The sequence below is a fragment of the Anopheles funestus genome, chromosome 2RL (assembly GCF_943734845.2).
Source record: "Anopheles funestus chromosome 2RL, idAnoFuneDA-416_04, whole genome shotgun sequence".
Lineage (NCBI taxonomy): Eukaryota > Metazoa > Arthropoda > Insecta > Diptera > Culicidae > Anopheles > Anopheles funestus.
This window is the reverse complement of record NC_064598.1, coordinates 29,183,646-29,255,734: the sequence shown is the minus strand read 5'-3', so window position 1 is coordinate 29,255,734 and position 72,089 is coordinate 29,183,646. Positions and strand designations below refer to the sequence as shown.

The 72,089-nt window shown below is 41.8% G+C and overlaps 1 protein-coding gene across 1 annotated transcript; it reads left to right on the top strand.

Annotated features, from left to right (window-relative positions):
- Positions 1-35,720: 35,720 nt before the first annotated feature.
- On the top strand, positions 35,721-65,495 carry LOC125761479 (homeobox protein B-H1-like). Its single transcript, XM_049422637.1, has 4 exons — positions 35,721-37,601; positions 63,666-63,844; positions 63,959-64,134; positions 64,208-65,495. The coding sequence occupies exons 1-4, from the start codon at positions 36,413-36,415 to the stop codon at positions 64,248-64,250; spliced, it is 1,587 nt and encodes a 528-aa protein (XP_049278594.1). The 5' UTR covers positions 35,721-36,412; the 3' UTR covers positions 64,251-65,495.
- The last annotated feature ends 6,594 nt before the right edge of the window (positions 65,496-72,089 follow it).

The window sequence follows — 72,089 nt, the reverse complement described above, 5'->3', positions numbered from 1 at the left end:
TCCACATGATGTGTGCGTGTGTGTAGCAACCGATGGCATAACTCCTTATCCTTCCCTTGCACATCGAAGGCATTAACGATCGATTAGCGGCTGGGTGCGAGAATGGTTTAATTTAATTGTTGTCTTTGCATGCTTTGCACGCAGCGCAAGGTAAGAGACTGTTGGTTGTCTAATTTGCTTTGCGTTTTTGCAGCTCCTTCATTCGGTTTTGGTTGGTTTGTGTTGGATTGGTCTAGTTATTGTGATTTCGCAGAGCTTCTTGTTTTCCGCAGTTTGCGGTGGCTTTGGGTAACGTTTCGATAGTGGATCATAGCGTTTACGTGACTTTACATTTAATGTAGAGTGGGGGAAAAAAAGCGTTACAAAAAACGCTAGTGTTGCGCTTGAACGACGACGATCGGTTTGTATCATTCACACTTGATTAGTAAGCAGCTATCGATCAGTTTTCGAGCATCAGATCGTGCCAACGTAACTTGCTAATAGATCTTGTGAATGAGATGACCTTTGTGAAGCCTGTTGGTGATCAACATCACTGCTGTTGTGCTCTTTGTTTGGCTTTTTAAAGTATTAGATGTTATGCGCTTAAGTGAAGAGCTGAACGATCTTTTCATTTACATTATATGATACGAACTAGGAAAAAAGTATGATTCATACGGTTGTTGGGTTTTTGTTAAAAACTCTAATTTAATGAAAAGTAAGTTTGGTTTTTGTTATTTGATTTATTGTTTGTTTGCTTTTTTAAATTAATTATCAAATAATTTTTCAATTGAAATTTTGTACATCATTTATTTGAAAATTAGTAAAGCATTTATATTTCAACTTCCCAACCCGCCCATATGTAGTCGGCTTGGCTGATTTGACATTCACTAAATTGTACACGCGATTCAATAATAAATTTGGACAATTCAGTAATGTACTTGGTGCTTTTATTTTTATTTTTTTTTGCGCAACCTTGTAATAAAGCTTTGTCTGTAGTGCACATCTGCAGAACTTTAATAAAACCATTTTTTGATTTAGAAATTGTCTACTCTTGATCATCAATTTTTGAATTCTTTGGTCATTAAAACACAAAGTCTTGTAGGGATCATTCAACTATTACGTAACACTGGAAGACGAGAGAGTACTGCCTGCGTTACGAATTGTTACACAGAAGGAAAACGAGGGGTTAAAATGTGTCATACGTAACATATAATAAGATACATCCAAAATTCTGGATTTCTGGTATCGTATTCAAATCGTCAGTCTCTGAGGGGACGGTTCAGATGAGATTAGAACACCAATCCTTTTTAGTGACAAACTTACGCCCTACACTGAGCCAAAATCGTTGTCTTGCAACATTTAACAAATTTATTCCAAAAAAATATATAAACTAGCCTATCTATCGAAACATATGTGGAGATCCTGTATTACTTGTTAGTTCTTCTAAAAGGGTATGTTTTTAAATCATTCAAATTAAATTTTATTAGATCTACAAAATTGTTGTTGTTCACAGACAAAAAGTCAAAGTATAGTTGATATATTTTGGAGCAATTAATTAAAAATATATTTTAATTCCTTTTGCTAAAGCTCTATTCTCACACGAAGTTTAGCAAACTAATCAAATATTCCAAGCTGCCTAATCTCCTTCACGCATTGCATTGCAAGTTAATGCGATGTAAAGCCTATATTCACGTCACGTCATTACACGACGGCACATTTGTTTGCAGTTGCCTATGATGTATCGGGTGCGTATTTATTCAAAGTAGCTTCGGTTAGTACGAGCCTAATAAAGAAAAATACACTGATACGTCGTTAGCCTCCGCCCGGACGGACGGATCCCATTTATCTTCGCCAAACCTCCTATCCAGCCGAAGCGTCCATTTTTGTTGTTACTGTTACGGTTGCTGAACGTAGCAGAAAAGGGGTCCGTTGATTTTCTCCGGCTGTCCCGGCCGATCGCCAAAAACTGGCGCACCTAGCCCTGGCTAGATCGGACGGATCTGATAAGCGCCGTGAGCGGTGGCACACGGCGTATGAAGGATTGGTACGGTTCGTTGGAAACAAAGAACCATTCTCATTAATGATAGATTATGATGCCGTTTTTGTTTTTGTTTTTTTTTTCGTTAGCCGCCATCTTTGCACACAGCGTGGAAAATTAGGGATACCCCCAGGATTCCCAAACCTCGAATGGGGTTGTAATTGCGTACAAATGTTATGTTTGAGGAATTAGGGATGGAATAGACACGGCGCGGTTAAAGCTTCAGCCGATCGGCATAAGGGTACCGAGGGATGACTGTCCGGTAAGTGATAACCTACACTGACTGGTGGCGGTGAGGTCCGATCGAGGGTTGTTTAGCCAATGATTGTAATGGCCGCAGTGATGGTACGGTATCCATCGTTCGACATTTCATCAATTATTCAGAATTAATTTATTACCGTCCATATTTGCATATGTTTCTCTCCATGGTTTTGGTGCTGTCTGCGTCATCACAAAGGTAAAGATGCATGTTTAACTCTATGGCCGGTTTCGTATATTTTCCGTACCTGGTTTGGAGCTCAAAAGACATCATTGTTTTTGAATGTTTTTTTAAATTTATTTTGCGTCTATCCATGAGCGATGGTTTTGTATGTTTAGTGCTGTCAATGATTAATAGTGAGTGGATATGAATAAAATACAACTTCTTTGATTTCCTGTGTTAAACAAACACAATGGTCCAGTTGTCTGTTTGTACACACTTGAAAGTCTTTATTTAAAAAGACTTTATTGATAGCAAACGATCAAAGCACTTTAGAGTTCAGAGTAAATTGTCATAGCTATTTAATTTATTATTTGAATATTTTACTAAGATTTTATTACAGGTGTTAGTTTCCTGAAAACTTCAGTTATATCTGATATTAAGAAAATATTTTAAATTGTTACATTATTATTATTATTTCATATTTATTATTATATATTTTATTTTAGTGTTTTTAAATTGAGCTGAGATCCTAAAGTCCTCACAACGAAATAGGATGAGCCTCAAAACTCATCTTTAGCGAACTTTTGAAAACTATCGTACACAAAGTATTTTTTGAAGTGTTTGTTGTTTGAAGTGAAAATTGAATCCATGTTCTTCCTGTTGAGTAAACCCATTTACTTTTAAAGTCATGAAAGCAATGTCTGTTTCGCAATAGAGTTCTTAACTTACGTCTAAAGTCGTTGTAAGGTCTTAGACGAGACAGATCCAATGCTCAAATCTATTGTCTATGACAAGTAGTAGACAGTTATTGCCGTTTATTTTTAAATAAAACGTCTATCCATCAATTACTTGTAAAAGCATTTCATCAACTCAGTTCTCTGTGTGCATTGCGTTCTTGTCAAAATTGCTTGGACTTTTGTTTAGACTTAAAATGAAGTCCAAAAAAGTCTTTTTCTACAGCTCAAGCTTTGTAGTGCTTTCTTCTGGAAGTATGCATTAGTCGTAAGGTAGACTACCACTGAACCGTACTTCACCCTAATTACATCTTGCCCACCTTCAACTTATCATTAACAAAAATGATATATTTATGCAAATTCCTTCAGCCACCGTTGACGCTTCGCTTCACGCGACGCCCAGCTCGTGGTAAGATTTGATTTTAACAGCTAAATTTGAATCTAGACCCCGGCAGACAGGACGTCAGCCCGACCGGAAGGTTCATTTGAATAAAAGACGCTATTTTTTTGTTGTGGTGCAATCCATCTTCGTAGGAAGTGATACTACCGAACGACGTCAAGACCCTAACGTCGAGTGCTAAAAAAAAGCGAAAGATTTGTTCCAAAATAACAGTATTCAGCACAGTCCAGCAGCACGATAACCGGAGCCACCACCTTTTGGTTTTTTGGACAACGTTTTATGACTACAGCGATGTTGTTGCTTTTTTATTCGTTTTGTTTTTGTTTCAGTTCACCTATTGCCTCTTCCTGATGCTCTATCTCCACCATCATGCATCCTGCCGAATGGAAAGAAATGGAGCCTGGGAATTTAATTTTTCACACTTTTTGTCCCCGATCATTCAACCGCCCCATTTGTGTTCTTGTGCACCAGTGTCCCGGGAGCTGACCTTTTGGGGCTTCTATCGCACGGAACGATTTTGGCCAATGCGTTTGTCCACGCAAGGGCGTAGAGGTATTGGAGCAGGGGACATGCCTCGTTGCAACCATTTTCCCCTTAAACCTTGCCCACCTCGGGCGAGGCTATTCGCGCAGCGGAAATCGTGTAAAAGGTTAATCCACTTTTTTCGCTGAGTCAACGCGCGCTTCCCTTGGCATCAGGGCTCCGGCCGACCGCGCCGACATGTTTGACGTTTCATTAGGGCTAATTGATTTAATTTACGAGCCCATTCTCCTGGGGCGTCCTGATGGTGATGGTGATGGCTCGTGGATGGCTCGCATGCCCAGTTCTCGTGGCTCTACCGGGCCCTGATTGATACCTTTGGCTAAGCGACCGATTCGGAACCAATTTCCTGTCCTGATTTTTGATTGCCGTCCGCCGATTGATCGAACCCATTTGCCAAGCAAAGTGTGAACCGCAGGAATAGACGTGGGAAAATATTACACTCGCTTACCGACAGGCATAGAACGAACGGGCTGGTAGAGTTCGGGCCTAGGAGTAATCTGACTGCCCAAAAACCACACCGGTGGCGTCGTTGGGTGTTTTGAGCGGGAATAGGTTTCAGATAATTAATAAGTGTTGATTAACGATTGGAATAAAACTCCAAAATGCCGTCCAATACGTTGGGGCTACAATTTTGTACGAAACCATTAGACAAATGAAGTGTCATGGTACGCGCTTAGTTTAATGGAATCGTCTTTGATGCGAACGGTGAAGGTATGAGAAAAGGTCTCATTAGCTTAAGAAATCGAGATGGAGCGATTATTTATAGCAGTAGTTTGCCATCCTTTCATACAATGTTGCTTAAATTCAAAGTAATAAAATAGCTGAATAATTGGCAATCTGTTCTTATGAATAAGTGAATGGTTAATATCAAAACTTTTTTTTCTGATTGTGAGACAAAAAGTATTTATCTTCTCAGTTTACTGTATATAAATAAACATTTACAAAAATCTTTTTTAACTTTCGTTCAGTATTTTGGATGAAAAATAGTTTGTAGTTATATTTGGAGTTATTGGAGTGAATTTACCAAACAATGTCCTTATATGCTTAATGACCTAAGAATGGGTTCAATATCGAAAAATAATATAAACCCCCCCCCTAAAAGGTACGCGAATAAGTTATTCTACAGCACAACATATGTAAGTTCAACGGTAATTGATTAAGTGTATAACATGTAAATGTCTTTTGCATGGTTTCGATCTTTGTTCACGAATTTTAACTAGGAAACAGCGTAACTCTACTCGACTGCCAGCTTAACTTAGACACATTATAACGAATTGAGGCGACTCTTTGGCTAAAGGTACCGGTCTCTACACGACAGAATCGGGTATCAAATCTAATCCGAAGCACTAACTCTTCTGCTACGAGTAAATAAAGTCAAGGAAAGCCAGAAATGTTAGGGTCCTTTCTTAAATCTCTCTCTCTCTCTCTCTCTCTCTCTCTCTCTCTCTCTCTCTCTTGAGAACTCTCTTCAGGTTCAAGATTCAGACTACACAAGAAAAACACGATAACAACGAATTGTAGACTGCCGGATGAGATCATCAAAGTTCCTGATAAAGTTTCTATTTCTTGAATGATTTTTAATTAAGCGAACTCTACTCGGTACTCTTATAATTCCTTCAATTTCAAAGCATTGAATACTCAAACTCGGTACACTAATGATTCTAGAAGTTTAGAACTTTATTTTGTATCATTCATATCATATTCTACCAGGAAAAATGTGAATAATTGGAACCAGTAAAAAAAACAATCTTCATTACTCTCAAAAAAATTATTATTCCATAAGAGTTTGTGACTAGATCCGTTAAAAAAAACATTCGATATTTAACTTGATCATTTGTAATTCTCAACAATTTCACTCAATTTATTCGATTCTTCGACCGAAAGAAATAGTGAACCCTGAAATGCATCGCCACCTGAAACAGTGGATAGAAAAGTTGGAGCATGAATTTATTTGATTGCAAAACAATTGCCCATATCTTTTTCATCAAATATAAACAAATCCTTGAAGCGATGTATTAGTACATTGCGCAATGCGTGTATGAGCGGAGGTTTTATCTAATTACACATATCATCTAATGCTTCTCCATAATAAAGCGTGTCAATGAAATGTGTAATTGAAATTTGCTTCTGTACAACAAACACACACACACAGAGGCATGATAAAAGGCAAAGAAAAATAAAAACCTTACATTGCCATTGCAAATAAATACTTCATTAAGTCCCATTAGCAAATGGAAAGCAGCCTTCACACGACCTGCAAATGCACGCGAAGGCGTTCGGCCAAACGTCCCACACGTCTCAACTGTCAGTCGTTCCATCCTCCCCCTTGGTCCGTTCTCCCCTCTTTCCCTCCACCCATCATTAAGAGGTAGTTCCGGATGAGCAGCTCTAACGAATCTCCGAAACGAAACGGAAGATTAGCTGCACTAGAAAACTCGTGTATTAATTACGACAAATTCAACGACCTGTCAAACGTCAGCCTGTCGAAAGAGAGTGCCGTTTACTGCACAACTTAAAGGGAGTTGGGGTTTTTTTCTTATGCACATGTGTGCACCGTGTTCGAGGTATGGCGCACTACGCGAAGGAAGAATAGTTACCTTCCCGTCTCATTTCCACCGATCTGGCGCCTGAACAAATATTGCATTATGCATCATTCCGCTACCAGTCGATGCAACCAGATGCCGAAACATGAGGTTTTCGGAAAGGCAGCATCAGCTCCGTTTAAAAATGTGCATCTTTGTGTGAACAGTACTAGTGGCGTTGCTAGTTGTGGCCAAGAAACTAAGGAGTGATTTATAATACTGATGGGATAGATTGTGTGTCAGGGATGGTGGGATCGTGGGCAGGGAAGGAGGTTTTTGCTAATGTTTTTAATTACCGAACCGACTCCCATTTCCGTTGCCAGTGTTTACCGGTCGCTGTTGTTTTTGTTGCTTTTTGCTGCCAGAAGATTTGCCGCATTCTAATGCATGATGATGAATGGGACAGGGTAGTTGGAATGGCGTACCCTCTGTAGTTGTGGATGACGAAAAATATTGAATGGAAATGAACGATCAACAAGTCATAAAATAAATGTCATAAATAAAAATAAAATTTCAAATTGTCTGTCTAAGAGTTTGACAGATACTAAGCAACTAATTATTAAGTTTTTAAATAGTATAAACAATTTTAATACAACAAAATAACCTCAAATTGTGCCCAGGTACAATGAGAATGGCGGTACATAGTGTCAGCAATGGCACTCGTCATGTGATTTGAAAATTAATTCGACATTTACACTACACATTGCAAGCTGTCTCTGTGTCTCTCTTTCTCTCTATATTTAAGTTGACACTTGGCCATTTTTCCCCCACCGGGGGGACCGACCAACAACCACGAACCCTAAGATCGACTAAGACGGCAAAGTGTTTCAGAGACACATAACCGAACAAAATGAGGCGTTGTAAGTAAAGTGAGTAATTTTGAAGAAATAATTAAACATTGGTGCGTACTGCTGTGTAAGATTCACAGAAACTCTTCTGCAAAGGATGAAGCTTCAGCCGACTATACTTTGTGGACGTTGCCTCATGTACGTGTGTTTCCAAGGATTAGTTTTTTGGCGTTTTTCGGATTGATTAAAGACGACGATTTAAGGGTGCTTAATTAAAACCGGTTGCACATGGCTACACGGGAACAGCCGCCTATATAACCATAGGAGGGGTTAGAGTAAGAGACGAGATCATTACAGCAGCCTTTAGTGTGGATGCATTCACCGGCCTCCTGTACGATCACCATGACGCGATGTCTCGCGGATTCTCTAGCTCGCTAACGGAATCATTTAGCGCGTGTAATGTTTAATTTGCTAATTATTTTAATTATTTATGTGCAATTTGCGGTCACTTGCAGCTGGCGTCCGCTTTGGCAAAGCAGCAACGCGTAGGGATTCGGTTAACTGTTCGGGCGCGAACTGGCGGTGCTCGTGGATTTGGAACCGGGGAAAGCGTTAGCTAGTTTAGTGTTGGCAAGCGGACGACCGCGCGTTTATACGCTTGTAAGCTACCCGGTAATTGCATTCAACATTTTGGGGGCACAAAACGAAAGGGACGAAAGGCTGTGAATGAAGAAGGTTTTGGTTGAGGATCGCTTAATGCAAACGGTTGGGAAGAGGCAAAATTTATACATCCGAGGACAGGATGTGGTTAGCCTTGGAAATTATTATTATCACTACATTGAAGATGTGTCTTCGGCCGGATAGAAGATTCTGATCGATGTGCAACGAACGTAACGTGACATGAAGTAAACTGCAACATTGAAACAGGCAGAGGGTGTTTCGAAACATTTTGAGCTTTAAGTTTATTGAGGTATTCAGGAATTGTGGGAATGTGATATTAGTTGTAAATAAATCATATCACGTGATTGCGTTGAAACATTCTCTCTAGAAAAGTGTGCCATTTCGCATGAAATAAATTCGCAATCTAAATCGCTTCTGAACCATCCTGTCACACGAATGGGTGAATGGGTTTATCCGTCTCCATTAAATCACATCGGAAGCCGAGGGCAAATTAATCACTGAGACACTCATTGCATTAAGGGCGCCGATGGTATCATCCGAAAATTCCATCATGGCGAACGTTAAATTGAAAAAGGCCCCCGCCAAAGATCTTCATCGGTTTGCTTTGCTTTATTTCGCTTCATACACCTTGTTTCCACCTCTTTTTGGATTGTCGGAACGGTCGCACCTACCCGGTTCCTAACCGGTGGAACCACTCGGTCTCATCACGTTCCTTGTTTGAGCTAGAGAGGGTAGCTGATGGTGTTCAACATGAGCCCCTCTTCCAAAACACCTTCTCATGCCTCGCTGCAACATAAAAGCGCACTTATCCATTCCACTGGAGCTCCAACCAATCCTGGACGAGCAATTCATCAATTCGTTCGGTTGGCGCGTTTCCCCAGCCGTTCGTCGTTTGCCTGAAGCTGTGGGTGGCTTTGCGGATGCTTTGCGGATGAAAGTGGTCAGGTGAGTGGTCTTTTGCACCCCCACTCAAGTTTACTGCTGGTTTTGTTTTCTGCCGTCTCGCTCCGTCCGGCGGTATTTGGCGGGATGGTCTTCTTATCTGACCCGGGGGGTGTTCAACCAAAACGCCACCACACGGGCGAGAAGCTGCTGAAAGAAAGATGGTCATTGGCAAACGTGTTTTACTCACTCATGCACGTGCAAACGAGAGGTAAGGCGCATTTTGGCTTACCAACAAAGCCATCGCTTGTGACAGCTTTGGTACCCTTCCCATCACTTCGTCGGGCTTTTTCCATCTCGTGATCCACATACAGACACTGCTCGACACTAACTAATTTCACATTTATGAGCGGTAATTTATTTTTCACTCCTCCACCAACTGCCAGCACCCAAAAGTGGCCAAGTGACGCTACCTCCCATACCATTTACCTCCCAAGGGGGGGAAGTCTTTATCTTCATCTTTGCAATTCCTCTTCCCGGTCATGCCGGTGATCGGAGACCCTAACCGAAGACGGCCACCAGGAGCCCACATTATTGTTACTACGCTGCACGATCTTCTTCCATTCGGATTGGGAGATCGTTTCCGGGGGGGGGGGGGGGGAAGCTGTAGGAACAGTTTCATTTAGGCATCGTCCCATTCCGTTCTACCTTTCGCAAGGCATGAGCTTATTGTGGCCACAGAGCAAGCGTTTCGTTTAAAGTACTATCACCAACGAGCGGGAATGGCATCGTGAACGGAGTGAACCCCAAGAATGGTACGCTGCACCATCCGTTTTTTTTTTTGACCACCAACGTAAACCCGATGTGATCAGTGGGCGTCCCAGAAGATGCTGGAGGACAAACAACGTCTACCAGCGCTCTCCGGTGCGAGAGTTGTATTGCGTGGAGCTTTGGAAGGGAAATTAGCTGATGCTGGGTTGTATGTGTATGTGTGTGTTTCCTGGGGTGGGGGGCGGTGAGATGAAGTGGGTGAAGAAAAACGGGCGCGGGCCCATCTCAAAGAGAACCACCGACAGACGACGCCGCGACGAACGAAGAAAAACCACCCAAGTGTCGGCATCTTGCCTTTGATGTTATTGTTATAAGCAAAAATAAATACATCATCATATTAATATTGTAATTTTCTTTCTGTGTTTTTGTTGTTGTAGTTGTTGTTGTTGTTGCTGGTTCATTCTCCAGTACAAACCATCCGGCTACACCTTCATGTCCTTCGCGGGCCTCAACTTGTCGTTCTCGTTTGCTCGTTTGTCCTGCCATTCGGTGCGATTGCGTTTGCCAATCCTATTCTCTACCGGCCACCACCACCACCACCATCCTTCTCCGGTGCCCAATGCCGGGCTTTAACGGGTACCGATTTCTTGGCGCGCCAACGCTAACCACCAAAAAGGATGCCGCCTGTCGTTGAGCTGTGCGTTTTAATCGGTTTTTGCGCTCGATTTGCCGTTGCCGTTGCACGTCTTTCGGTATCATTTTGCGCGTGCAACGTTTTTACGAGCCAGAAACAGTGTACCACCTAGTTGGAACCATTGCACGGGTGTGGAAAAGTGTGAAAAAAAAAGAAATGGAATAACTTATGCTTACGGGAGGTATTTTAATCTTTTGTTTCTGAATCATGGATCGGGTTAAATTGCAACAGATTGTATCGCAGGAGAACGTATTTTGTATGATACCGTTCAATCAACCTAATGAGAGTGGGCCTAGTAACAGTAAACAATATTAGATATTAATATTTATATTTTTACCAACTGATTAGAAATTTAAATCAGCGAAAAAATAAATATTTTGTAAGTTAAATCTAGCGACCATAACTGCAATACGAATAAGAATTCATTTTTAAAATTTAAAATCGTTTAAAATTGCTTCAAAATTTTATATCGACTATAAGTATGTATTTATCGCTTCTCGGCCTAAAGGCTAAGATCAAAGTGTAGTATAAGTATGTAAACAGAAAATTTCATATAAATATCACTCCTGCGTAAAACTTAGAAACATAATCTATTTTTTGAATAATAAAGAACAAGAACAGAGAATACAGAATAATACATGATACTTAAGGTAAAATAGAGAATTTAAATATAGGAGAACATGGTGGACCGGAGGTGTATATGATAAACGGCCCTGGTTCCACAAGACAAGATCGGGAATCAAATCCCATCTGGACCGCCCCTCGTAGCACGGACTGACTATCCGGCTACGTGAAAAAATAAGTCTATTAAGCCAGAAATGGCCGGCATGACCTTAATGTTCATTATGAGAACATAATGATTCTCTATTTTAGTATTTTGTTTGATATTATTTTATCATGAATATTTCCTCATAAGGTTTCAAGTTTAAAATTGGACCAATTTCCTGATTCTGCTCAAGTTGTACTAGAATGTGTCGGGATTGATTAGAAATCCTTCCCATTTTTTAGAAAAGTTTCAAGAAATTGAAGAAACTTTAGAATATTGGAAAGCTCTCACGTTTCTTATTACGCATTCTAGTTCAACTTGAATTCTTATCACTTTAACATAAAAACGTGGTATTAGCAGTCGTTTTTATTTAAAACACACTTGTTAAACCGGTTAGGAACAACTTGTTAAAATATGTTCCTACATTACTATCAAAAACCCAAAAATTCCAGAGATGTTTTCTGAATCTTGGTTTACTACTAATTAGCCAAAGAATCTACTGCACTCATTCAATTCTTACGCATTACTTCATTACAAAAACCTGAATGTGATGGTATTAGGTACGCCATTTTTCTTGTGAAGGAAATTACTTTATTTACCCACAGGTCGCACCACGACACCCGGCCAACCCGTTCATTGTTTGATTTGAACCTTATCACACCTCCGATGATCACGACTCACATCATTGTTGTAGAGCCTACGAGGCCTACAGCATTTCTAGATTGCAACCTACATACATACACTATGGTATGAGCAAGCGTCACAGGCCTCCCAAGATGTTAGGCCTCACCTGCGGACCACCGCAGACGGCGTGAAATGGTAGCTAATTTTCTACCGATGATTAAGTTGTTTTCGCTGTCCGCTGGATTTCTTTCACCTTTCCACCAAATTGGTCACAGTTTTTGTTTTGGTTTTGCTATTTGCTTCTTCTAAAGCTTGTTCACTTGCTATGGTTTTAGTGTTAAATTGCATGCTGACAATTATCGTACTATTATTGACATAGTTCAAACTAATTATTTCTTCATCGTCCGTTGATACATTCTTTAAACAATTTCTATTTGGTTAAGTATAAGTGAAATGTGTAACAATTCGAATTCATGAATGAAGCTTCAAAAAAAGGATTTAGTTACATATTTAATGTGCGTTTTGCTTCAACAAGAACAGAAGATATTTCCATCCTCACTGATACAAACACCAAACTTTGGATTAATGCTTTCAACTTAATTGTCGTCATGAGTTTCTTCCACTCTTTGGTTTCCTAGTGGTTTTATAATAATAAACGTAAACACCATTGGAAAACCCCAGCAGCTAGCAAAGCAAACGAGGGAAGAGAAAGTCGTCAAAAAATCGAGCCAGGATGTACAACGATTCATCGAAACACACACCAAAAAAAAAGCGAAGTGAAATAAACGAAAAGCCATTCGACCGCCAAAGGTGTCAATTAATTAGTGTTTACTACGATGACTCTACACAACAAGAAAGACCGATGCCGCCTGCAGAGATGTGTTTTGCGTTGGAAGCTTTATCCAACGGGAGGATGGGTTTTTTTTTCTTCTTCACGGCGTTATTCTCCGGACCGTAGCGCAACGGAAGGTTCGAACCAATCAAACCTGGAAATACAAAAGCGTTGCGATCCTTCCATTATCGTACCAAAAACGCTCAAATTGGATCAACCGCTGTGGATCGGTTTGTGAGGGCTTCATTACGATCGTTTGATCCTTTCGGAGGTTTTTCTTTGGTGTCGGTAAGAATTTGATAAGTGCAAGGATCAGCTGCAGGTAGCTTGTCGGTTTGTTCAATGCCGATGCGGTAGGGTAACAATTAAAAAAGCCCAGCATCGTGTCTGTTTGATGCTGCGGTAACAAGGGAATGATATATGGAATTCACCTATTAATGTTTGAAGCGACCTTTAATGCTTTTTAAAAGAAAATAAATACGAAACGATGAATGTCTTTTCTATTCGCCATGTCTACTTTGTATGTTGTTGTTCAAATATAAAATAAAATATAAAATTTTACAAAAAACTACTGTCAGATTAATTGTTAAGTAGCAACTAATAATTAACACTAAAACTACCGGACCAGCCATTTTGACAGGAACGCTTCATTTTCATTATCATTATTTTTTGAGATTAAACAATCTTATGGTAGTTGAACCATGAATTTTACATAAATATTCTATAGTAAGATCTCCAATAAACAATAAAATGTACACACCTTCTCCAATAAACTCTTCGATATTGTTTAAACATTAACCACGAATAAAAAACGCTTAAAAGGCTAAGTACTTCTAGTGTTGGAGTAAGATAGTCGAAAAACTTGTATCCCTCTTGGGTGGATTGTTTACGCATAAAACACTTAGTACTTCTAGTGTTAAAGTAAGATCGTTGGAAAAACCTTATCCCTCTTGGGTGGATTGTTTTACTTTGAAACGTAACAATCGAAACATACAAAGCTTATTTTATACTCGAAATTGATAGGCTGCAGAATGAGGGATTTTTTTTCGTACCTTTTTGTTAGTTTGCGTTGACGAAACGACCACGGGAAACCTGTTCCTGATGCAATAAATCTTGTTCGGGTGTTAATTAGATTCCTCATAAACTGTTCGAACGTTAGCGTGCAGATAACGTCCGGCAGCTCTTAAGGGATGGTGCGTTTCGGATCGTGTTTTTCTTTTTTTTAAATAATTTTGTGCCTCAAGACCTCCTTACCCAGTTGCGTACCAACTATCTTGTATCGGAATCGAAATTAGTGCTGTATGATGATCCCTCCGGCAGTGTTGCCGCGTTCACTCTTTGATAGCTGTCAAGTCAAAAGAAGGAATGGCATCAACATCTCAATCAATCGTATCAGCGCAACGGTTAAAGCTTGTTGCTGCACAAAGCTATAAATAAAGCACAAAACCGCCAAAAGGAATTGCGAAAATCGTCGCCAAGCAATCACTTTTGCCTCGTTTTGCCCATTTGCCAGCCCAAAACCGGAGCAGTGGACTGGGAGAACTGAAGTGTGTCGATCGTCTTTTACCACCCAGGCACCGAAAAGGCACATGATTATGACTTCGTCCGTCAAAACTGTCGGATGATTATCTTTCGTTCCGTGCGAGGTGAGGTAGCTGTGGGGATGTGCCGTTTGGCCGCTTTACCTCCTTTTCGCTCTCTCCCTCCGTTCGACAGACTGCCGACGAACTTCGATTCGTAATAACCGTTCTGTGAGTGACAGCAAATGATCGGCATGGATGGGGATTCACCGTGCGCTTGGCGAACGCTGCCCTCAAACGAGCAGCAGTAGATGGGGAAAAGACTTTGCCGGTTACGGTGCGCGAAAAGGGTTAACGTTTTCAATAAAATGCCACACATCTCGCTTTTACCGTTCCCGAGCGTGCACACAGATGCTTCGGTGATGGGAGATAATTATCCGTTCCGTCATTTTGTTCCGGATACCAATCGCGATTACTACTATGCCGATCCGATCTGTAAAGACGCTCGGTGACATCTTTCGGTGGAGTATGCAATGGGAGAAAGATATGTTCGATTTTATCAGCCACGGTGTGGTAGGTGGGCCTCTTCTAAGTTAGTTCTGGTTGAAGTGTAAGTACAACAATAACCTGTTGATCACAGATGAGCATTAATGAAAATGAATGAAATCATATACGATTTGTGTGGGTTTTTCTCTTTAAATATGACGTTTTTAATAATTAATTTAATTATATATTAATACTTTACTATTACAATTATATATTCATACTTACATTAATACTTCTTTAACATAAGCCAAACTTTCAACCTTCTCATTTTTCTAATTTTTTAAACTTCTCAAGTTTAAATTCTGTTATCTCACATTAAACAATTTATTTGCGCACTCAGCTTGCACTTCAGCCAGTATATTAAGTGTTATAAAATGAACTTTTATAAACGAAAAATAATTACATAAAATTTTTAAATTAAAGCCATTTTTTAAAACAATTTATTATTCATGTATTGGTCAAGAACTCCTTTTTTCTTGACACAAAATAAAATTCTAGGTAAGTTTCGGTACGTTACATGAATAATAATCATTCTCATAATTCCTGTTCATCATGCATTACTTTTCCTCTTAAAAGAAAATTTCTTATAAACATTTGAGCACTAAAATTCATTTTAGAGAAAACAGTTTTCAACTCCTTTTTTAATTTTTTGTAAACAAGAAAGCATTGAACATTTGGTTTATGAAAAAAAAGTTTTAATGTGTTAGATTAACACTAGAAGTACTAAGCGTTTTAAGCGTTTTTTGTTCGCGGTTAGTTTTTAAACAATTTTGAAGAGTTGGAGTATATTTTATTGTTTATTGGAGATCGTACTATAGATTATATATGCATAATTTATGTTTCAACTACCTTCTGTTTAACCCGAAAAAATGCATTTTGATGAAAATGAAGCGTTCCAGTCAAAATGGCTGGTTCGGTAGTTTTAGTGTTAAAAAAATCGAAATCGTGGATAAATGGATCAAAGTTATAAAAAATCAAATAACATCACGCGTTTAGAATGGGAGTATAAAAGAAGAAATTCCAAAGTATCATTATACGAAATCATTATGCATTTTTTATAATTCCCATGAATGTTTTTTTTTCAAAATGTACAACTTTTTTTTCCTTTCTTGACGTATACACAAATGTATACATGTGTTTAAAACAATAAAAAACGACTCTGTTTCACTTTTTTCCTGTTCAAAGCTTTGTCATCCGAGGACATCAAGGCACAAGAAACAGCAGTTTATCATGTTTTATTATCCGCTACTAATTGCACATTGTTTGCATTAGTTTTAATTAATTGACTTAATTGCGCATGCAAATGAGGTACGCACATGGTTGCGTCGAAGCTGATGCAGGTCTCTTTTCGAAGATGTGGCTTCGGTCTGTATTGGATCAGTTGGATTTCTTGATTTTTCGACGTTTTGCCTGCTCCACTTCCCATGTTCACTATGCATGTTTTTAAATATTCGCATTCATTTTTGTATAAAATAATTGTTTAAATATGTCAATGCCATTTGATTCGAAACGAAGCAGATACATTCCTTATTTTAAAAGAACCTTGATTGAATTGCGTTCATCTTCGATTTAGTGTTTCACAGCTCATATGATTTATACAAACCGTATCAAATAAACAATCGGGAGTAACTTTTTTTGTTCTCAGGAAAAATTACAAGCATCAAACAATGCTTTACGATCGTCAGAAATGAAAATAAGCAACCAAAGTATAACAACAGTGTGTCCTGACAGTATCAACGTTGGCTTGATACCATCTTCCCTGTAGTCCGAAAAGAAAAGACAAAAACACACAAATTTACGACTTTACTCACTTTTGCTCGAAAAGCCACAAAAAAGACAAGAGGTTTCGTAGCTAGTGCTTCATTATTTGGAAATATGTTTTTTTTATGGTGCAGTGAAATTGAACGCAATGGCGGCAATGGCCAAAGAGATAGAAGAGTTCGGTTTACTTATTCCACGAAGATTCAGCTATAAAATGTACCAACAGAAAACCGAATTCCAAATCAGTAACATTAAACAAACATTCATTAATTGTACAATGGTCGCAGCATGGTGGGGTTGTGTGAGTGGCGAGAAGGACTAGTAAATATTGCTTACAAATCTACTCGAGTGCCTGGTAATAAAATCAACATGATCACAGCAGAACTTCGATGTAGGTAATCGTCGGCAGTCCATGACCCGATGCTAAAAATGATGTATTTAAAGAAAAATGTGCTAGCGATGGGTTTCGGTTAGAAAATTCTCAATGGCATCCGTAATCATTGTGGTGTGCTTTCGGACAGGAAAAAACGGGAGATTGTTTTTTCAGTTGTGTTATGATCGTAAAATCCATAGCACCATGAAACGTCATTTGTGATCACAGAAGTCTCCGAAATGGACGGCTTATTGTGGCATTTTTTTTTTGCTGTTGTAGGTTTGTTTTACTGTTCTGTTCATGGTAAATAAATAATTCATCACTGACCGCAATCACATTTATGATGTTCTAGCGTCTCAAGTCGCGAGAATGCGCGAGGAATAAATAAACAGTTATTGTAATGTTATCCGATTACACCAATGGAACGGAAATTTTTATTTCTCACAAACCGAAACCTGTGTTTTGAGTATCCTAAGTACACGCATAGTACACCAACTCTATTTTAGGGTAATAATAGTTGAAATGTGTTGTTTTTTTGAAACCATGCAAAACAATTTTTTGAATCCAAATTACGTCATGATAACCTCAATTATTCGAAGCAATTGGACAAATAGTATCACCGTACGTGTATCACTCTTCAAAAAATGTTTAAAATCATTACTTCCTACCGGCTTTGCTGCAAACATGTTCACCAACAACAGGGCGACGGTGATTGTGCCTCATCAGCATAAGCAATGTAAAAGCCTGTAATTTTGATTAGTCACACTTTTTGTTCGTAGCTGGAGGCGCCCTCACAAGACGCAGATTGAGCCCAGAAGTATTGTGTGCATTCGATCGGCGTAACTAAAGAGATAGCTCGAGAGAGAGAAGACGCAACGCCGATCAATTCAGCACTATAGCATTCCATGGACACTCGGCAGCAGAATCTGAGGCGAAGCTAAATGCAGAATGCGAAGTGAATGAAACGAAATCAACGTGAATCGGCGTCCCTCCGGCAAAAGCGACAGAATCGCCGGAAAATTTGACGATACTGAAGAGCGAAGAGGCGAGCAAAACATACAATGTTAATAAATAATAATAGATCGATTAAAGTAAATGAGATTAAATTGTACCCACTAACAAACGTGGCCAGGCTGGCCAAAAGGCTCACAAAAGCAAAGATAACGACAAAACGATCACCAAACGATCGATCGTTTCGGAACGAGCGAACTGGCGTTCGGTGCCGTGTATAAAGCTTCTTACTTCGATAACAGGATCTCCTAAGCCTGCAGGGTGGAATAAGTCTGGACAATACATGCACAACTGATAAGTGTTTATTAGAACACACATTCTGGCACTATTTTGATGGCTTTAACTTCGCAAAATAAGTCCATTAAAAACATCTTCAGGAAGTTATGAATGAAACGGATTTTTTATTCGGACCTCCAATTGAACTCCTTCCCGAGACTTATCAATCCATCGAGCAAGGAACAAGGTATTCATCCCCATGGAAGATTCCCTAAACTTTGTGTCGTCGCTTATAGGTAGCTTAGTTTCACATTTTTAAAGTTTGTTCCGCTTTTGACACGATGTTGGCAAAGGCACCCAAAAAAAATTGGGTAATTTTTCTTTCCGGAACGCTGGAATTGATTCCGAAAACGAAGAAGCGATGCTATTTAGTTTATTCTTCGCTGTAGGTAATGGTCAGCGAGCGTGTGGGCACGAACCAATTGCCACTTCGGCCTCGTCGGGTACGCTCTTTTCGGTGGTGCCTTCATTAGGACTAGTCTGGGAAAGATGGGAACCTACAACCGTGGAGGGATACCCTGATACGAAGGCACGTAAATTTGGACGCCTTACAACTGTTATTAAGCCCGCTTCCTTGTCCTCGCATAAGTGACGCCTACCGGCCGAACGACAACCGCCATGCTTGCCGATGGGGTACTTCAGGGTAACAATGATCATCATGATGATAATGATGATCAGCGCACTGTACCCGCGCGGGTCGATAGCGATGGCGACCACCCACAAATTAATTACTCCTTTTATGGAGGCGCGATTTTTATTGTGTTTCCAACGCGTCGCTGAACAATCCGCGCGACACGGGGGTTTTTCGAAGCAAGCCGAAGTTGCCAGTGTGGTGGTCTTGCGCTAGTTAATGATTCGGATGATTTGCTTCACCCTTCGTGGTCACTACACAAAAACCTCGCTGCCACGATTTTCCACCCGTTTCGTCTGTGCCGCTTCCCCATGCGCATTCATCGGGCCGTTGTGCCCGGGATCCCGCAGGTTCCATTTATTTTACCTTTCTTTCAGTTTTGATTTATTTGATTGGGAAATAATGACGGCTCTGGTGGTCTCCCTGGTGCGGCCTCTTGAAGCCTTAGTCGCTCCCCCAAAACAATCCGTTTGGATTGTAGCCGTGGGGCTCTCGCCCCGTCCAGCTGCCCCCCTTGGGTCAAAAAGTGGCGCGAGACGATACTCGAGAATCGTGTGAGAAGTGATAAATTACTAACAGCTTCATCAAGAACGGAGCGAACCAAAGTCCGGCAGCAGTGGTAAAGAAAGCCAATAACAAACCAAACCTCCCTCCGCGAATGCCACGGAACGAACCAAACGGAACGTCACGGAATTCGACCATCTGCGGTGCGGAACTCCGTGTGCTTACCGTCTTCAATTGGTTGAAAGCGCCACGGAACAACTGGACCGGTGTTCGCGTTCCTTATCCCTGGGCGGTACATTTGCATGTTTTTATTTCTATAGGTATTTTTTTATTATTATTGTGAAGCAAAGTAGTAGACGGGGCGCTTTAATTAGGCGGCTTGAAACGCGTCACGTTGCGCTAAATTGACGGGGAAATGTGAAAAATGTGAAAAAAAGCCCAGAACATATCAAAACGGAAACCGCGATAGATGCATTAAACAAATGGGATTTTCACAAACAGTGAAGCAAGATAAATGATACTGTACGGTAATACGAGCACAGTTACTGTGAAACGACGAGTTATTGTGAAATCACTCCTTAGCTTGCAGGTGAGATAGAATGTAACCTCAATAGAAATTGTTTAGAAGTGTTTAATCGTATGAAAGTCCATTACTTTAACGAGTTGTACTAGTTTTTTTCTAATCTACGTATGTATTACTTATATTTTTTCATAGTAAAACTATATTTCATGTAGTTAGCAAACAAACGTTCAGTTAAGCTCCACTCCATACTCTCTTTCTTCTTGGATTAGTGATCTCTAAGGTCATGTCTGCCATTTATGGCCATTTTTACTAGACCAAGATCCACAAGCTACATTCTCTATTATTTGCAGGTACAGACATTCGGATTAATAGAAATAAAGCAGATAAGGCAGGATCGACGTTGTATATTGCCCGTAGTTTTGTGTGAATCTGATTCAGATTCATGAACCTGAATGAATCTTTGAACTGAACGAATGTTTCTTAATCTGAATTTCGAAATTTCGAAAAATGATGAATCTTCGAGGATTCATAAATCTTTTTGGAGTTCACTCATGAATTGAATGAATCTTCACTGAACATTCATATGAATGAATCTTCACTGAAGATTCATATGAATGATTCTTTTCAGAAGATTCATGGAGCACCAATTGCCTGCAACAGGCAACAGCACCAGGCCGCTGACGCTGTGGGACACAAGGCAAATTTGTGAGACAGTGTATCTACCAGGGAGCACTCTATGTAAGCAGATGACGATTTCTCAAATAACTTGACTAACAAAAGGGTCTATGATACCTTCCACTAGTTTTTTTATATGGACTTTGACGTTTGGCGACTTATTTGCTGCATGTTTTCCATACAAACAGCTCAGCAAAATAAGTCTGAAACAGATTAGGCCATATTTGATTCGGGTGAATCTTGATTGAATTAGGATTAAAAACAACAATGAAATTACATAAGTTAAATTATGTTAAGCTTTTTATGAAAAATAATACAATTTTTTACTTGTGCCATGCCTATATTTCGAACTACATTTCGAAGCTGTAATTCGAAGCTGTTTCGTCAAAACGCGGTTCTACAAAACTGCAGCCTAATGTAATTCTTTATGTCAAAATGCTAGGTCCTTGAGGAATCCTTGCATGATGATATTACCTGTCAACAATTTCCCGCTCGATTGTGCTCGATGTTTTGACAGATGCGGGCTAAAAATTTTAGCTTTCTAACTTAAGGTATCATAGACCCCAAATACGGAAAGGATCTCTGTATCGAAGAAAGCCGTAAGGAGCTGATGTTGACCCCAAACTATTCGCAAGTGAAGATTTCTAATAGTGGATCTCGGGGAAGCGAAACTCCATTTCGTATCTTTTGATGTGTCATTAGCTTATGGATAACTACAGTAGGGATTCGAAATACGTAGAAAAGTATTTGAATAATATTCTTAGCTTGAAGGAAGAAACATTTCCTACAGTTTTTTGTGGTTCCAATGTTTTGCTAATTCCGATTACTTCAATCTTTGCTGACGACATAAAATTTGGTCATTTCTCTCGTCTAACAACTGACCATGTCATTCAAGGAATTTCCGATTGATTCAGAATTCGGTGTATGCATATTTGTTAGTTAATTTCGTTGAATAAATGCCTTTTAATATTCGAATTTATTCTACAGTCGAATAAATGTATTTTAATCAATATATACATCAAACGGAAATGTTCAACTGAATGGTGTAATTCTGAAAATTTTGGAGAATAAACAGACACTAACACAAAAACCTTCGAAACCGAAGCTCATCTTCCATTCCGACAACCGGATGGCTTGTTGCAATACTGCGAGATATTTAAATTCAAGGAACAGTCCCATCCAGCTGCACAAAATTTGCATGGCTAATCCCACCGCTTCATACCAAATGAGCCTTTGCTTCCGCTGTCGAGTTTTCGAGAGCTGTTCTTCATTTCGGCAAATTAAATTAAAATAAATTATCGTTTTATGCCTATCATATCCTTTTTGTTTTTTTTGCCCATTTCTTACCATCCGTGCTGGTACGGAGGGTTTTTTTACCAAGGTTATTTTTTTCACTTGTCTCCCCTTGCCAATCATCGTCGATATTCGGTTAAGATTGTCAACCGCAAAGCAGTTAAAATCTACAGCCGTCAAATGAGTGAATCCACATATGGAAAATTTAACGAAGCAAATTAGTGCCGCAATTCGTGAAGATGTTGGCGGTATTCGGTTTGTTATAATGTAGCACTGCAAAGCAGCATCCCGGGTACACCGATCAGCCGTTGATAAAAATGTCTCAATTGCCATACAAACTGAGGGCTCGGTTGAAAAACAGAATAAAAAAAACTCGTTCAGGACCGAACGGATCATCCGCTTTGGCAGTTCGTCATCTGTCGTTGTGTATTTTAAGTTTTTTTCTCCAGTTCAAATGTTGGAAAATGAATCCGAAACACAAAACCAACCTGCACATGATGCCGCTCCAGGATGCTGAAGATGCGCTAGCGATATGATGGTAGTTAGTTCCCATCCGCATGCAAATTAGTGCGTGCAAGGGAATGTGCAAAACTGGATCTCATTAATTACTAATTAGCTTCCAACATTCATGACGATGTCATTTCTCGTCTTGTCAACGGTCCGGTCACCTAAATGAGCTGTGGTCGGAAGAGCTTTAAAATCAGTATAAACGGAATAAATTGCAAGACCTCGGAGGAGTCCTGGAGACAAACGAAAAGAAAGGAAGGAGAAGGGAACGAAAACCTCTCCGTCAATGATAAGCAGACTGTAGGACGGGTTGAAGATGGCGGTAATTGCATTGCGAATGGCAACCACTCAATTGCGACCATGCGTTGCACAGCTGGGCTAATTAATTGTCACGCGCAAAAGGCACTGCCACTCTGGGACGGTCGGTCTGTGGCCTGGGCATTACAATGTAGACCGGACGTAACCAATCCAGTTGCAGATTGGATTGGTATTCTGCACAACATGATCGCGCACTTGATCGGGTTGTGCAAAAGTGCGTGAAGCAATCACTGGGTGCTTATTAAACCTCAACGATGGTAGTCAGGGTGTTTAATATCGTTTAAAGTGGTTCGCTTGAAGACGTACGCCATAATTACTGTGATCTGTTTCGATTGCGTGAGTAAATTTCGATTCAAGTGGCTGCGATGCATGTGAAAACGATGGCTGTGAGGTACTTTGGTATTTGGTGTGGTCGTTCTCATTAAAAATGATGGAAGAAAAAGTTTTGTTTTGTCGCTAAATTGTTTGCTTTAAAAATGTCTATTTCTAATGTGGCCCGATGGGGTTTCTGCATTGAGCTAGTAGATCAAAACACTTTAGTTAACAAATTGCTTGAGGAACGTGTGTGAAATACTTACTGAAATTATAATAAACATTGAAGAACTTGCAAAGGACTCACAAAATATATTTGAGTAGTTATGAGAATGTTTGTACAGTGTGTAGATAACTTAAAATTTGCAGCATAAAACTTCTGCTATTATCAACTAACGCAGGTATTCGGGGAGTAGAGAAAAGTGGAATCAAGACAAGAATAACGTTTCAAAATGCTGACAATTATGGGATTTCTCCATATGACACCTAAAAACGTTAAAAACTTGCTTAAGTACTAAATTTATAGTAAAATGTGTAGTATTATTGAGCAGAAATTGACTAGTCGATGATCCAATCCGTCAGCTTATAGATGCTGACTTCAAAATCTTGAATAACAAGACCCTTGAGGAGTATGGAATAATGTAGAATTTATGTCCCATAGTCTCTTATATGTTGTTAGTATGTAATATTTCTAAGAGATGCTATAATTATAGTATCCTTCAAAACAATAAAAACTAGTAAAAACAGATTATGGTAGACATTCGTGTCATGCTCCCGTGTTTGACATAATAAAGCGAAAGTTAAAATCTCATCTGAAATTATATGGAGCAAAGAGTCTCAAAGAGCATTACTGAAGCGAAATGATATCTCTCTCTCTCTCTCTCTCTCTCTCTCTCTCTTGTCTAAGGTCTAAGGTCACGCCGGCCATTTCTGGCTTATTATTATTATTTATTGAGTATTACGGTCTATGCCGTATTGTCGAGGTAATTCTCGACTATGGTTTTGCATTCCATCGATTTTTATATGTAGTAGGAATTTCCTCCTACTAAGTTGCCTTATCACGGACTTACTAGGTTGCTTGTGTTTTCCTGTTGTCTAACGTCCAGTTATACAAAGTCAAGTTGTCCAAAGTCCAGTTGTTCAAAGTCCAGTCGTCCAAAGTCCAGTTGTCCAAAGTCCAGTTGTCCAAAGTCGAGTTGTCCAAAGTCCAGTTGTCCAAAGTTCAGCTGTCCAAAGTCCAGTTGTCCAAAGTCCAGTTGTCCAAAGTCCAGTTGTCCAAAGTTTAGTTGTCCAATGTCCTGTTGTCCAATGTCCAATTCATGAATATCGTTGATGAGGTCTGTCGATTCTTCTACTACAAATACGAACAGACGAAACAACACTTACTACTTGATTACTAGGGATAGGGAAACGTACACATTAAATCATTTAAACCGTGTTCTGTGGCGAATCTTTAAATAATTTTCATGTATGGCACGTTTCCTGTGGCTATTATGTCTCTAAATGGGATATCAGGATCCATGTAGATTGCCGCTATTGCTGCCAACAGTGATCCCCAGGCATCATCAAAGTCTTTACAAGACCACAAACTGGCTTACTAAACTTATTTCTACCGCTTAGCCGGATGGTCAGTCCTTGCTACCGGGGCGACGGTCCGGATAGGATTTGATTCTCGGTGGACCGGCGCTGTTTATCCCATACACTACTGAGCCACCCCCGAAACGAAGTGATCATAATAATTGAAACATTTCAAATGTTAAAAAATTTTTGAACATGAAAGAGTTTATTTTAACTTTTGTAACAACTTTGTTTACACGTATCAAATTTGTGGAACTTTTTAAAAATGCGTGGCAAACGGTACTTTAGAACCGAATCAATCTTCCCAAACCTCGGCGAAATATCATCAAATTATCATGTTTAAAAGTATCATGATTGTGCTTCATTTAAACGTTCTGCAGCCATTTGCTTGATTAGCATATGGAGAAAAGCGGAAATCTTCCATCCGGTTCCACTGTTCGAGAAAAAAAAGAGAAAAAAACACCTGTTGTATCGCCCAACAAACTTCCAGAGCATGTTCATCTATCAATTTGGTGCCTAGAATGGTTGGAATATGGGAACGATTACTAGCTTACGTACTTTTTTTTACATGTTATCCCACTACCAGCTGCACCAGTCAATTGGGTGAGATTAGTAAGCCTCGCACGAAATACAGTTTCGAAATTAAATTATCGTACTGTTTGCATGCCGCAAAACATGAGAATGTGTAAAAAAAAGAAGGAAATAACAGTTTGCTTCATTCCGTTCAGTTTCCACACACACACAACTCATAAACACATTGGGCATTAGAGCAAAAGGATTCGAACGCGATTACATCCATTAGGACGGTATTAAATTAACTCAATTAGAGAAAATTATATCTTTTGCTTTTTCAGGAAACATTTGCTCGATTCGCACATTTTTTTGTTGTTTGGGTTCATGTATGAGGTACAGATTTGTACTAGTTTGCAGCCAGACACTAATATCGGGAGAGCATGCTTATGCTTCACACCACATAATTAATCTTCATTATGTCTAGGTTTGCTTGTTTGCTAGGTGTTGGCGAAAAATTTGCAATGTTCGTTTATAGTTTCGAAACAAATCCAGCACGAATATGTGAGTAAGCGGTCTAACGTATGCGGAACTATCAGCATTACTAACAAAATGCAATTAAATATCCGGTCGAATAGCCAACCAGAATTCATCCGTGGCAGAAAACGCTATGGTGGCAAAGAATACGACCAGAACCTTAAAACAATTTACTACTTTACCGGCGCGTTAGCCAACTGCTTAACGTCATTTTGCACGCATGGTTTTCCACAAGAAGTTTGCCAGAGGAAAGTATAATATTAGTCGAAATACGTAAAAATACATTACGCGATAAAAAGGGGAAGGAAATGGACGTCCGTAGGTACGATTCGGCTACACCGATGCTCCCCCCTCTAACCCGTGCACTAATGCACGTAATGCCAATTTCGCAATTAACATCAATCTAAAATATCACTAATTAGTTCGCTTTTCTCAACTCACCTCGACTTTCCACCGGGGGTAAAGCTTTCGCTTGTACTGCTCAGTTTTTTTTTCTGCACATACACACGTATTGCTTTAGATTTTTCATCCATAATCCTCCATGTTTCGTTGCGTTTCGTCTGCTGCTTCGAGTTACACTGTGCGCTGGAACGAGACAAAGTTCTCCGACGATTTCCAGCCAAAGGGTTGGCGACCGGGAGGAAGGGGGGGAAAGCTTACCCCGTGAAAGCTTACCACTTCGTACTGCGGTGCAGACCTCGGGACAGGACGCCACAGTGATGGTTGCTTTATGATTGCCTCCGTCTGCTGCCCCATTGTCGCACTTGTCTGCAAATGCCAAGTCACAGCTATTAGAGAACGACAGTTCTTTAGCACGATGCAACGATGCCGCCCCGTTTTGTTTCTTCAACTCCCTGGCACCAAACGGTGCAGCCATCGAACCAATCCTTCCGGCCGTACGGACGAAGAAATTTCAGCACCGAAGCCTATTCGGCAAAAGATGGATCTAACCACCACTCAGCCTGCAGCCGGGGCAGCAGGTTCAAATGGTTGTTTCCGATCGTTGCGTTCGCTCGTCCGCCAAAGTCGTTGCTCCCCGTTGAATCCGGCATCATGGGTTTTGTCCCTCCCTACTCCCCTTTTCACCTACCCCCCTCCCCTCCCCTCTCCCACTTCCCTTTAGACCACGGCATAGACACGTTTGTCTGGTTAAAAATCGATACTTTGCCTTCTCAACGCGGGGCCCCGGTGTTGTCGGCAAAGATCAAAGAGCAGCGATCGGGTGGAATGAGCGCTCTCTGCCCGTTTTGAAGTTTAATGCTATAACACACCTTCTTTGCCCAACCTGGCGTTTTGGACAAAACGGTTTGTGGCTCGGATTGCTATAAGTGAAATGGGGAGGAAAAAGGCAATACGACGAAATATTGGCGACCCAACACCGCAAAGTGTGGGGACACGAACCGAGAATCAGTGTCGCGGTAGGATGCGGAAGATCATCATAATGATGTTGCAGAAAATGGGACGCAGTACGGACTGTTCTGCGGCAAAGCGTAGCTACTTATCCCGGCCCTTTACAAGCAAGACACATTCAGAGGTAAATCTCATTGCACATCGGTACAAATAACCAATAAATATGATTTGACGCACTCTGTACCTCTCTTTTTTTATCGCCTTTTTGTACAATTAAAACAATGCGAAAAGCAAAATGACATAATATTCCAATTAAATAAAATTGAAATATCATGTTGCAGCACATCAACACAAAAAAGCAAACTGCATCGATGTGCCTTTTAATTTCTTTTTGCCGACTTCTGCCGTCACACCTTCTTTACTAATTTTTCCGTTTTGGCATTCCATTGTCGGCGTGCCAAAATAAGCAGTTGTATCATTTTTGACTGGTGTTCGTTTAGCATGCGCGTCCGTAAGGGAACCGCAGAGTATAATAACACAAAATAAGTTGCATTTAAACAAGCTCTCCTACCAACAGATGTGCATATTGTTTCGATTGTGATAATTGCGACTGAGAGTAGGTTATTGGTTTTAGTTACATTATTTTGTAAAAATAAAATTTTTGGTATATTTTGTAAAAACTCTAAATATTTTTTCCTGACATTTTGCTTAACTAAATGCCGAAAAAAATATATTTTAGAAGACTAGACGTTTGTTTACCTTTTGACCAAATATTTAATCCTTTCTATGGAAGAAAATTCCGGTGGGATTAATTATATGTCCTGTTGTATGGCTTCATTCAACCGTATATTGCTCAAGAATATTTTGAATACTGTCTGGTTGCTACTCATTTTATTTAGTGAAGACACTTTTATATTCCATGGAATATACCAGCATACAGGTGTCCCCCGAGTTACGACTGTATTTGGGACTGAAAAAAGAGCCCGAAGCAAGGCGTAAGTCGAAATCGTCGTAAGTCGAGAATGCATCGTTTATAACCATACGTAGAGAGTCGAAAGCTTTATTCAAACATTCTAGAGGAAAAAATAACCTAGAAATCGTTTTGAATAGTATATTAATTAATCCTTTCTACATTTATTCAATATTTCCTTAAAATATTTATCGAGAATATGTAAGTTTATTCCAACAATATACATAATTTATATTCAGTGAAGATTTAACGGTTGCCGGTGAAAATTTAAAAAAAACTGACAATATGAGCAAAATAGCAACTGTAAACTGTCAAGATCAAAATCGTTGTTCTCGATCGTGTTCTGTTTTAAAAAGTATCTAAATAAATATTTGTTACAGTGCCAATTCATTTATTTCACCTTTTCACTTTCATGTTTAGAGCTAGAAATTCCCACCAGTCACATTTGATACTGACAGATACTTTATAGCAACAAGTTAAATTATAGCAAAATACTTATGCTACAATCTCATGTTACATGTGTTGCTTTCTCACTTGTATGAACATGAACCTCCTACAGTGTTCTCTTTCTTACTAGTTGTCTAGTCTTTTAGTGTTGGGATTAAAATTACATCGTCGACTATGAGTTTTCAGCTTGAGTAATGATTTGTTTTTAAATATGGTTACTAATCCTTTGTATTTTTTCTTTAAAAATCTAACAAACTGGTAATTGGTATCTACTAATACTATTAAAATAATCTATTAATATTAATATTGGTAATACAATTAAATCAATCAGCAGATTATGCGATGACCCACCAGAGTTCGACGGTTAACAAAGCTAATAATGTTGACTTCCATGTCTGTTTCTGCAACCAATGATATACTGCAGGTCAATGAGCGACAACCTAATGCTTTTCTTACAACTTTCTTAATGTGTTTGTGTTTACTGCCTCTATGAAGCCCACACCGGGTGATTTTGTTGCCTGTTGTGCTTCTGGTCACACTCCATCAATGTTTTACCACCTGCAAAAGATGACACACACACACCTAAAAAAAAGCTAACAAACGCTATCCCAATCTTCAACATGACCGTTATCCCATCAAACCAAGCGCAAATCAAACTATGTTCACAAAAATAGAAATGGATTCCGCAGGGTATGCTTCGGCAAGCCTGGCAAAGTGACGAGGGTTGGTGACGAGGCTTGCGAACCAACAATAGCTAAAAGGCAGCGTAACGTACGAAAACACTGGGAGTTCGAAACGTGTTGAAGTGCCAATGGAAATTGTTCAATTACTTATTCACTTTAATTAGTTGCGGTCCATTGTTTTGCCCCGAAACCGGCCATCCATTTGCACTGTTCCTTCCGTTGGACTGTATCGACTGTAACGCCAAGTCTTTTTGCATTGCATGTGGCCCCGTTGGAATGATCCTTGTTTCTGACCTGCTAGGTTTCCTATCGCCGACCCGTTTCAGGGCCAAAATTCGTAAAGTCATCGCTTGGCAGCTGAGCAGCAGAGGCTTCAGGCCGTTCGATTTGCTGTCCCGTGTGCCTCTCCCGTCAGGTCAGCCCTGTCGGTCTGATTGAAGCCCACGGTTATGGATATTAAATTCTCGTTTAATTTCCACTCTTTGTATCCCTTTGCCCGTGTTTAGAGGGGATTTTTCCCCTGTTCTCGGTAAGTGTCACAGCTACCAACTGGAATGCATGGCCAGGAATGGCTTTGGTCCTTTCCCTTCCAAAGGGTTCAATATTTGATTCAATTTAAAAAAGGGTTTATGTGCACGAAAATTTTCAAACGACAATAACTATTTACAAATAAATTAGAATAGCTTCAAATGTTCCAAAAAGGTAGAGTTGCAAGGAGACGACCTTTCCCAAGAAACCACGATTCCTGGGTGTTCTTGGGAGGCAGGTCGTGATTGGTTCGGATATTGAGTTTTATTGGTAGCAAAACAAAAACAATTTTGTTGTTTTGTAGCAAACATTGCATCCCAAAAAACCAGAAGCCATTTCGATGGTGTGTGTGTGTGTTTTTTTTTCATCCTCCCAAAAACGGTAGCATTGTTGGTGGTTCACTTAGCACTATTCTCACGTGCCTTCCAATAAAAGACGATCCGTGCCGCTCGAACCGTACATGTACATGAGTGCTCCAGGGTTGCAGTAAAAGCCCCCGGATGACGATCGGACCGGGACCTGTGCCACGGTAAGTGCAAACAAAACAGGGAAAAACCTTACCCGCACACACACGGGGCACAACTCTCATTAAACGGGTTAACCATCCCTGGGCCGAACGAATCGTTGACCGATTCCCGTTTGCCGGGGCTCAGAAGCCGCCAGGGGTGGGGGAACCGATATTTGCTCTTTGGCACCAACTACCTTCAATTAGCATCCAGCGGCAGCTTCCGTTTCGATGGCTGACCGAAAGCAAAGCGAGCGCACCCGCTAAGCCGGGTGGGCAATAACACCCTTTTACCCCGTGCTCGTAGGGGACCAGCAGCAGATCTCGGCAGCAAAAATTAAGCCATCGTGTACGTTTCGGGTACGCTTGGTAGCCGAGAGTGGCGGCATCGGCATGCATACTCAATAAAAAGCCAAATCAAAGCCCAAAAACAGTAGCCGAACGGTAGCCAAATAGGGAAACGATTTTCTAATCATTACCCTTGTGTAAACGGGTGTAACCGGGCGTAACGTAGCCGGTGCCTTTGTTCTTGTGTCGGCTTTTGTGGAAGTAGAAAATAGCATTCTGAAGGTTTGGAAATTTTTTTCCTTCTTCTTTTCTTTCTCTCGTATGCTTCTGTTCCCCCCTCTGTGTGCGTGTTGTACCGAGATCCAATTTACCTCCTTAAATGATCAGCCTTTAACTCTTGTCTTTATGCACGTATATTACATTAAATGGTTTGCATTCTTCGTAAATTGCGCTTCCATATCCTGATTCGTTTGGGAAATGAACATCAAACTTCCCATTCAATCGAATTGCTCCAACGTCTTTCTTCCATCTTGAAATCAATTCGGATCTTAATTGTTCGGTTGATTATGGATGGGAACTTAACGTATCAGACCAAAGCCCGAAATGCATGAAGCGTGTAACTAAAGGATATTGATTGTCTAGTAAAGAGCTAACAAATAGAACAAAACAAAAAGTCGGATCTTTGCGTTAAAGATCTTACAGCAAACGAAAACGATCCACTTCCGATTGAAAGTTAGAACTATTGCTGAGTTATTGAGTATTGAAACGAAACGTCCCGATGAGTGAGATTTGAAATGCTTTCCGTACACCGAACGACTTCTTCAATGTTTTCGGTGGTTCACTTCCAAAAAAGGGCTGCATGGAATGCTGCATACATTCACATTTTCGGTAGAATGGCTTCATTAGGCAAACCGGAACGAAAGCGAGGAACGGTAGGACAACTTCATCAACCGCAGGAGCAAAACAGGAACCAGATCAACATGATTTCGTTTGCGCTTCTCGTTTTCCACCTCACTGGGCAATGCTGCCGTTCTATTTCATTTGTGAGAAATTGGTTATGGGCTTTCGATCATTTTCATGAGGGCTTGTACACGCACCCGACCGGAACTGATTCGCAATTAGATCGACATTCAGCTGGCTAGCTGGCCTTACCAAACGGTGGCAAGCTGGAATCGCTGGAAATGAGTCGTTGATGCAGCGCCTGCAAAAAACAACCTAAGTACTCAACGGTTTGTCAACCAGATATATTATGAACCGTGACTGACGACGTGCGACAGCGGACATCCAATTGGGATTGTGGATGTACCTCCAGGCGATCCTTCATCAATTGGTGATTTTCGGCTTTGTTGGAGTGCCGTAGAAAAGCACAAATTATCATCACTGCCAACATCATCATGATTGATGGGGCAATAAGGGGAAATGTTACACACAAAGCTAAAGGCAACAAGATTTTGCAAATGAATGTATTTTATTCATGGACATTTAGAGCGGTAATCATAATGAGTTTTATTAAGGTGCAATGAATCTACAAATCTGATTCGCATACCGTCGACGAGGAATAAAGCAATTCTCGCAACGAAGATTTCCTATCGAACACAAAACTGGTCTAAATAAACAATTGCAAGCCTAGCGTGATCGTAAGCATTTTTCTAGTGGCTAGAGATATTATTTTTGCATAACTTGATACGTCAATACTTTGTAAGTGTATTGGGTTTTTAATGGCACGGTGTTGCAATTACACTTGATGCATTGACTCATCGACAGTAATTTTCACATACATTCATCATACGGCAATAAACATTAGAAACTTCAAAATGACCCCAAAAACATTACAGGTGATTTTCTGCAGACAAACATATCGTTTCTTTGGCAGCCCCCCTGTCAGCCACCGTTCCCTTTTGGAGCAGCACCTTGGTGGTAAAGGTTGGTGGTAAATATTGTGTTTGTAATTTTCCTAGACACGTGAGAGTGAAGTATGATTGCGCTGGAGAGTGTTCAATTTAATTAAGCGATACTTTCCACTAGCAGATGGGCCCGACTAATGTGAAGCACCCCCACCGGACCACGCCACTGCATCACCAACGTAGTGGTCTGATAAGCTTGAGTATACAAAATCAAGGTGTGTATAGATGGACACTGCGGGCAACGCTGGGCAGTTGAAACCTTCATCGCGTAACAGTGACGAAGGAAGCTACCAATCCAAAGTGGTTGCTTTTGATTCACTATCGCAGTTGAATAACTTTATATCCGTGATAATGCAGATTGGACAGAACTGACGGACGGATGATTGCACCTCACGATGTACGCTCGATCAACCATTAATTCTTTCGCTAATGATTGCTGCCGTAAATCATCGCCACTGGACAATGTCAATCACCGATGGTGACCAAGACGAATCCGTACTGTGTGGTGCTTCCGATCGAATCGATGCACTTTTCATTACGTTTCATTTAAAAAAAATCTCCACTCACGCAAATTACTGTAATCAGTGAAAATGTGCGGCGACAGCGCAGCTAACCGTTCATCGGATGACATCCGCTCGATCGCACGCATTTTCCACGAAACAGCCGGGCGTTCGAAGGCCATTAGGGGAGAGAATTTTATCAAACAACATCAAACTATTCTGTTAGCAACTGGTTGCTTCTTTTCAAGGGTTTTTTATTATTTGCATCGGTTATTGCATCTAGCGCGGGAAGGTAAAAATGTACAATTTATCGATCGAGCGACAGTTTGAGCGATGAATGATTAACTTGGTGTGGCTTTCAACCCTCACCTGCCTTACCGTATGGGGTAGACTGTGAGACGTCAATCAAAAATATTTATGAGTCAATTGATTCCCAGCCCAGTTGCTAGTTCATCATCATCGGCAATGTACGAGCAACATAAACTATTCTCTTTATTACCTCAGCCACTGTACATTGTAATGTGTTGTGGGTTGGGATGAATTAATGAAAAAATTTTATTCTAATATCCCATATTTTTTATTATAAGAAATATGGTATGTATTTTTGAGCTAAAAATTAAACTTATCGTCAATCAAATACCTAACTAAAAAATGTGAAAATTATACGTCATATGTAAGAGTTTTGCAAAAAAACGCTTTTAATTTTTATTTTTAGAATATTTAATAAAAATACATAAATCCTCGTTAATCTAAAAACAGTTTAAGTAATAAATATTGTACTAAATGCAACAAGAAACAAGAAACAAAGAAAGAAATACTTCTCATTTTAATAACATTATTCTCGTTACCTTAACGCATCATTTATTTCCTCGTCTTTTTTCCACTTTAAGCACACAGTTTCATATTGTTTTTTTTGTGGGTTAAGTTCAATGTATACAGTTTTGAGTTTTGAGCGAGACACCAATTCAATTCAACGAGATAGTTTGCTGCCGGAAATTGTTCGACGATACGATCGCGTTGATTAAGGCCTGTTGCTAGCGATTATCCCTAATACTTGGTATTAAAAACATTGCACACATTAATTATAAACTGTTCTGTTGTTTTGGTTTTTTTTTATCATTAAATATCGAAAAATTTTGTAGTGATGAGATCTTTGTTCACTTTTGCATTTTTACTACATGTAGTCAGGGAAAATTGGAATCATTTTGTAGTTGGCGTTCAGCGGTACAGATTAAAAAACTCCGATAGCCACTGTATGTGGCTGGGAGTGTTTTAATTGATGCACACAATAATAATGAAAACTACCAATTCTAGCAAATGTATTGAGTAATTAAGGCATTTGGGTCATTTTCTCTCTCGTCTATTTGTTTCCGCCCATCTAACGATGAAGCAAGCCATTACATTGTGATGTAAATATGTAATTAATGTCGTACAGTTTTATGATCAAATTTTTTGACTGTTTGTTGTATGAAAGAACAGACAAAATGCGTAAAAAAAAATTATCGTTTTCAACAAGTTTATTAAAAATTTTAAGACACACAACCCAATTGGAGCAATATTTTACAACTTTTCAAAACAAATTTTCTTCTTTGACCAAAAGTTTATGCTTGACGCTTTTCTATTACTCTCATGATTTGATAATGGCTTCGCTTGACATATTTTCTAATTTTCTCACTAGAAACAAACAAACTGATGAATTTGTGTGTGTGTTTGCGTAAAACCCAAACAGTCTAAACACGTAATATATCAATTAGGAACAGATGACCAGCGTGTTACGAATGATGGTTTTACAAAATGGGCGCATACGGTCGAATTTGGACAAAACGGTGAACTCTCCATCTCTCTACAAGAAACGAGTGATTATAAAGTCATTTCCGCTCCTTTCTTTTCGTGTAACTTATAGCTGGTTTGATTATTTTTAGACCGTAATTAAGGTATTCTATGATTTAACCTCGAACACACAAATTTCGGTTTTGCGGTAGAAAACGCTGTACAAGTCGTTTTGTTGGTGAATTACTGACAAATGTTGGATTGGAATGACTTTTTAATCTTAGCATCGACACATGTTCGAGCTTTGGTTTTGGTACACCAGGTAATTGTTTACCAATTTCAACAGCTGCTTATGTGGTTGTTAGTATGGTTGGGAAGAAAAAGATGTTCGTTTTGGAAGTGACAGTATTAATATAGCAATATAAGTAAACATTTAAGGGCGAAATTATTGCTTATTTGGGGTTAAGAGTTTAATTTAAAATCGAAAATACAATTTTCAATGTTTTTCTGATTGGTTATTGTTGAGTTATACTGCTGAAAATTTCAGTGTTGCTTCCATTCAATCTTAATTCAACGGATCTATCTTAAAAGTAGAATTAAATTTTTGAAAAACTTTTTTTAATTTCAAAAATGCTCTTGCTCAACACAAAGCATCACAAAATCACCACAGCAAAGTGGCATAAATACACTTGAAATAGATCGATAAAGACCCGGATACTTTAGACCAACTCGCAATCCTTCAATCTCTTTCGTAACAAGAAGTAAGAATGCTCAAATGCAAACTACCAAAACGCCAAATAGCAAATACGTTCAAGTAATACGAGCAAAAGCTAAAGCGGGAAAGGAATCACTGCACACAGAATACAGATTACACAAACCAACAAAAAAAACTCCAAAAAATCCCAAACGAAAGGCAAATCCCGCGAAAGAGACAGAGTAACGCTCTCGAGCGCAATAAATAATACATTTAACTTCTAAAACACTTTTGCACTTAGTCTCCTAACTACGTGCGCTCAAAAGTCAATTAACCAACTTAACAAATTAGCCACCGGAACCGGAAGGCGACGGGGAAAAGCGTCCCTGATTGGTTGCGGCCGCACCGTAGCACCGCCCACTTTCGGCGCACGCTGCGAAAGAAGAGAAACAAAAATGCCGGCCTTACGCAAACCACGCAAACGCAACACGGAACCCGCAGCGATGCTGCCGACGAACGGTACGAACAAGTTTCACTCGAACCGGCAAAGCGAACGCCTCGTGGTCGGACACGTTTCGGAGTCGTGCTCTTCGTGCATACGCCAGTGCGTGGGTTTTTTACGTAGCTCTCCATCGCGGTACCGTTGCGTTCGTTGTGCGTATCAACCAGCCCGCGGGGTTTTTGTGTTGTTGTGGCCACGCACTAGAGCCAGGTGTATTTCCGTCATCCGTCAGTGTGTTTGATATGGAAAAGTGTACCGAAAGATTGCGTTCATTGGTGCCACTGTGTGGTAATCTTTGCATAGTGTAATGTAACAATTTGTACGCGTTTTGTTAGTGTTTAAAGATAAAAAGAAAGATCAAATTGTTTGTCCGTGTGTACAATATGAACCGTTGAAGAAATTGCGGAAGATAGTTGTGCAACTTTAATCAGGAAAAAAAAATAAAATAAAGTGTAACATTAGAATTAATGGTGCGGGCAAGTGTGCTATCCGTACAGACGCAGTGCAATGTTGTGTGCGTGTGTTGAGTGACAGATAATAAGGAAAGTTTTCTTACTTTAAGTCGATCTACTATCACTATCTCGTGATCTCTCCGTGCTAAGTTCTTGCGGTGATACGTTTATAATTGAGACGATACATCTTTCCTACACGGCTTGCTGGCATGTTGGAAGAAGCCGAATTGCGTACTGGCAAGATGCTGTGCCGGACAAGCAGTCCACCACCGCCAAGCAGCAGTCCGGCCGGGTCAGAAATTTCCGTCGGTTCCCCAAGCCCACCACCGATCGGGAGCGATTCGCATCCGGCCCACCTGCCCCATCCGCTGGCTGTGACACATCTCGTCCACCATCATCCACTCGTACACCCGCACCATCCACATCATCATCCGGCGCTGCATGCGCATGCCGCCGTCAGTGCGCTGCAAGCCCGGGCCGAAGATTACTTTACACCGCTGAAACGGTTACGCATGGTGGAGGGTGGCAGTGGGGTGGAGCTGGGAAGTCCTCCCGGTGGCAGTCCGAAGGAATCGACCAGCCGGGGTTCAAGCCCGACGACGCCCATTAACAGTGCGAGCAGTACAAATACCATCGGCACACCGAATAACAGTACCACCTCTACCACCACTACCACCAGCACAACCAAATCGTCCTCCGGCCACTCGACCGCAGCCGAAGGAGTGAAATCATTTTCCATCGCCGACATCCTGGGACGCGATGCGGAGGCTAACAGTCGGGAGGCACGGGAACCGAGCCCACCGCCGATTAATCCGGCCCTCCACCACTCTTCCCACCATCACCTGCATCTGTCGGCGCATCATCCCGGTGCTCATCTGGCGGCCGCCCATCATCATCACCATCATCATCATAGTAGCAGTACGTTGCAGCAGGCAGCTTCTAAAATTGTACGTCCCTGGGATCATCTGCGAGGGCCCATTCCGGTGAGGCCTTTTTTACCACCGGCACTGCTGCACTATGAGCATCGGTTAGCGCTCGACTACCATCAGCAGTTGCAGGAACATTTCCGTGCCCAGGCCCAGCTACTGCGTCACATGAGCATGGACATTATACCGTCGGAAAGTGGTTCGGAACGGTCGAGTTCGGCGGCGAGTGATTGCTGTTCGCCCGAAATTGGCCGTGGTTCGGACCACCAGAGCCACCAATCGTCACAATCGTCCTCGTCGGGTGTGGGCGGTGGTTCGGCTGGTGCCGGCGATGGTAGTGGGCGAAGTGGTGCCAATGGGGGTGCTGGCGGTGCTAACAAGTCTGGTGGCAAGACGGCACCGAATGGGACGCCGCTTGATGCACTGTTTCAAATGACCAACAAGAACTTCGACGAAACCAATGAAGATAGTGGTGAGTAAACGTTTCTTCGATAACTGAAGTTTTAGATTTAGACGAAGACTCATAAGCAATAAGATAATTTGAGGTTTTGGGTTAAAAAGAGAGTAAGTTTTGGGTAATATGTAATATGTAATATGGGTATATGTAATATGGTAATATGAAGTCTATTCAAGGCTTCTTAGATAGACTCCGCATGTCTACTCAATCATCAAGAAAAATCTTCACCTCCCTCTATTGGACATGATTGCTTCTTGTACTTTAGTGCCATTCTTCAAACAAAATGTCTCCGGAATTTCCCACCAATAAATGCTACCGGTAACAAACTGGTTTGAAGTTGTTTGCAGTACAATTTAGAGAAAGCAACACTTGACACATGCGGAGTAGCTACGATTGCTCAAATATTGATGCTGTCGGGAAGCTTGCAAAAACACGAAGCTGCTAATAGACGAAGCCAATAAACGCCATTGTCTCACCTTTTAGCAAACGCAAGATGCAAAATGGTGTGCGGAAAAATATTGCAAAATCAATAACGCCATTTTTTCACCTTTGTGCTTTAAATTGGATTTGAGTAGCTTACGTTGCTGGGCCGGGGTTTTCTGTCGAAGAAAAAGAACCATTAGACACTAATGCTTCGTGGTTTTAGTTGAACTTAAAAATCCTTCGTTTAAAACTGAAACCTTAACTCGCAGGACCTTTAAAACAACACGACCAGATAGCCTGTATGTCTGTATCTGCCATCTTTACCTCGAGTATACTTTTCCCATACCTTTTATTTGCCCCTTTTTTCGTCTACCTTAAGCACACTACGGACTACGGTGGAAAGCGTTTGATAATTTATGAAATCTACTCATGCAACATTCATGATAACACACCGACTAAAGCTAACCAACCGCGGGTGCGCGCATAATGTTAGCCGTTCGAGCGAATATCTGGACCGCTCGTTACCCGCATGTATTTGCTTGGGAGTTGGAATTAAAATTAGATTACCAAGAGACTTACAAATGAGATCCGATTACCATTTCTCCAACCTCGCGGATGAACACGCTCGGTGGTTCGGGTAAACGATGTTCGTGTTCGCGTTGTTTTCTGTGTGTGAGTTTGTTGCTTTTGTTAAGCCCCGTTTGGCTCCATCCACATCAAGTGCACCCCCCCGGGTGGTTGTGACGCGCGATTGTAACGCGATTAAACGCAATAGACGCAATGGCGTGAGGCAGGGAATACATGGATGAGATTGTCCATTGTTTTGCAACGGTGCCGCTGACAGTGCGGTACATTAATGTACTGACGAGTTATCCTCGTTTCATGTGTATTTTTTTTGTTGTTGCTGCCATGCTCTCGACAGTTAAGACTCGTTTGTTAAGCTAACGAGCAATTTTCATCGTTGATTCCGTGCGGCGGAGGGTATGGATGGAGCTTCCCTTGGAGCAGGGCCGGAGATTTGCTGGCTGGTGCTCCGTACGCTAGTGCTACTTCCGTCACAATCCGTCACTGTACCGTGTTATCGAGGATCGCTATTTTTGAGGAGCTGCAGACTGATTAACTAACGAGATGCTGCTTAATCAAGGCACGATCGTGCTCGCCGTCATGTTTCGGGGTTAATTACTCATGCACATTACGGTTGGCTGTGTATTTGCGAGTTTTTTTTGGTTTGTTTGTTTCATTCTATTGTTGAGGTTGTACCACTTAGTTAGCTTTATAATATTTGTCGAGGTTTTTATAATTTTTTTACCTTTTTGTATAATTTTTTACTTCTTCATTTCTTCTCAATTCTCAATTCTTCTCAAAACTGATTATATTTTTATATGATGCTTATTCACAAATTAGTGTGAGCTTAAAAAAACATAAAATATAGTCAATCTAAATCTAGTAAATATGATACAAAACACCAGATTAAAACTGATTGTAGCTCAAATATAAAATCTACAAATAAAAACCTCGAATGATCGTGATTTAATCCGAATTATGGTTTCTGCACAACGCAAGAACAAACGAAACAAAGAACGCTTGATGCTGCCGTGTGATCGAAACGCGGTGGCCTTGAACGTGAGAATCAGCATCTTGTTTCACGGTTTTTGGGAAACAATATTAGCGCTAAAGCTTCTGGATACAGCATCGGGAATCGGGAACCCGGTTTCCCGAAGTGTGCAATAAATCAAAATCCAATTACCAAAATCTTCACGACCCACGGCCCAAGGTGAAGCATCCCTTCTTTGGTGCTTTTTTTAGGATGCCGCAAGATCAAATCGTTCGCTACCGCAAACTGGCGCAAGTGATTACGTGCAATCAAGAATTTCCAAATCTTCGATCTTTCCCAAAATTGGTACCGCAAATAAGCTTTTGCGATCGATAATGCAATGTTGTGGTTATTGTATTGATTGATTCAATAAGCATCGAGCAGGGGCTGTGACTTGGTAAAGGTTGTGAATTTTGTGCGTGGGAATTGTAGTACATGGATGGATTTTTCTTCATTTATTGCGTATGATCAACTGTTGGGAGCTAGGGCGAAGTTTTACAGTTGTGTAAAATCCTGGGAATAAAATCGAAATTATTTCCCCACCAAGCGGCATACAAATCGTCAACGAACTTAAGGATTTCAAACCGATGCAATTGTGTGATGGTTTTTGCAAAAGGATCAACTCGTTGTTTCGGTGTTTTTTTTTCTCGAATCCAAACACCAAACGACGAAAAAAAAGTGTTGGGTAAGGTGAGAGAAAATAACACGTTATGTCCAATTGGCTACGCCCGATTTAGATTGATCCAACAATTATGTTATTGTCGGATGGAAACGATGAGCATTTTTTCTTTACATTCCATTTTCGAGACACCTTTTTTTGTGCTTCCTTCTTCCTCGTCTCTAATGGGCTAAAGGCCACTTGTTCGCCGCCCGTACAAACCGAAACACTAATCAGGTGCATCCTGGTCCCTAAAAATGCTCCAGGTGAATCACTCGCACAAGGTGAATCAAACAAGTCGACCGCATCGACGTCGGCATCGACCACAAAAATCCTTCGTTGCGAGTGCGTGATGAATCGATCGATTCGTTATGGCGCAGTTCTGCCAGGTCCGAAAAACGAGTAAAAGAAGCAAACAGGAAGGAGAGAGAAAAAACACACAGACATCCCGAAAAAGGCTCCCAGTTCGCAGCAGCAGCGTGCCGAGCACGGAACGAATCGAAGGTAACCTCGGTGCGATCGCCGCGATCACGATCACGGTGCGCCGCGCGTTGATCGCTTATTGTCGCCACCAGTGTGCTCGGTCACCGGGCACACTATTTGCAACGGCTCTAACTGCACGTCGGCCCGAAACATTTTACCGTTTTCGATGGCAGCTGACAGTAAGCAGGCTGTTAAAAGTTTGCTGATCGGGAAGCTCCGAGTTGCCGTTGATCTGCTTGTAAAGTGCCACTTTAAATTATCACGTTCCGGATGTCAAGATACCTTCCTGTTTTTGTTGTGTTTCTGTTAATGCACCACCATCATAGCAACAACGATCCAACAAAAAAAAACTGATCTACCTTGCAGCCAAACTGGCGACCGGCCGAGGCCCCTGTTCCGTACCCTTAAATTTTGGCTGACTGCACACTGACACTAATGGTGAGCCGACCAACACTCTAGTGCTGCGATCGGACCGATCTTGGTCGCTGTCGCTTTAATTGTTTTTCCGCCGTCGGCAGTTGTTTCCCGGTGGACAAATTAACGGGGCGAGCACGTTCTGTGTGTTTGCGAAAGATGCAAATATGCAATTTTGGTCGGTGTGGCCGGTGTTTGATAAAGCAAAAGCATATGTGGTCCAAACATCGGAGCCTAGCTCTTTGATCATGCAAAACGGTTTTGTAGCGTGCGCATTTGCTCAATAATTCCAAACAGTATAATCATAATATTTGGTAAAACTAACCTCAAACGAGAGCAAAATTTTGAATCGTAAAGATGTGGATGAACTGATCAATACAAAAACAGCTTTTAAGCATGAAAACAGGACTCGTGTTTTATGATGTAATAATTAAAGATCTTTGGGAAAAAATACTAGTTCTAGTTCTCTGTGTTTATGCTATTCAGAATAGAAAAAGATCAATGATGTGTTGCAACCTTCCCAAGACAGGTGTTCCGTAAAGCGGAGTGTAATTGAAACTATAATGCTTTCACCACCCTTCATTCAAACGCCGTGGTACAAATGGGCTTATTAGACATGATCACTGTATTCAGTAACCTTTCTCGTTCGCTCATTTCATCTTAGAACCACATCAATGCCCCGGCTGGACATCGACACTCCGATTCAAATTTGTGCCCCTTTGCCGTACCCATACGGCGCGCTGTGTGCTCCATAGGACAAACCCATGTCCGCTTTGATCGGCAAATCCGTAGAGAAGCTTATTAGCGCTTGTTCTCCTACTTAGCTTCACACCTCTCCATACCCTGTTTGTCCCAATGCTTGCGGTCCGAAAAGCACTCCATCTGTATGGTAGTGCCTTTGGCGTGCGCAAGTTCCGCCGGCAAACGTTCGCTCAATCGATCCGGTTCCACAATTGGTTTGAATAAAATCCCCTCCCCACACAATGGCCGCTGCCCGGTTCCATCCGCAAACGCAAGGATTCAGACCTCATAAGTTCGGAACAGTGGAATACAAAATGTTCGCTACATCAAAGGCCACATTGCCGACAGATCATCAATTTTTCATTGATTGACTTAATCACTTTAGTACCGGTTGATTACAGTTTTCGGTTCTTGATCTCCTTGTTATTCGTCGGGTAAAGGGATCGTTGGATGTGCACACACACACACAGACACACACATACATATGTGCACACTACTGGGCTTGAGATGTGGTGTAGCTGGTACCGTGTGCATATTGCCGACATATACCAATAAACGTTTAACTCGTCTTTTTTTTTGTTGTTCGGATGAAGAAGACAAACATTCCAAAAAGGCAATCCTGGTTGACCGTCGCCAGCAATCATAATTCTGCACCGACGAAAAAAAAACCAAGATGTGTATACACACAGAAACGAAGCAATAATCGACGGCGAGATGCAGGAGGAGTGTGAATATCGTTTGCCGAAAGCCGAAGAATGCTGGTTGCTGCGGGGCCAATGAATAAAGCATGCGGAGTGCATGGAGTGAGATAAAAACATGCGAAATGATGTCAGAATTGGCAGTAATATTAACACGCAACCAAGGTTTGCCCAAAACGTCACCTTTAATAGTGGCTGGAGGATACTTTGTTGTTTGATGTTTGGCAAAAGATGGATCTCTTTCTTGGAGAAGTGTATAGTTAGTTCTTCCACTGGAGCTAATTAATTATTCATCCAAGGTGCTAAAGATGCAAGGTTCATGTGACAATAAGTGCTGCACTTTGAGAAGACACACGGACAAGATCGAACCAGTATAGATGAAGCAACCAGCAGTACACAATCGACAACTGTTAATAGCTATTAGCCATTGATAATTCCAACCACCGTCCTAAATCATCGTTTTAATGGCTATGGGATTGAACAGGTTAGCTCCATGGAAGTCATGTCTGTGACGCCGAATTTGTCGACAGGCCAAACTAGGCAGGCTATGTTTCTTTTTTTTTCTCGCCATCCCCACGTCTTAACCTTTCTTAACTGCTGCATGGTGAGGCAACAGCAGAGATTAGCAGCACCTTCCAGCATCAAACAGTATGCCGCCCCCGGGGGCAGCTCGATTTCGTTCGCCCCGGTACACTGTGGGATGAACAGCATAACTCATTCAACTATTAGATACAACAATAAAAGTCATAATAAGCCAACAACAAGCAACCGACCGACCGGTCGGGTATGAGAGCCCACCGTATCCCGGGCCGTACGAAAACCGACGGTGAGATGAAGAGCGAAAGGTGAGTGAAGCTGGTTTATTCCAGCAATACGAAGAAGTAAGCTTTCAATCGCACCAAGGAAGGGGTGCTGCAGGAAGGTACCGGTGGGGGGGAAATCAAGCGCATCAAACGAGATTTGAATGTATGCCAACGGAAACGCTCGAATATGACGAAAATGTTGGAAAGGGCTCGGAAAGGCATATCTCCAAGGCAGGCTGGGAATAGTTGGTCCAAGTGTCGAAAAAGCACAAACATATGATCTAACACATGTATGAAGATCGCCAGCGCTTTTGCAAGCGTGTTGGTGCCGGTGGTCCAAAAAAGCTGGTGCGCTTTTGTGTAGGATGACTGGTACAATCTCACACGGTAAATGCTAACTAATATCCTCTTAATACGAATTGTTCTTCGCCAAGTGCGGCTGCAAGATTGCTCACTCACTCAATGGCCACCCTGTGCCACCCTCTGCCCTCCGGAGTCTCGTGCCTTTCTTTAATGCCAAGCACACATACACACACGCATACACGCTCCGACACCTTGAGCGATCGTCGGAGTCACTGCGGCGCTGTGGTTCAATCCGGTTCTGTTTGCTGGAAGTGGCTGCTCTCATTCCTTCCTTGGCCAGTTGCCTGGCAGCTCGTCGGCGGTGTTGATGAGCGAACAACCTCCAGAAGGAAGGTTCGCTGTCTCGCTCGGTCTTCGATCTTCTTCCACTGGCCGTGGTCCATCCCAGGACCGGGGGACAGCGGAGTGCGGGCGGGTAAAGGGAAGTAGCGGGAGGCTGATGATGATGATGTGTCTGCCTGTGTGTGGCGAGGCCTCCGGTATAAATGGTGGAAGCAGAAACAAGGTGATCAAAGGCCAACGCCGACCGAGCCCAAAGGTGTCGGCTGGGCTAATTGGAAGAAGATCAAAGGATGCCGCCGCCCGGCATGGCACAATGAGCCACGGAGCTTTTTTGTGCCTGTTTTCGTTTCTTCCAACGGGGCCTCTCTCTCCCAGGGGGTGAACAAAAAAAAAAGGTGAGAAAGAAAAGATGACACGAACCAAGGAGATCGAGTTGAGCTGGATTTTCGTTTGCTTTCCGTACGCTACTCAATCTCGGAGTTTCGCTGCCATCTTTAGCGCGGGGAACACTTTTTCCTATTCTCGATCTCTCTCTCCTTCTCTCTCTGGCCGAACCGGATCAAATTTTTCCACTGGCTTTGAGTATTTTGATGCTTTTTCCATCGCACAATTTTGCAGAAGATCGATGCCGGTAATAACTCTATCGCGCGCTTCTCTGCTCTGCTTGGGAGGCCTCACCATAAATTGGTACATTGAGTTTTCAAGCTTTTGCTCACTAGCCTCCGCAAACACTAGTGTGGTAGTCGTTGGAATCGTTGTTGCAAACCTGCACCTGTATGTGTGTGCCAAGCAATACACACTTGGCCGTAGCATAAATGGAAGAAGCAGAGGAACAACAACAAAAAAATTTCTCACACACAGGTACGGACAAATTGAGTTTCAATTAATTTTCGATTTTCGCTAAACGATCGACGGGCTACGATCATGGAGGTCTGCCTATAGCGTGCTCTGATTTAGGTGCTTGAGTTCGATGCGCTTGAGGTTTAAGATGAAGGTTGTTTTTTTGTTTTGTATTGTAGCTTTAAGTTAAAGATATTCATTTTAGTAATGCATAATCAAATCTCCTACGAGTGAGACTTGTTTTTTGTCTTAAAAGTTAGGACCTCATTAGCATCCGATGCGATATATTTTCCGTCGTTTTTCTGCATTATGTCCAACAGCATGTTAATGAGTAGGGTTGATTATTTAATTTTGATCCTTCATGCACTATCAAACTCAATTAAAACTTATACGAGAACATTACATGTCAATTATTTCTTCTTTGGGTTCTATACGCGAAAAAACCATAAAACCTAGGAATGCGTATTTTGTTTCGAATGCTCTATACACTTATCAGTTACCACCGACGTAGATAATCTTCGACCATGTTGTTTTCACAACATCACGTTGATTGTGGTTGAAAGTGCCACTTCATCAAGTCACACAATTCTGAACCCCGATCCAATTAAGTCTTTAGCCGGTGCGAATGAAAACGAAACTCCAAAGCTCCTGACAGATTTCCTCCACCGGTTTAGTGTTTTGTTGGAGTTTTTTTGTGTGGGGGAATTTCTTGAAATCCCTCTTCTCTTGTTCTACCCTATCGAAAGTATCGCTCGGACTGTTGTTGGCCTGCTGTTGTCATTGACTGACAACCGACAATCACAACAAACGAGACCAACACAAATCCGGAGAGTGGTCCTTCACCGAGTCGTAGCAATACGCACTCGAAACGAGGGAATTCAAAAGACATCCACAACGATGTACCGAGAATGGGATCTGTACACTGACCGCTAATCCCCGTCACTTCGTAACAAGCTCACCACTCACTCAGCTGTCAAATTAAATCACCTTCTTTCGTTGCCGCGTAGTCGGCACGGAGTTCGTACACTTGCTATATAGCCGGGGTAGGCAAGGTGAAGAACAAAACATCTACCCCTAGGGCGCATCGATTCTGATCCGTTCTATATCTGTTTCTCCGTTTCCTAATCATCTCTTAAACACGGAGAATTGAGAATTGGAAAATGGTAGTAAAAGAATGAAAGCTTCTGAAGCCTCTCGTCACGGGTATTGTTTTGAAGCTATTTGATCCATACTCTCATAAACCAAATTCGATGGTGAGCGAACATTTTCACACGACAACTCCCCGGGAGGGAACGGGATCATCAATCGGGAGTCTTTCCAGTGTCCGTCGCTAGGAAAAGTCCCCGTTCCCCGGTAAATGAATGAACAGCAATTATTGATTTGTTAATTGATTCTGGACAGGCGATATCTCGAAGCGGTAGGCGATGGCGATCTCCTTAAAAGCGTCTGCAGTGATTGACCGCAAGTATCATCATTACCACAGCCGGTCCGTTTGTCTTTGATCTTCCGTGCGCTTCCTCTTTGCCGGGCCGCGGAAAACAAAAAGAGTAGCACCGCCTCGTTCTGGTACTTCCTTACCGGTGAACGCACACAAAAAAATGAAAATGTTTGCCTTCCATTCTTTTATGACCGCGCAAGAACGGATGAGCGAGCAAGAAGCGAAAAGAGCGCCCTTAATTCGATAGTGGCGGCAAATGCGTGCCCTGTAATTATCGTGCCCAGCCCGAAAGAAGCTGTGAGATTTGGTGGCCCACCCGACCCGGGCCTTCCGCTGGTCCGGCTTCCGCTAGCGGCATTCGCCCCAAGCCGCACGGAGCGAAGCTGATCGCTTCTAACACCTACCATCGGCCGTGGCCACCGGCCATGACCCAAAACAAGCAGGATTCCCCAACACCTTAACCAGCCATACGTCATAATGATACTCGCAAACACATCGTTGCGTCGTTGCATCTTCTCCAAGTTCCCAGATCGGAACGACATTCCGCAAAATTACGTTCTTGAAACAAGGGTACTTTTATTTGCTTTTAATCGATTGAAACGTCAAAACGAAAAAGTCCGATCAGAATCGATATTGCATCGATATTGACTCCAATGTTTGAACTGCGTACGGCAAACAAAAAAACATTAACAGCACAAGAGAGTGCAAAAATCGTGAAAAATGAACCAGGTTACGATGGCACTGATAAAGGATTGCGTTTTGAACACTTTTTTCTTCCACCTCTTCTCACACGAAAATAAAAGCAAACGCAGCGCGCAACAGTATGAAAATGTGCGAAACAGGTGGGTAAAAGGGAAGTGAAAACAAAAACTGGATAACGAAAATGAAGAAAAACTAATGCACACAACAGCAAATAGCAACAAAAAAAGGCCGAGCCCATAATTATGTTTATTTATGATCACTTACCCATTCGAGCATTGTTATGCAAATACAGAGCACTGCTTGCGCCACGAGTGCAACCAAGAAGGAAATGCAAAAGGAGGGGAAAAATGTGAAAAACACTGAACAACTGAAGTGGTAAACAGTGTGGGCATGAACACAGAAAAAAACAAGGTTGCTTTCATGACCAGCTGGTGCAGCAGATTTTAACAAAATACGCACCACGATTTTCACTTCCCGAAGACGCTGCGTATCCCAACACTGCCTAGTGTTGAGCGTTCATGCTTCATTAAACTATTACCACCGGGAGCGGAAGTTTTTGTCCCGTTACTGGGCACTTTGGTGAAAATCGGTCTTCTCATTCCGGGGGTGTTTAGAGGTGGAAAGGGGGTGGGAGAAAGGATCCGGAAGATAATCGATGACACATTGAGCACGGTGCGAAGTGATGATTTTTAGTGTAAACATACGACCGACTAAGAAAAATCACGTGTGACGATTAGCCGAACAAAAAAAATATATATCACCCGGGAACACCGGAAGAATCCTTCCGGGAGCAATTTATCTTCGATCAGCCGATGTTTGCGTGTGACGATGAACCGATGAGCCAGCATGTCAGGATCGGTCGATTATTGGCTACTTTATCAAAATTGGTGGTGCAAAGAAGGAAAAAAAAGGTAGCCAAAAACGGGATGCACCCTGCCGGACAAACAATTTGTAATCGATCCATCGGGCGTATCGAGTGCCATAAATCAATTGGATCGAAATTTCCCTCCTTTTTTTGCTTGCTTGCTTGCTTGTTTTGGCTTCCCGGCAGCACAAAAACACAAGCCTGTGTCGCCTCCCCTAGCCTGGAACGGTCCCTATTTGCCGCCGGATCTTTGTTTTATGTGCCGCGGGAGTGATAGAGATTGTTTCATTAATCCCCAATGTAAACAACACTTGACACTTGGCAACCGTCGCCCAAAACGGAAGCCCAAAAGTCAACGGTTCCCCCCACCGTGTGTTCTGGCCATTCTGTTGCGCCGTCGTGTTGCGAAGCAATAAATGCCGAATGCTTTACGACCCACGCGTGAACAACGAGAGAGAGTGCGGGAACTTCGTGTTGTTCGTACTGTTTGGGGTTTGAAATAAAAAAGAAACAAGGCACAATCTTCAATGTTCGAAACTCCACCAAACCCAAGATTCGAAACCTGCCAAGGTCCAACGGGTTTGAAAAATGGAGACGACACGAACGAACGCCCGAAACGACGTGATTTATGGTCGAGTGATTATTCTTCATTCCCAGCATTTTAGATTGGTGTGCGTGTGCGTATGCACACGACAGAAACTTCCGCTCCTCGCCATCCCTTGGTGTGGGGGCCACCATCATCATCCTTGCACAGCGAATGGGCATATTTTACAATTGCGTGCCGGGGCACGATCGTTTCGCTGGGTGGCTTGTTGACATGTTTTAGTAGCATCATCACCACGAACTCATGCTGCCATCGCACGGAACTACGGTAGCAAGCTGTAGTGAATTTAATTTGACAGATGATAGAGTGATGGCCGTTTTATAACCACCATCATTTATTTGTGTGCGGATGACCCTTTCCTTACCGTCATGCTGATAACGTTTGATTAGTCGCTCGTTGCTGATTGGTACGTGAGGCGTATAATGGGTAAATGGATGCCATGCCTTAATAATCTGTGGTTAATAAACTCCCAATTTCAAACATACATACTCCTTCTGTTTTTATTCTATTTTGTACAATAACTTTCAAAAACTATCTACGAAACCAAACTAACACACATACAAAGCATGAATGTGAAATGTAATTACAAATTTAGACCACCAAATGCGATCAATCTAGTTGATCCACATGCGTTCGTTTTCAATCAATTTTCCGTTCGGTTACGGAACAAGTGCTGGCGTGTGGTTTCACTGAGCCGAAACAGAATTGTAAGCAACTGCCAAGAAAATCTCTCACGATACGTTACCGGCCCATCGGGGTTTTGCGTACGGAAGAAAATGTTTGCTGGTGAAAATTGCCCATAACTCACACGACATGCTTAGGTGCATCACGTCCGCATCGTCGGAGGTCCAAACTGGGTGGGATGTTCGAAGAGTTCCTGTACCGTCGGCTCTAAGGAACATCTGTTTAATTTTCAAATTAAATTGATTTGCTTGTTTTCTTGACTTTGTTGTTTTTATTTAACTGAAATTAATTTGGAGTTCCAATGGTTTTGATTCATGAATCTGAATCTGATCTTTAGATGCGAATAAATGATTTTGAATCATGAATCCTCAAAAAAATTGGAATTCCTTACAGATTCTTGAATTTCTGCTTAAATCTTAAATCTCTAAAGAATCATGAATTTAGATTATTATTTTTTATGATTCATTTTTTACCGTTTTTAATTCTTTTTCTTTGTGCAAAATAAGTATTGCTTGTTTTCGATTCGGTAGTATAATTCATAAGTAAAATAAAAGTGCTTAAATCATTTTAGATGTCTGAATCTTCCCACAAGGAATCTTCATTGATCCATAAATCTTTTGAAAACTGATTCATGATTCGAATGATTCATCCATGGAAGATTCGCATGAATGGCTCTTCTTAAAAGATTCAGCAACCACAACACTAATCTTATCCGATCAATTACTGATCAGATTGAATTGAAAACTTCTAGTTCCTTACATGTTCCACCGCCTATTCACCACTAGAGGCAAACAATCATCCCGAAACTACACAAAACCATTCAAATGGAATGGTTCAAAAGGAAGCAGGAACAATGGGTTTACCGAAGCGTGGAAGTGGTCGGAAACACAAAAGCTAAAGCAAACCGATGCAATTGGTCGCATTAGTAAAACCCATTTGTTCTCCCCCCATCCCAGCCTGGGTGCCGGTGTGCGGATGTGACGAAAGGGAGAAAAAGGCCAACTAACGAGCGCGTACGGCAAGCTAAACGATCGAGCAACCGAGGATCCACACCATGTGGACGCGGAATTCATCTTTCGCCGCCGATGGTCGAACATTCTTTTGGGGTCCGGTGCCGCCATTGGTCATGCTCTGGCGGGTGACAAAACAGACGAGCGTTAAACCGAGAGAACCAGTGAAAAACGGAAAGAAACAAACACCAAAAACACAAAACCCCCTTGTTCCCTTGTTCTCGATGCCTTAATTCTTCGCTTACTACAAACATCAACTAGGAACAATCCGGCCCAGTAGTAGTGAATGCGTTGTTACCGCCATCTTACCGCGTGACAATAATATTATTAAGAAACCTAACCTAAAAAACCCGGCAAAAAGGACGCACACTGGAAGCATTTCATTCGCTCGCGCGTTGCGTCCGTTTTTCGATTAATTTTATAAATGGCTTTTAGTTTGTTTTTTTCCCTTTCTTTCTTTATGTCTATCGTCCCCTTCGCCACTCTGTTGGTTGCTGCATGCGCGCTAGTTTGCGTGAGACATTCAGTTTCCTTTTGCTCCCGTTTGCCCACGCTGTGTACATTTACACGGTTGAGGGCATTTCAATTTCCTGTGCACAGCCAAAAACCACACGCCCGGTGACATCGACTAAATGTGCCCGTTTCCCGCTTCCTGGCTTGGGGTTTCCCTTCGACGGGTTAATACGATCAACCGTGGCACGCAGCGACACAATTTCGTTTAATCAATCTTGTATTTTACTTTTGTCGTGTACATCCTTCTGTGGGTGACTCTAAATGGTAGCGGAGGCATGTCCGATGGTTGATCAAACGAAACAAATGAGCTAAAGGGGGAAACTGTTGTTTTCTTATCATCCACCCAACATTTGCTTGGCAGTTCAATCGAATGCTACTGCTTCGCTGATTGTTTGGAAACAATATTAAAGTAAGCGCGTCTGATCTTTAATGCCGTACGGATGTTTACCATCCATACTATGGACGCTAATACGTTCCGCATGTTGAACGTTTGTCGTTCACTTTTCCCGATTGTAGATATTACTTTTGTTTTTCGCTTTTTTAATTACCGACGCGCTATTTGTTTAACCCACTAGAACACATTCTTCCGCTAGGCAGCCGCAAAGTGGTGGCTATGTCTGAGAGTTTCCGTTCCGAGAGCCAAAACAATAAAAAAAACGTTCACTACGGATGCAATGTTATTGGGAAAACAACTGAAAAAGCATCCAATCACCTGTAGCCGAGTAGCGCACGCTTTGTGTTATGATGATCTAATTCCTTTGATCGATACGGAACGCGAACGGAAGTAATGTGTTGGTTTTGCCCCCACTTTCCCGAAGGCAATCATGCCGTCTAGACGTTTTGGATCATTTGGATATTTCGCACACCGATTTCTCGCTTGTACAATCAACATCATTCGGGTTCGGGTGATCGATCTGCTAGTTTCGATGGGGCATTTTTTTTTTGTTACGCGGAATATCAAGATGAAAAGCATTGCTAGTTGGGCATCAACTTTCAAGCGCAGTACATAGACACTATCGAAAAACCGCAATTGTCCGCCAAAGTGAAGCATCCATTCCGCGATTTTATAGCAAACATTTTTTTATAGCTAATCTCGAAATGAAAAAAAAGTACAGTGGGGCGCCGATTATCCGGGTACCTTTTATCCGGCTGTCCCATTATTCGTGCGGCTCGGAAATCGAACAGTTCCAAAGGCGAATTGACATATTAACTTCAAACTGGTGATGGCAAGAAATATAATCCTCAATATCAAATGATATAATTGGCTCAAGTTCGACCAAATAGAACAGATTTCTTTTACAAACTGCAAATAAGATAATTAACATCTTGCTTTAGAAGAAAAAACTTCACACACTAAACACTAATATTTATCAATAAAAAGAGTTGTGCCTATTATCCGTGATATTCGGTTATCCTTCGAGAGTCCCGATGAGCACGGATAATCGGTGTTCCACTGTATGTAAATGCGATTCTCATTCCTGAATCTTTGAATGTTCCGCATAAAATATTTCTTACGTATTCTATATCTTTCGCTTTCAAGCAGCTTTGCATGTTATGGTGCTGTCTTTATTACCTTCCTTCCCTCCACTATTGCTCCCTTTGCGTTCTTTCGTCTTCTTGTTCCATTCTGACCCATTTTGTCGGCAAAAGATCAAAGCGGTAGGAAAAAGTGAACAAACCCCTTTAGGGCAAATTTTTCCAGCTTATGCTTCAAAACCGGACTCGAACTTCGGCCCCCATAATGGTGGGCAATGCAACGAGCGTGGCTTTCGCCCTGAGGCCTGTAATGGTGGAATTGAATCTCAATACATAGCGAGTCCTTAACGTGCTTTGTTTTCTTCTTGCAAATAGCTATAGCTCGTTGGTGCAGTTTTGTTGCGTACGTCATCAAAACTGATGGCGGGTTTTTTTTTCGTCCGCTGGCAAGTGTTCTGATTTCGCAATATTTGCTGGCTGCTTGCTCCCGTTGGGTTGATAGTCGTTGGTCCGAAGGCTGATCATCCTTACCTGGGAGACGATTCGACGATCATCAATCCTTCCAAGTTTACAGCTTACATCGCTTCGATCAGCTTCAGTTCTGTACGGCACAAGTGTGGCACTCCCCGTACGAAGTTTTTCTGTCTTTTATCTCTCGCTCCAAGCTTCTGCCACTTCAAGCGAAACGACTTTGCGATTCCACCCGGAGGCATCGAGCAGAACTGAACGATGACGATGATGAACGGTAACACTTTTACGAAGAATAAATGATTTTTAAATTAATAAACCTCAAAACGGAACGGTGGTCGGGGTTTGTTGTTTTTTTTCTCTCTCTCCGTCGTCTCTTCTTCTTTTGTTGTTTCATATTTTTTCCCTCGATGTTGCTTGCTCCGTTGGGCACGATTAAGGAGCAAAACCCATGCTCGATAATGACCAACCAAAAATTACCCTCATCATCATTCTTCGCTGCTCTGAATCGTCCCTCCCTTGTGTTTGGTTCGCCTCTTTATGCTATGGATAATGGCCACGCTTGCAGGCCCCTTTTTGCGGGGGAAGCTAGACGGAAAGTGAATTAATCACTTCTCATCAAAACTTCCGATGCGCGTGTGCAACTGCGTACACATTTCTAGGCTGCAGCGAACAACACCAAAAAAAAAACTGCACCTGGAATATTTCAACGCAAAAGCTGCCCTTCGGCACACCGCTCGCCTTGCACCTTTCGCCGGTGGTTTCTCAAGTGGCTCAAGAGAGTGACTCAAATGTTTATGTTTAACTCAAACAATCATAATTACCATCTACTTATCGCTGCACGCAGACGATGCAAAACCCGTACCGGGTTGTGGCTTTGTTACCCCGTGCGCTATCTTAAGTAGCAATGGGTCGGTTAAGAGCATCAGCGAGTGCATCTATGGTGCCGGGCGAAGAGATCGTCTTCGTCTTCGGCAGCTTTAGCCGATGCTCCAGAAAGCAGAGGGGAGTACGGAACAGGACGCCCTTGACGCGTCAAGTTGGGCTGCAAACGTCAGTTAAACCGTTACGATACGATCGCTACGGGATCGCTACACATTCGTTAGGCACTAGTAAAAATCTTTTTGCTTCCCCACGACCCACGAATACCCAGATGGACATGTACACAAAACCACTTCAAATGGTTAATTTGTGCTCGGCAACCCACTCTGCTAGTGCGCCACTAAGGATACCGCTGTTGGTGAAATGATTTTTTTTTATTAATTTTATGGCTTTTAAACGATAGTAAATTGATGCTTAATATTAGCATTTATGACTGCCGCTGTCGGCATCGCTTTATGCTTTTGCCGCGCCAGCGTTCATCCAGCATTCGCTTCATTCGCTTCAACAGCGATCCACGTTCTGAGGCTTCCGTCGCGGCCTTCCCGTGAGGGAAAGCCATGAAGCCGTTCGATCTTCACGAGTGAACGGCTTTTGCTTCAGGTAACTTCGGTCCGGTGTGTCCCAGTGTTTGGTGTTTTTATTTTTTTTTTGTCACATTTGGACATTCCGACCATCATCGAGTATTCAAAACTGGTTGCAAATCTTGGACATGGGTTTTGAGCTTCGATCCAAGCCGTACTTTAACGTAGCGTGTACATCTTCGCGCTGTTCGGGGCGCAATGTTGAAGACCACAGTAAAGGGATAAATTGTTCTCGGTTCCAGTTGTCGGCTATCAACGCCATTTAGTATGGATTCCGAGCATTGGATTAACGGAACGGGCAGATTTACATGCACCAGACATAGCATGATGTCAAGATTTACGACCGGCAAAGAAATGGAGATGGAATGAAATACTTTGAGGAGGACCAAAGACAACATTCCGACCAGAACGTGTGAGAAACGATCGGCTTCAATAATGATGAATTTTTTTTCGGGATTCTGCAACGTTTTCGTGCGATTGTGATGACTAATTAAGTTCGAAAATTTTTGCAATTTATTATCAATTAACTGTAAATAACATTACGTATACGACAATTCAAAGCTATTAAAAGATCAAAGATCCTCTTTAACTTTCGACCTAAAATTCGAAATTCTGAAGACGTTTTTCTTTAATTACAATTTAAATTCAAGAGTATTATACCCTCATCGTGAGAAAAATAAAAATATTTTTAAAAAATACAAAAGATAAACACATCGTGCCGGTCTTTAGCGCTAAGCATTTTCCTTCCCATTACGGTGTGTAAATCTCAGTAACAATTTGTGGCCTTAAAATTGAATATCCAGTTTTTAGCAGTGGTCGAATCGTAACACTCAACATTGGTCGATTAGATAACAACAAAAAAAGGAAACTGTTTTCCCATCAGCAGCCCCCGGCGTACCCGGGGTTTTGTGCTGAGTGATGGAACCACTTCAAACAGTCGAGTCAAATGCGATTCCATCGCTCGCCCGGAGTCTGCAGTCGGCGGAGCGTTTCCGGTGGAGTTTCCAGCAAACTAGAGATTCATGAGACACCGGGCATGTTTTACTACCATGTACCACATTTGCATATATATGAGGGTACGGCGGAGCCCTCCTCTCGCCGTACGTATGCGGAATCGTACAATTCGAAAAACGAAACGAACCGGCAAGGCGAAGAGAAAATTTATGACCTGTGCGCACTCACTCCTAATTTATTGCTTTCCGAAGGATCGGGACCTTTTTTTTTACTTCTCTCGCTTGCTGCTTTGCTGTGCTTACCAACCATCCCGTAAACTTTCACCCCTAGACGCAACGAAAGTGATAAACAGCCGAAATGTAGAGCGAAAACCTCAAATTACAGCACACATCGAGTGTGTTTTGACAGCAAATGGGTAAATTAGTCCAGCACGGTGAGAACAACGGTTTGTCAGCATTTCCAGCACATTGATGTACGGTAGAATGGATGATCTTGCGGAAGAAACATGCCGTTTCTGATGTTTTTCTTTGTCTGTTTTGAGATTTTTCTTGGGTGTCATGATCATGTTTTTTTTCGCTTTGTAAAAGCTCAAATTGCAAGTTCATTACATCGGTACATCGCGTACCACCAACAGTAATCATTTTTCTTCCCTACATGGTGGTCAAAAGACCGCCGGGGATGAAAATCCCCATAACAAAAAAAAAACTAACGGCGATGGAAGTCCGACTTTAGGTGGTAGATTGTTTCATCCGGTAACAAAACAAAACAAAAAACCCAAAAACAAATACTTCCCATAACTGGAAAATTCCTTCATCTTTCCAACACACGCTACTTTTCACCCGATCCGATCCCATTGTTCCGTGTTGCCTGTTTCCACTGTTTCTCCTTTAAACGAACTTTATCCACAGACCCCCTTAGTATTGCGTTGTTTTTTGAGAGTTTGGAAGGTTTTGTTGTTCTTTGCAGTTTGCAGCAGAAAGTGGAGTTTTTATTGAAAATTAGCGCCCAATCGAAACGACCACCGCCCGGGTACTTTACGCTGCTCATACCGTGTGTCACGAGCGGAAGTGCACCGAGGTTGTTTTGCCAGACTCGAAGGCTCGTTAAATGTGCCAGTCACGATCTGATTTGAAAATTTGCTTTCTCAAAGGTGAGGGAGAACCCTAGAACAGACCCCCGAAAGGAATCACGAATAGGAGTGAGCGAAGAATACCAAAAAAAAAAACAACCCCCGCCGATCGATAGTTCTATTCGCACGAGAACAAAACCGTCGGCCAGACATTGACGCGGTATACCTTCTAAGACCAGCTAGGAATGGAAAGTGACTGACTGGTAAAAAGGGGTTTTTTTTTCTTCTCTCAAATAACCAGTATCGTTCACAGACAACCGCGTGCTCGGTACGCGAAAACGTCACTTTAGAAAACGAGCGACATTCACGCAAACGGGGTCCACGTCGTTGTGTTGGGAAGTATTTCGGCGTGTCATAAAAATAATTACCCTTTCCTCTACCCGGCAGAACTCGTACCTCGTGGTATACGACAGTCGACCGTTTTGCTGGTGGTCGTGCTAATTTTCTTTCCACCCTCCAAACCCTTAGGTGGCCCCATAAAGAGACTGACGATTCAAAGTCGGGAAAATGCTCACTCACCCACCGAGGTGAACGAGATCGTGTAAAGAAAAGCAGGAGATGTCCCAACAGAGGAAAAGGCACTGCCACAAGAAATGCTTTAAACGGGGTGGGGTTTCGTTTGCCGGTTGGAAAAAAGGGGTGGCAAACGGAGGGGTTGGAAGCACCCCAAACTTCCGTGCGACCGTTCGTAGAAAGTTCGATTTAATTACAGTGTTAATTGATCATTGTTTGAGGTGTGCGCCTTATTGTGTTCAGTGCCCATGCCTAGTCATTTCATGCCTTCCGGTGTTTTCGGGCCGGATTGCTAGTGTGTGGTGGTAATTGATTAGCTGTTTCAACGGGCCAGCTGAATCGTCGGCAAAGTGAGTGTCATCTCAACAAAAACAAAACAAGCTAAATTTACCCATTTTTTTTTAGTTTTTTTTCTTTATTCAAAAGTTATTACTTAACTACATTTACATTAAATACACACAATTGTTCATTATTTAGTTGATGGAATATTTTTTCTTTTAAATTTTCACAAAAAAAAATTGACAGGCTGTACTGCAAACGAAAAAAATTTAATCCACAAGTCAACGTTAATTTAATTGGCTCTCCATTCGCTAATAAGTTGGCCCGCAGTTCGGACAGTTCGGCCTGTGTGTATAAGCAGACGGAAAAGCGGACCAAACAAACAATCGTATTGCGTGTGTGTCCGGCCCTAACAGGATTCTCATCATGTGGACCCGCGTGAAATTATTATCCTAATGGATGCTTTTGTTTGAGCAGACAATTAGAGGTCCGTGTTTGCTGCTGAACTAATGTGGATCTGGTGACTTGGTTCTTTTTTGTTTTTTTTTTGCTTGTTGGAGCAAAACCTCGAAAGGTAGCGTGGACGGTGGGGACGAGATGGTAAAAAAGTACTATCATTATATGTAGCCTTCACGGGGCCCGCTAGGGCGAGGTCCTAGTTCCGTTTTGACGAGTGACAATTTGCCTCCGGTCGTCGTTCGTGCGATACCCGTTCACCCCGAAACCTAAACCAAGTAGCTGCAATCGGCTGCATCGTTAGCATTAGTATACAGGGTGTCCCGTGACAGGAGGAGGAGCTGATGGAAGTATGGGCCACTCCCCGGCGGCGAGAGGGGGGTACCTTGTTGGCACAGAACCGAATGGAGCGAGTGATTGTGCGGTAGCAGTGGCATATGTCGTTCATCATTTGTTCATGCACGATAATGGTGTTTCTTGATGTGCGGAATCAAAAACCGTGGAGCTGTTGGGTTGTGTGGGGCCGTGGGGCACAAAACTCTAACAACCTCAACCAATACGGTGTGTGTCCATAATTAATTGATTAATTAGAAGCAAAATCGTTAGCACGGCTGGTAGCACAAATGTACGGTGTATTGCGTCATCCTGCGCTCTATCAAATCCTCTCGCGGTAATTGCTACGGGGTCGTGTGGACTGGTGGTGCTAGACACTTCAGCTGCTCTATCTCGTCCGCAAAAAAAACCTCTCTCGATGGCAAACATCCCGAAGTGCTGTATCCACACTAAGTTTGTTGGAGTTGCGCCGAGAAGCTTAAGCACAAATATGAACGAATTGTTTTGCAAAAACGAAAAGGACAAAAAACACTCGGTTGCAAATTAGGCACGTCTCAAGCTGGTTCCAATTATGGTTTTATTGGTGTCAGACCAAGCAGCAATTTTGAAGCATTTCGAGTTGGAGCTTGTGGAGTTGGAGCTCGTGGAGTTGGAGCTCGTGGAGTTGTGGTGAACGGCATTGAAAAGAGCGCTGATAATCATGCCATTTAATTATCGTATACTGTGATCATTTCCACGGGCAAAACTTGGTTTTTATGTTATAATAATTCCGCCTAACTTTCCGTTTATGTTGCTTAAAGTGTTGCTTACTATCAGAAAATAATGTGTTATTAATGTTGTAATTCTTAGGCTTTAATAACTTAGGTTTTAATAACTTCACTGTAATTCTTAGGTTTTTATAACTTCACGAGGCTCGAATCTGCCTCGTGAAGTTATAAAACATAAAACATAACCAAAAGGACAACGGCGCAACATTACAAACAATCGTAACAAAGCGCCATCTCTTCCGACTGGGGCGTGGTTTTTGGTGGAGCCCACACAGAGGAAAAAAAAGGCAGCCAGAAACATCAAAGTCGGCATCGGTAGCTCTCGTTTTCGTTCGCGTTACGTTTGGCGCTAGCTCTGTCTTTTGATACAAAGCTCCAATATTCCAACCCTCCCAGCCGCGGATACCCTCGTGGATCAATTTATCAACCTTCTTACGCACCGCAAAGCGCAAGCGCAACTGGGGTGTGTAAGGGGTTGCTTTCGTTCCTTAAACTGTTCGATGCGTTCTGACCGGGACCCTCCAGTCTTCTACGGGAGCGTTATTCGTTACACACAAATACAACCAACAGCAACCCCCCGACGAGAGGTCTCGTTTGCCTGGGTCGGACGGTTTCATTCACTCACCGCGTAGACATTCCCCGATGGACAGTATTTGTCCAGGGAGTTTTAGCTGTTTGTTTTACTGTGCCCACCACTTTCGTGCTAGGTTGCGTGTGGTTGTGTGTTACCCCGTTAAAAAGTCTCCCTAGCAAATCCAACGGTTCCATTGACCGTGGTGTTTGCTCACGCGGAACGCCATCGATTCGCGGTCTGCGCCATTGCTGTTGTGCTTACTACCGTTGCCGTTTGGAGTTTACTTTTTTTTCTTTGGTTCTGCACATCCATTCCAAGACGTCCTGATGGTACCCGTGACGGGAGGACGCTCACGCTAACGGTCGTTAATACTAGCCGCCGCTAAGTTGTTGTGTTCGTCTCGAAGGAACAACATCCTTTTTTTTGAGTGTCTTCTTCGTGATGTTCCAAATTAATTTTTTGGACATTCATCAATCGTTGCATCGATTGTTGTGTACTCGCCGGTAGTTTTCCGAAAAGGTCGGCCCGGGTCTCCGACCGGGGAGGTCCAACTCGTCAATCTGTCAATCTCGCGAAGGCTACTGGGGAACGCTTTAATGTGCTCTCTCTCGCTGGAACGTCGGGAAACATCATAAACGGACGCCAACGGGTGGCGTAAAGAGGTGTTCTTTGTTCGTGATTTTTACGACCCTACTGGTTTTGCGCTGTATATGGCCACGGTCCGGTACGAGCGCAGCGTCCCGGATTCCGTGAGTCACCGTGACTCACACGGCGGTCCGTGAAGCAGACGGTAGGCATTGACACCGAAGCTAATTATCAATCCCATAAACTGATGGTCAGTTAGAGTCCCAGGAATTTCTGCAAGGTTTTTTTTTGCTTCTTTCTTTGGTTGCCTCTCTGTGTTATGCTTCTTCAGTTTTGCGAACCACTCATTCGGTATAGATTTTCGTGGAAAGAAATATCTTGCGCTATCCTTCGCAAAAAAAAACCCTCCGCGACTTGATCGTAGCGAGATCTCTTGCATCTAATGCTTACCAAGTGAGAAATCATAAAACTGAGAATGTGGATGGGGGGAACCTACGAGGGCAACAACACAAACCAACCGAAGGCGAACCCACAATTCAAACCATCATATGCGGGCACGGCATATGTGTGTGTGTGGGGGGTTGAGCCTTTTGACAAGTTTATTGACAAAAACGCCAACTTATATGCATCTTGCCGTTGATCGTTCACAACGCGGTTGGGGCGCGCGAAGCTTACCGAAGATCAAAGAATTAGCCGTTGGGCCAGTACCACCACCACACAAGTCAACCAAGGGGCACACCACACGGTGTCGCCGTGTCGGGTGCGTTCGTCTCGCAGTTAATCGGTTCATTTAACGGGAACAGAATGCCGCATCCAGCATGAAGGCAATTAACCGCCCCAATCCGATTCGACCCCTTTCCACAACCCCCCCCCCCCCCCTTCCCCTCACTGGATGCGATGAGTGTCGAGTGGAGTCGGTCGAAAAACTTGTGTATCTCGACTGCACGCTTCTGAGAAGTGACGATTTGGAGCTCCGCGAACCTAATTAGCTGCCTCGGCGTTGCGGTGCGGTCAATTTGCGACGGAATCGATTTGAATGGCTTCACCGGGCGAGAAGACACGACCCACGGCGCGGTTTGTCGAATGCCAATTCGCGGTTGATGCAAAGCGCGAAAGATGCAATCGCACCACGTTCCCTTGTGGGTCGCATCGTTGCCATTTTGTCGCTTATGCTGCGTTTGCGGGGCAATTATGCTTTCACCATGCAACACCAAACACTTGTTGGTGGTGCAGTTTTTTTTTGTTTGCCGCATTATGCGCACACTGCACCGGCAACGAAAGCTGTTTGATGCCGGGCGCATATTCATCAAAGCGCTTTACATGCCAGCTAAATCATTATAATGTTTCGTAATTAATGTGGTACTTTGTACCGATCGGTGGGGTTTTCAAGCGTGTTGTTTTCGGGTGTCACATTCGAGAGCTTGTGGTACGATTCGTTTGTAGCACCATAGCACTTTACCTGCTGCTAATATCCTCACTAATTATCTGCTAAAATAATAAGTTTGCAACACCTGCAGTCTGTCACAAAGATGGTGGCGTAACCACCCGTTTGACGTCTTTATTGTCATAGGTGGGTTGCAAAACCCGTAACCCGTGTGGTGCAAACATATTGGCTAACATTTTTGGCAACAACAAAAAAAAAACAAGCAGTTGTCGCCCCTTACCATCCGCTTTAACCGAGTTTCTTCCCGGCCGACGATCGGAATTGATTTTTAAAAGTGAAAGATCTCGCAGCTGAACGTTGTTTCCGCACAATGCCGCCGCAAGCGCCGATCTCTCTCCTTCTCTCTCTCTCTCTTTTTTTTCTCTCTCTCTCTCTCTCAATAGTGGCGGTTCCCTTTTTTGGTGTCTGCTGCTTCCAAAATCATTCTCTTCATTTTAATTTTAATAATTTTATTGCCTCGCGAACGAGTTGGCTACCCCTTTCCCGCCCGGCCCATCCCGAACCGTTCACCCGGTTGAAAATGAATGAAATAAAACATAACAACAATAACAAAAAAAAAGCGTAATAATAATAAGCATGTCCGTGGAACATCGCATCCGCATCGTGCAGGCTGAAACCCAGCCACCCCTAGTACGAACCGTACACATTAATGAAAACGGCGCACTTCAGAAACCGCGGCTTTACGCGTTCGTTTCTTCCACTCGCGTCCAGCTCGTCCGCCATATCCCGTGCCTTTCATATCCGCCGCGGATGTGATCGCGAAGAGTTTGAGCGGCTTGTTTCGGCTAACCAAAAGGAGCTCTAGTAGTCGCCCCATCCGTAGATCCCCGTGGCCATGGTACAAAGGCAAGAGGAAAAAACCGTGCCGTAATATGTTATCATTTAATTTAATATTTCTTCCACCGGGATCGCTTAGCGAGTGACGTTTCACATAGCGGCGAACCTTTTTTTTTCATTCCCTCTTCTCTTGTAATAAGCCCCCTGTTACTTGGTCTCTTTTTTGGTCTGTCGCTCGAGAATCATTGCCATCGATTCGTTTCTCACTCGGATGTTAATTAGTGTCGTTGTCGTTTCGAAGGGTTCACGTGTTGGTCAGATTTTGGTGTTGTTGTTTTTTTGTCTGTGGATCATTTTCAATTTCTTTTTTTTAAATATGTTTCATTTGGTGGGTTGTCCCGGGTATCCGGTAAAATGGCTACCACTTTTTATTGAGTGTATAATGTCGCATCAGTACGGTTTAATTTTTGGGTGGAAGTAATAATTAGTACAAAATTAGTTGTTCTAAAGATGGCTGCCAGTCAGGAATACTTTGGGCATTCAAGATACGCTAAACGTCACATGGTTTGCCATATTATGGTATGGTCATCAAGAATTGATTTGCTATGAACCAAGAGTTGTTGCGGTTCAATGATGTGTTGGATGTGGGTACCCTAGGAACATTTACTAGACTATGAGTATGAACCAAGAGTGTTGATCATCAAGATGTGCATCAACTTTTATAAGCGTTTTTGTACACAAAGATTCCTTCAATTCTTCAATATCACCTCCACACAAAGGACCAGTTGAAGTGGAATATCCGACGAATGTAATATTTCAAGATCTTCAAGGTCAGACGAGTAATATTGGGCAAACTTAGGACAAACATCAAACTTGAAGTACTCCAGAAAACAGTTCAACTAGAATTATTCGTTTTTGAAGATAAATTATAATTCCGAATCCATTTACATCAGTAACAAATCTGATCTTTGCTACAAGCAAATCTGGAGAGGAGTTTTGTAGCAATTTATGAAAGATTTACTTAAAACTACATGATAATTATTATTTCATTTTTCATCAATTCATGGTTTAAACAAGTTTACTAATGCAGTTAAATATGGCATTGGAAATGATAAATAATTAATTGTAGATAAAACACACACACACCTCATGGAAGTTTGAAAACGTTGAGAAACTAATTTCCATTTTTGTGTATTTTTTTCTTCTTCCTCTGTTTCCACATGAAACAAAGAAGAAAGTGAACCGCAAGCGCGGGCTCGTCAATCGCCGGAATCGCATCTCATTGAGGAGGAAATTAGATCTCAATAAAGTTTTATGATTTTATAGCACCGCGTTAAACAGGAGCAAGAAGGGGAAAAAATATCGAAAAGAAAGACCGCGAAACCGAAGGGTTGATGGGGTGAACAGAGTAAAAGAGAGATTGTGGTGACTCTCTCTTACTCTCTCTCTACTAGCGGTGTAAAGATTATTGCACGTAACGAAAGAGCGGGCAAAAGCGCGCAATGTGAAGATCAATCGTCGATCGAGCCCGTAATCGAAACCGGTGGTCGGTGTGCCCCTTTGATTGAGCGCAACCAAAGCCATCCTGCCGCCGGACACACACACACACATTCACGTACACAGCCGTAGCTTTTGTTGTTTGTCTTTAATTTTAGCGTTGCAATTAACAAATTGTACTAATGTTGCCCTGACCTTTTCTCCCGTTTCCCGCCGGGGGGTTTTTTTTTCTTACCGATGCCTTTACAGAGCAATCGCATTTAAACCTGTTCGCCAACCGACCGCAGCCAAAGAAGAAAAGGAAATCACGGACGGCGTTCACCAACCATCAGATCTTCGAGCTGGAGAAACGGTTCCTGTACCAGAAGTACCTGTCACCTTCGGATCGGGACGAGATAGCGGCCGCTCTTGGGCTTTCAAATGCACAGGTAAGTTTGTTTGGACGGGGGCCCTTTTTTGGCCAACGAAGTGTACTAAAATCAATAGTTAAGTAACGCGGGTGACGTTTTACTGATATGACCCAAAACTGTTCATTTCTTCAGGTCATTACCTGGTTCCAGAATCGGCGCGCCAAGCTGAAGCGTGATATGGAGGAGCTGAAGAAGGACGTCGAAACGGTGAAGGTCCTGTCCGCACACAAAACGTTCCTGGAGAATGTGAACGATATGAACATTCTCAAGAAAAAGATCATGCACGACGATGGTGGCAGTCCACAGAAGTAAGCTTCACTCAATACCCCTACCGCAATAAGCACCAAGGAACTTACCGTAGATAATTTTCCTCGCAAACAGAGCATCCTTCCCACAACCCTATTATCTGCATAGAGTGGCATAAAGTGGTGTAAACCGATCGAACGAAAGCAGTCTGACTGACTGGGGGGCAATATTCGGTTTTAAGCTATTGTTTTACATATTACGACACGTGGCTGTATACAGCCGCAACCGAGCGAGTGATGCCAAGGTTTTGGTTTCGTTGGTTTTTTGTTTCCTTCGTTGTGTTGTTGTTTCTGTGCGCCAAATGTAGTGTGTCTGTCTGTTCCGCGAACGTGTACGGAAGTCGTCGAACATGTCTGCCACCGATATGTGGTGGCCACCGCCGTCTGTGTTCACCTCAACAAAAACCCCGGGAGAAGTGTTTAGTGGAGCGTTTTGTTTCCTTGCCGCTCATATAGATCGTTTCGTTTTGTACATATAGTGAATAAATAACATGTGATGTAACTATTTTTTTGAGTTTGTTTGAGAAGCAAGATGCAAGACTGCGCTATCAGTTTATAGAGATGTAAATGTGTAACACTTTACCGTAATGAGTTAGCTAGAATAACGAACATAGAGCACCGATTCAAAGATGATGAAAAGTATTATAATTCTTCGTAAAATCCGTACACCACACACACAGTGCGAAATTGTTCGTTTTTTTTTTCAAACTGTCTTGACCCTTGATAGTTAGGTTTGTTGTGTGATAACTGCTCGAGATCAGCAGAAGGCCAATCCAATAGTTGTACTTTATGTGAAGGTTAGGAGCGAAAGAATTCATTTCGGGTTCGAAATCCCTTTGCATGAAGTTTGTGTACATACATTTCATATTGAAGCAGTAAATTTATGGCAAATTAAATCATTCACTAAAGTATAGGAACAACAGCTAATGTGTGTGTGTGTTGTACATTGTAAAGCCTGTTGTCTGGCAGATAAACATATAAGGCACAGCTCAACTAAGCAGCAGCAAAATAGGCTAATCTAGGGTTACACATCTTTTTGGGTATATTAATTTAAAAGCACTAGCAAAATATCTAGCATAAAAACACACACAAGCGCAAATCTACTAACAGGATAGCAAAACTACTCGCATACGACCCAAGCTTCTCAAAGGCCCAGTGTATTTCGTGATTGTACATTTCTAGACATATAGTAAGAAGAAAGCAGCGGATCGAACGGATCGTACTGCAGCTCATAACGATGCTCACATGGTGTTAAAACTGTGACCAACTTTATAGCTGCATAAGCGGACCGTTGGAAGAACGAAAATATCAGAAATACATGAAAACTGAACGTACGAGCTGTTATGGCTCTAAAATTTAAACAACCCCTCTGTGTGTACTGCTTTTTGGTAGTTGTTGCTTTCGTACTGATTTACTGTCGATTTTTCGAAACCAATTCCCTAGCGTGAAAACAAGGGTAAGGTGTCGAAGAATGTGTAGTACTCCACCCCAGGATGGAAAGAAAACCTTGAAAGAAAGTAATGAAGTGTTGACAAACGTAGGTATCTTGTGTTAAACCTTGGTTGCGGTTGTAATAAGAGTTTGCTTTCGTTGTTGATCGTTACATTTATTGCTTGAAGTGATGCTCGGTGAGATTGTTAATAGATTAATGCTCGCGTATTTATGGTGACACGGCAATGTCCCAAAGGATTCTTCAACTGACAAGAGGCTCATATGACACTTGACAATTACTTGCTAGGTCATGTTCGTCATGTTTACTTATTATGTTTACCGCATGTTCGAATTATCGCATATTAGCGCTGTACCACACAACTTGTGGTTTGAGCCACCCTAATGGATGAGCATTTAACAAACGATACTGTGAGACTGTTCTTTGACTTTGTAAAGCACTCCTTCCTTGCGAAAGAAAACGACACGTTCTCTTTCAGAAACGATTCCTTTTTAAGACATTGAAACTGTATTATTTTTGTTAAGTTCTTGGTTGTACGTAACCTGTTTTATATTAAACAATTTGTTTATCAAGAAATTGTCAACAGAAATTATGCTCTCAGTTCCTTCTACCTCCCATTATATTCTTTTCCTCTTGGAACTCACTGTTACATACTAAATATTATTACATGGAGATTCACTATTTTTAGTATTAGTTGGGCGGCTCGGTGGTGTATGTGATAAGCGGCGCCGATCCACACGGCAGGACCGGGTTCAAATCCCATCCGGACCGTCCCCCAGTAGCAAGGACAAACTATCCGGCTACGTGATAAAAATAAGTCTAGTAAGCCAGAAATGGCCGGCGTGACCTGTAAGGTCGTTAAGCCAAGAAGAAGTACTAGTGAAAGTTATTTGTGACGGCTCGGGATGGTTTAAGTGGTAGGGACGATCCAATCCTACACGATAGGGGTGTGTTTCAAATCCCATCCGTACCGAATCCCTGTTCGCATGACTGACTTAACTGCTACTTGTAAATAAAGTCAAGGAAAGGCAGAAATGTCAGATCTCATTTTGTTTGAGTGTTACAAACGATGAAGAAATATTTTTTTCTGATTAATATTTGAAGTTTCAAGACTGTTTGTTTTGGTCTATCTTTGAATCCTTTGTCTATTAAATGGTCAAATTACGTATAATTTAATTTATAAATGAATCCGTCAAGAACGGATGCCAAATCGCAAATGGTTTCTTGTCAAATTTGATAGTTTTATTTTATTGGACTGACGTAATTGAAATAAATGTTGGGTTTGAATATTTATTTCCGGCATGAATTTATTCAAAATTTAAAAATGATTTTGCATTTTCCTTTTTATAATTATTTTTTAATTGATTAATGTATCAGGTAGATACGAGATAATAAACTATAAAACGAGCATTTAATATAATTTTGTGTGAGTTAAAAAGACAAATTCCTTGCAAAGTCTAATCAATTATTCATTTTTTTATAATGAAGTAGTCTGATGTTGTGCAGTTCATAGTGACAAGACCTCATTTAACAATTTATCCTGCTTCATAGTCCATGTCACACTTTTTAACAATTTGATGTTTGTTAATATCGATTGATCATCGGGAATAAAAGGAAATAATAATAGTACTATCGTTTTCTAAAGTACGTAAATTTCAAGCAATAGTATGCATGAGCTTGGAGCTTTTCTTCCATCGAGTCCCCATTTATCCAATCAACCGTCCGGTTATGATCTCAATTAACTTCAATCATTTCAAGTCGCTTAGCGATGAACTACTAGCATAGTGCACGCTATGGGATCGGGTTTGGTGGTCCCAGTATCAAATATCCTGAGATATTGGCCAGCTGACGAACAAGGAGCCACACCAACCGGCATTCCATTTAAGCATCGTTTTCCGCCACCCAAAAAAAAGACCCAGCGTATCACTTTTTTCCGAAAGGGTTCTGTCCCTACCCGGCCATGATTGGGTACCCATGCGATGGGAGAGTTTGCTTAGAAAAGAAAAACTCCCAAATAATGATGGGTTAGCTTATTATCCTACCCAATGAGCTCACCACTTGCTTACAGCTGTTTGGTCATCACGGTATAGGGGGAAAAAACCAACGAACGAAATAAGAAATTATCCAAACAGCGGAGAATGCCACCCGGTGCGACAACCATGCCACCATCATATCCACACACACACCCATGCCTGATGAATGGGGCAGGATGATATTTGAAAACAAAACCACAGTCCGGCCAGCATGGGAGAATTATGATGGCTTTATTAAATAATTGAGTAGAAGCGCTGCTCGAACGGTTCATCTGAGCATCGTTTCGGTACTCACCCTGCTTTAGAACGGTGTGGTCTCCAACCGGGTTTGCTGTTCGAGGCATCCCTGATGGTTGAAGGGTTTGGTTTTCCACACGCGGACCACACGCGGTCCAATCCATTTCGATACGTCGGGGTGGCGTGACGCGAGACGCAAAACACGAAAAGCGAGAAATTATCAAATTTAATAACAATTCGTTACACACGATCCGTTCACATTTCGGTTGCTCCAGCACCGGGTGGGGGGAAAGCAAATTCTCGGTGAAGGTGCTGAACGAACGTGGAAAAGTCGAATATTCACGAAAGGTGCTATTAGCCGCTGTTAATCGAAACGCCCTTGAAGCAGCGTAAAGTTGTGGGCCACCGGGCGAGGGAAAAACGATGCTGCTTAGTTCACGACAATAACATACGCATCCTTTTTTTCTGTTGCTGTTTCGGTAAAAAAAATGAAGAAATAACAACTGGAAAAGTGGCTATCAATCCTATATTCAGCTTAAAGAATGTTTGCCTTTTCATACCGTTCGGGAATCGAACCAGCTGCTGGATGAACAATAAGGCGTATTGATGCAGTAAAGGGTCCGAAAGGAGGATACGAATAAATTGTACGGAACCATTTACACACTCCAATTCATTCTTACAAATGTGTACGATTGAACTAAATGAAAAAACACGCACCAAAAACCAACCAATGGTAAAGCATTCAATCCAACCAAGTGAATCGCATTAACGCCAAAAAACGCATACGTTTGTGGTAAGGTTATGGAATCGATTTAAAATGGTGTTTGTATGTTTTTCTCGTACGCTTTTTTAAACACCACTTCGTGGAGGGAAACTCGGCAACAAAAGGTGTTTATAGATAGGTGTAAACATAGGGCTTTATGATGCATGGAAAAAAATAATTCATAACACAACGAATAAATACTCACTGCCACAAATCGATCCGGGCGATCATCTTCAATCTGCTACTCTTGGACAGTGTTTCTTAAGGCTCAATATAAAACAAATAAGGGTACTACCAAATGACACTGGAACTCGATACCCTTTCATTCATGATATCTTTATCAAGACACTGAACGTTGCCATTTGGTAAATAATTATTACTCCTTTGCGGTTAACAGTACCCCAACGGTCAACAGACAATTACAATAATACAACAAGGGTTAAGTGTTGGTTTCGGTTTGCAAAGTATGATTGCTTCATTTCAGCAAAGGAAAGGAAACTTTAATCAATTTATTAGAAATGGGAGAGAAAAAAAACCATATAATCAAACAGGTAATGGTAATTGTCTAAAAATTTACATACATATTTGCATTTATTAATGAGTCTCACAAAGTTGAAGTTGACTCCATTGAACAAGACTCATAACATTTGTGACAAACGGCACAGTATGAAATGTAGAGGAATGAAATTATTTTTCATATAAATTTTATTGAGGAATCCCTGGGGACTCACGTTTAAATGGATTTACGTACTAAAATCATATCATCCTCATACGGGCTATAAGTAGTTAGACACGTCGAGATTAAGGGAAGCTGCGGTTTCGACGTGATTTGATCCCAAGGCTGGGCTGGAAAATATGTCCAGTAGATGTATTCAAGTTTTCCTGGAAATTTTTATGGGTTTTATGGTTATTTTCATTGCACACGTCGCTCTGACGAATGACGCTTGTTAGTCTAGGAGAAATCGGTATAAAAATAAAAGCACCAGGCCTCTCTTAGCTTGATAGACTACTACAAATACACATTTAGCTTCTAATATCTTCATCGTTGTAGCCCTGCAACCTCACAGGATTTGAATCGCCTTGTGAACACGAGTTTTACATAAGAAGAAACAGTCCGTGTTGCGAATGGTCGTGGTCATAGAGTGAAATAAAAATGTAGATCTTCATGATTTAGTGGGAAAGATCACAAATTATTATATTTCTCTATAGGTAGCGCTTTAAAGAGGCGCGTCCTCCGGTCCTATTTATTCGTGTTCGGCCGTCGTCATCGTGGATACTGTCCCTCCATCCTTTCCACTACGAATCTCTACACCAATATCGCTGTTGTAGAGCTCTACCACTATACTATATACTATTCTAATAAGTGCCAGATTTTGTCGTGTGTAGTCCAGTTACACTGATCCAGAAGTTTGCGAGCATCCCTTGGTTATGTTAAGCGATCCTGAAACTGGGTCTTTTTACTTTTGACTATTTGTGACTTCTATCTACTACTATCTAGGATACGAAAAACATTGGTTAAGTTCCCTTTCCTTTTCTGAATCGTGACAAGGCACCTTATCTCGGGAGTAGCCGGGTAATAGCTAAGCTAAGTAAATAAAAATATCAATTATAATTAAACGTTGTTAGAGGGAAAAATGTAATCTTCGGTATCATGTTTGCTATTTATTTATAAATTTAAACTGTACGTAAAGCCACCTGTCTACATCTCCCTTCTAATGAATCGAACACTGTTTTTACTCAGAAATTGATTTACTTATTTACCAAATCAATATCAATGACACCACTTGCTTCTACAGCTCGATTAAGTTTGTGAATGAACGAATGAGTAGATAGCTTACTTTTATTGAAAAAAAAATCACCAAACGAACCATGACAAAAGCACAAGAACTGCGGCTCCCAGAAAGGAGGCTGCTGCGCTAGTGTGATGGATATGGACGATAGTTGAACTGAGGGGTTGGCAGGGCTTGGCGTGATTTCCGGTCCAGCTGCATTGCACCATAAATAAAGACAAACTGCCTTTTAAACACCATCTTAGTCACACGATTTGTTATGTAGATGCGATTATTTATGGACACCCCCCGATGGGAGTTTGGCGCACGTGATGAACGAATCGTTCGGGCTTCCGCTTGAGTAGTAGCAAACCAAAAGGTACGTGTTTTGCTAGACTCGAGAAAAAGACGAATGCAGACATGAACAATTCGATGTTTGGCGTTTTTTTAATTAAATATGTACTGAATCTGAAAACAAGAATATCCCAATGGGTTGGAACAATGGAGTGGAAACTGGCGGACATTCAAGATTGGCATGTCGAGCCAATCCGGCCAACCGGGCCCAGGTCACAAATTAGCAATATTTCGTTTAAGGAATAGAAAACATGAGCACGGGTAACGAAAGTCTCTTAATTAATTCGTACACCTTTTGCATTGTGTTACATCCACGATACTGTTGGTTCGGGTCCCGCTGCGTGCCACGTGTCTTTCGTGCCACGTAAAGGGTCCGCACTTGAACTTTTCGCATTTCCCTTGTTAACTTACTAACACCGTTAGTGATACCACTCTTGTTGGTTTCATCGAATGTATTTACCAAAATACAAAAAAAGAGAGAATAATTACGATAACAACGCCCATGCTGACTACCTTGTTTGTTTGCTGAAACCTTGCGTGAAGGAAACAAATAGGGTAGTACGACTGCGGCATGGAAGATGACGGATGTCTCGTTATTAAAAATTCAAACTACACCTTTTCAGGTTGATACCACAAGACGCACTTCTTTCCTCCAGTGCTAGTTGATTGAACCTTTGCTTTGGTAGAAGCTTGCTGTTTTGTTTCGTTTTTATTCTAAGCGATATCAGACACGAATGAAGCAAACACTGAACACGGCGGCGAACCATGGCGAACCCCCCGGTTCGGCGATGGGATAATGTTTGCTGCTTCGTTAAATATGTAAAATATTGACTGAGTTCATGTAATATCGGTATTAATTTTATGTTGATTTAGCACTTTTTTCCCCCGTTCCCAACATCCCATCCCCATCAAAATGTGAGGTTTCTTTATTGCTCGCCAAGAAAAGTTAACATGCACCTTTGCATGAACGTAAGGAGGATTCAATTCCAATTAGTAAATCGATATTTGCCTCGTGACTGCCTCATTCCTTCCTACCGCACCGATACCACACCAGTTCGCATACGAATAATTCAGTTTTAATGAATTTTCTTCGAGACGAAAGTTCAACCCGAAACCAGAAGACGGGCGCAATTGGAGCATAAAGATAGCATTGCATGTATGCGTTGTGTGTGTGTGTTCGGTTACGTGAAACACTAACAACGTGGAACCGAACAGATTGGTAGCGTTCAGCTCAGTTGGTTTGTTCGTGCACAGATACAGCACAATTGACAAGACTAAATCGTCAACATGGCAATCGTTTGACGACTTGACAGCTGTCATCCGACAACAGGGCAAAATGGTAGACGAATAGC

What these genes read in the sequence shown, in the direction of transcription:
- LOC125761479 (XM_049422637.1), top strand. Translation starts at nt 36,413, where the DNA reads ATGTTGGAAGAAGCCGAATTGCGTACTGGCAAGATGCTGTGCCGGACA. An exon ending in CGAAACCAATGAAGATAGTG is followed by an intron (nt 37,602 to 63,665) that starts GTGAGTAAACGT and finishes ATGCCTTTACAG; the next exon opens with AGCAATCGCATTTAAACCTG. An exon ending in GATGGTGGCAGTCCACAGAA is followed by an intron (nt 64,135 to 64,207) that starts GTAAGCTTCACT and finishes CCTCGCAAACAG; the next exon opens with AGCATCCTTCCCACAACCCT.